Source organism: Physeter macrocephalus, chromosome 17 (assembly GCF_002837175.3).
Source record: "Physeter macrocephalus isolate SW-GA chromosome 17, ASM283717v5, whole genome shotgun sequence".
Classification (NCBI taxonomy): domain Eukaryota; kingdom Metazoa; phylum Chordata; class Mammalia; order Artiodactyla; family Physeteridae; genus Physeter; species Physeter macrocephalus.
In genome coordinates, this window is record NC_041230.1 from 14,051,589 (window position 1) to 14,123,043 (window position 71,455).

At 48.2% G+C, this 71,455-nt stretch overlaps 1 protein-coding gene across 1 annotated transcript; it reads right to left on the bottom strand.

The window, feature by feature from the left end:
• Window positions 1-40,653: 40,653 nt before the first annotated feature.
• Window positions 40,654-55,951, bottom strand: KCTD15 (potassium channel tetramerization domain containing 15). Its single transcript, XM_024132657.1, has 7 exons — window positions 55,808-55,951; window positions 54,088-54,183; window positions 52,402-52,494; window positions 51,577-51,752; window positions 46,438-46,582; window positions 43,350-43,655; window positions 40,654-42,204 (listed from the first exon to the last, which is right to left on the bottom strand). Exons 3-7 carry the CDS (start codon window positions 52,465-52,467, stop codon window positions 42,046-42,048), a joined length of 852 nt encoding a protein of 283 aa, XP_023988425.1. The 5' UTR covers window positions 52,468-52,494; window positions 54,088-54,183; window positions 55,808-55,951; the 3' UTR covers window positions 40,654-42,045.
• Between the last annotated feature and the right edge of the window lie 15,504 nt (window positions 55,952-71,455).

A 71,455-nucleotide genomic window follows, 5' to 3' on the forward strand; every position in this document is an offset into this window, starting at 1 on the left:
ACAAAATATCACCGCTTTACACCCTGGCCTCCAGCCTCATCTTACTGACCCCTTCAGCAGCTGTCAGGCTTCTAACATCCTTCTTGCTGGGTGTCTTGGGCATGGCTAGGTCTGCCCTGGTCTAGGGGAAGGGAACTAGGAAATGGGTTCTGTGACTTGCCTTTCATCAGCATGGGGAGGAGCTAGGAAACCTTTCTGGACAATTATCTTTGAGTGTGTGTGTATGATTTTTTTTTTTTTTTTTTTTTTTTTGGTGACCTTCACTGAGGAAATGAGAGACTTAAAACAAAACATAGAAACAAGTGATAGGAACATGAGAGTTTACAGTAGAAAAAGCAGATTTGAAAACTGTTTTCAGAAAGCCTTCTACTGTCTGTTGTCTATTTTTCAGAAAATAGTCAAGGGTTTGCAAAACCAAGAACAATTTTTCAGTTTTAAGTGCCTTCGCTTTCCCCCAACAATGCTGCTTCAGTAAATACAGGCTCAAGTGTACATCTTGTCTGCCCTTCTAGGATCTGAGCATTCTGTACACCTGGCTTGAAAGCTCAGCTGATTAGCTCTCAGACACCACCCATCTCAATCCTAGGCACATCCCCCCATCCCTGGCTGATGGGGCTGGATGCCCAGCGGGAGAGGATGTTTTCACCCAGGAAGAGACAGGAAACAGCTACAATGTAGAAGATGTTGGTTTGATAAGACAATCCATTAGTTGGTTGACCCCTTCCCAAGAGAAATGGGATAAAGGGGAAAAAAAACCAAAAAACCTTCTTCTGCAAGTTGGAAGTCATGTGACAAATGATTTTTATTGCAATACAATATTTAAATCAAACTACATGAATAATAATATAATCATATGCATTCTGCCATTCTACATATTTTTAAAAAAAACTAATTTGAGAATATTTAGAAGTAAGGTAAGCTGTTGGTGGCAATTATTTGTGGTGTGTATCTAAACTCGTTGCTGGGCTTCCCTGGTGGTGCAGTGGTAAGGAATCCGCCTGCCATTGCAGGGGACACGGGTTCGAGCCCAGATCCAGGAAGATCCCACATGCCGCGGAGCAACTAAAGCCCGTGCGCCGCCACAACTACTGAGCCTGCGCTCTAGAGCCCATGAGCCACAACTACTGAAGCCCGCCCTCCTAGATCCCGTGCTCTGCAACAAGAGAAGCCACTGTAATGAGAAGCCCGTGCACCGCAAAGAAGAGTAGCCCCTGCTCACTGCAACTAGAGAAAGCCCGCGCGCAGTAACGAAGACCCAACGCAGCCAAAAATGATAAATAAATTTATTTAAAAAACAGAAAATAAACTCGCTGCTGAGAGGGCTGCAATTCTATCAAGGTGGATGTCGGGAGACCAGGTCAGGGGAGCTAGAGGAAATCTAGGGGGAGAAGGACCACTCTTCCGAAAGAAATGGCAATGGAGGCAGGCAGGCAGATTTTAAGTTTTCAGGCAAACACTGCTTTTGAAAAAACTGGATTCTGTAATTTGTTATATTAATGATCTTCTTTAAATTATTACTAAAAATGCCATCCAAGGGAACAGGAAGGTAGACTCTGTTTTGTCCTTCCCTTTATCTGCGGACTTCATTTAAAAAATCACTTTATTTTCAGCACCTTGGTTTTGTTGTTTTTGCCAGAAAGTAACTTCTGTTCAACAGTATATTAATGCAGAATAGAAATAAAGATGCTTTTAAAAATTCTTTCAAGCACAAAAGGAGATGGTTTTCAACAGATAATTTTACATATTTACATATTTTACCTTAAGCATTTTGTAGTCTCTGGCTACTGGTGAATGGATCAGATTTTTACACTCTTTCAAAATGAACCAGTTTGGCTTCTAAACCACTGCAAAGGACGGAAATGAATTCTAACTTTTTTTTTTCCGCTTCATTTTCGCATCTTCGCATTTCCTTATTTCACATGGTTTAAAATAAAATGCCTCCAGCTTTATTTTTCCTTTCTCAAGAGCAAAGTGAATGTGACTTTTCGGAGGGGTCACAGGATGCCCTGGGGGCCCTTGGGTGTTGTTGGGCCGCTGCCTGCTTTCAGCTTGACTGAAGGGCTTGTCAGAGTTTTCATCTCCTAAGAAACGAGCCGCCGGCGCTGGCCAGAAGCAGGGGAAGGCAGCAGTCTGAGTCCCACGCTGGTTCTTTCCCACTGACATCAAATCCTGAGGTTTTGAAATTAATCCCACACAAAGACAGCCCTTCATTGTGGTGCCTGTTTGAAATTAGACTAGCAATAATGACCTTTCTAAGATGTCTCGTTGTTAAGATAGCCCCCTGTTGAGACTGAAAGGCTGCTGAGGGCCTCTCCCCCGCTCCCCCCGACCAGAGTGGGTGAGATGCCCCAGCAGTCAGGTCAAGGTGACCGCCTGGATTGGCCGGAGGTGCTGCCCGGTGGCAGGAAGTGGCCGCTAGCCCAGATGGCCGGGCTGCCTCGGGCCCCTACGACCTGGAGCCACCATTGCTTCCCAGGTCTGAGCCTCTGACTGTCCCCGGCTGAGAACTGCTCTCATCTCCAGGTCAAACAGATTCCTTGAGTTCTAACCGGTATTTTTTTAAAGGGAACTGGAGCCATAAAGGGACTCGACCTGAACATTAGCAAAGAAAGCAGTCATCCCTCCAAGGAGGAGAGGCCCCAAGGGGCACAGAATGGGGACCGGTGGTCTTCCGCAGAACCCCCGCTGAACCCCACTTATATTGCTTCTTTTACACAGTGAGTTTTCTTCCCCATAGCACATGGCTTCCACAGCAGACTGCCTTGCCGGGGACGTGGATGGAGTCGGGTGCAGCCAAGTGGGCCAACCCGGGTTCAGGCATCTGACTGTGCCCTCTGAATCCGGAGCAGCACAGCCGCCTCTCCGCTGGGCCCCGGGGACTCATCCACTGTCTCTGCGGTACCTACAGGCTCTTCACACGGAGGCGACTAAGAAAACATTTCTCAGGGAGAACAGACATGAATGGCAACGTCCCTGCATATTAACAGAAATGGAGGAGTATTTAGAGTTTATGTGGTTTGAATGTGACCTTCTTACCAGACTATCCCAGAATAACAATTTAGTTATTTTCAAAAACGGCTGTGCTTCTAAATAATTAGGTATCGTAATCATTTCCATCAGTGACTCCATTCGGAGCCCTGTTTCAGTTAACATGGTCATTGTGCTACCGTGGCCTGCATGTAGCGCTCGGTCTTTGGGAATAGGAAGTGTATGTTAAACGTTCTGTTATTTCTGCTGCCTACCACAAGCTCTGCTATATTTTTCCCAGTGTTCCTATTTGGAGAAGGATTCTGTGCTGTTGAATTTTGATATTCCTAGTGTCCTCTGCAAAGGTTGTCTCTCATTTGAGTTGCTTCTTTTAACCCTTGGCAGTGGGTTTGAAGAGAAGAGGCACATGAAGACAGTCTGAGTATTCTGTAAACAACCAAAGCTGATTTATCAAAAGAGCACTTTTTTCTAGTGTAACGGTCTCTGTCAAACTTCTTTCCCTATTCCGAGTGCTGGAGAATGTGCTGGGTCTGGCCTTTGCATTTGGAAAGTTAGAATGACGCCTCCCTCTCTGTTTTAATATATTTCACCTCTCTGAGGCAGACGGATCAGAAGCTCACAAGGAAAAACGATGCCCTTTCCTGCGGCGACATTAACCAGAATCACGTGGAAAACAATCCAAGCCTTGTAGGAAAAGGGAGCCATTAAAATGTGCCCTGAGCGATTGGCTGCACCCAATCTTGCAGCCTGGCTCACTCGCGGCAGCAGACAGGAGGCTGCTCCCCTGGATGGAGAGAGCCTTGTTGTAGTGCCACAATTAAAATCAGCTCCTCTGCCAAAAATAAAAGGGAGGAGGGAGGAAGGAGAACATCAAAGACAGACTGAAATGTGTAGTTAGTAGTAAGAGTGGTCTCCTCTTGAACCAAAGCCTGCAGCGATTCATGGCCCCCTTGTTAATGAGAAATTTTGACCTCTGGTTTGTAAGTTAAACTTGTAATCCCAGCTAATGAAGTAAATCACTTCCAACTTGAGTCTGTTGTTCCCCATCTGCTTTGTACACTGCGTCTGAGTGAGGATCCAGGTCCACACACACAGATTGAAGGGAAATATAATTATTCGGTGACCGCAGAGTTTCTTGCGTGCTGAGGTTGTGCTCTCAGTAACACTGCAGGCGTGGATTGTGGACCTATCCGTTATTTCATTGTAACCTGTGTGTTGATAAGAGAGAGAGCCTGTTCGACTCTGGGTTGAACAGCAGGATTGAATGACACTTCAGGGAGGTAAGTTGGGGACCCTACACACTGCATTTCTTCATTTCTTTAGCAAATGGAAATCTTACTCAGTTCCAGGCCAACGACCGAACAGACAGTCTAGTACTTTGCATAGGGTAGAAGTCGATGCACATTTACTGAAGAAATGCTGCTGAATGAAGGAAAGACTATTTGGGTGATGTGGAGCTCGGAGGGAAAGAAGAAAGCGCCGCTCAGGAATGTGAGTCCAAGAAAGGCAGGGCAGAGGAGTCTGCGAGCTGCCTGACTTCTGGCTGTGCTGAGCCTTGGTGGGGAGAAGAGCTGTTGTGTGAAACTGGGTACAGCTGGGATGCTAAGGGGCTTGCTTCTTCGAGTGACAGATTATAGCTGAGAGAAACGGGCTAAAAAATTACCCTATTTTAATTACGTGGGGGCAGAAGTAGGTATTAGACTGTTGTTTCATCTAAAAGGGATTTCATTCAGAGAGCTGTTGACATTCTGTTGGAGGGCCCTATTTTTATTCAGTTCCATGACACATCACGTTTTATTCCTCCCGGCTAGTCTAAATTCTCTAAAATTTTCCAGATTACTGTGTAAATTATCTTAGCTTCTGACCAGGAAACAATACTATTAATTTTTGGCCAGGAGGCAACTCAGCTACACAGTCTGGTGCCACGGCATAGTGACCTGTCAGAGGTGAGTCTTCTGGTCTTTGGGGAACGTTATCCCTCCCCGCAAGTAGAGGGTGCCTTTTCTGGAGTTCAGGCCACCACCCTCCAATCTAGGCCGACTTTCCCAGGGGTGGGGAGGTGGCAGCCCTCGAACCGGCTGGGACCACGAGGAATCAGTGGGAGCTCCCATGGGGCAGGGGTGGCACTGCCCACCCTCTCTGTAGGCGGGATCTCTGTGACAAAAATCTCACAACGGAAAATCGCTCCTGTTCAGAAAAATCGGGGAAGCCGGAATTTTCCTTCTCTCTCATATTGGACATCCTTGTCCCTCTCCAATCCCTTGGCAGGTATCAGCCTAAAACGTTTCTGAAAACTTCAAGCTCTCTAGGCCTAAGGAGGGAGTTTGGGAAGGAGGACGTTTTTAAACCACTGACTCCTGTTATTTCTGTTGAAGGGCACTTAGACCTAGTCTCCTTGTGTCTCTCTGGTTTTTCATTAGACAAAGCGAAGCATTGGGGCATTTGTCCTGTTTGTATGACCCTGGAGAGAGCTCTGGGGTGAGTCCCCAGGCAGGAAAAGTCACTGACCGGTGTCTGAAATCTGAGGACGTCTGGGGCCTGAGGCTGGGCATTTAGATCTACTACAAACAACAGCGTGTTATACGTCAAGTGATTTGAATAACCTCATTTTTCCTCTAAATTTGAGCATGTATAAAATATTGATCTCATCAACAAGTGGAGAAAATGCCACAGTGAATCTGTTCTCCGATGGTGTACCTGGTATGTGGAGAAGCCTGTCAAGAGGGGCCATGAACATAATCATGGTTTATTAGCTGCATGGGCTTTTTCCTTTGTTTCTTTTCATTTAATTCAAAGTGAAACAACTCAGCATGCAAAACTAAAATTAGCTGGGAAAAAAAAGGTGTAAGTGAATAAACAGGCAGATCCATTAGAGTCGATGGGTTATTGGATCCCTTGCTACTCCTCAGACAGCGGCCTATTAAAAGTGGTAATGTTCGCTGCCGGCGGTGCCCCTGGCAAAGAAAGAAGGCCAAGGCAGGCCTATTTCACATGCATCAGACACAAGAATTAAATAGACCAATGTTCCCTAAAAGACTGAAGTACATCTCTTTCTGACGTTCATCTCAGGCAAAAATTCATTGATCTCAGTATGTCCCTTGGCAATTATAAAATATTAAATCCAAGTCACACTTTTCTAGTTGGCTTAATTTTTTCTCTTTTCACAGCTTTCTATTTGATCAATTTTAACAAGTTAGGAATAGCATCTAATAATGAAAATTGCAGAGTTTAAAAGTTTGTTCTTTTGACATTCTTTTTTATTTTGTTTTGGGTTGGCATTAACTTTGTGTTATATAAAATGACTTGAATGCCATTTTAACAAACAGAAAGAACATGAGTGAACCAGAAGGTTCTTTACTGAGAATGATATTCATGAGTAGGCATCCAATGATAAGGACAGCCTGACTTAGATTTTTTTTTTTTTTTTTTTTTTTTTAGCACATGCCCAAATAGCCTTCTTATTGTTTTGTAGCCATTAATGCTCCTCTATTCCAAAATTACCATGTGGTTTCAGCTGGGAGTATCTGGTAGGGCTAGAGCTTTGACTACGTTCCACTGAGACTTACAAAAGATGCAAATTCCTTTCCCCATTTTTATGCATATGTAATGTTTTAGCGTTTGATGTTTGTTAATTCAGAATATACCATAAATGCTAACACAGACACACATGATAAAAATGCAGAATTTTGGCAGCCCATTTTCATTAGACCGTCAGTATGGGAATTACTGGGGGGGAAATGTTGCATAATAGTAACTTTACTCTCCAATTCTCCTTGCCATAAACTATGAGCACATTCCCCCCAAATTTATAATTTATAATATATAGAAGCATTTTATGTGAAATAGTAAATTCTTCTGAAATAAAATCTATTATGATCTCCCTACATTTAAGTTTTCATATGGGAAAGTTATTCACCTGTTGTCTACCAATTCCTTTATTAAAAGCTTTATTTATATTATGTCATTTAATTCTTACCACAAATCCATGACGTCATGGTATTGTCTCCACTTTTCAGATAAGAGGTGCAAGGGGCCCACGATCATCCAGCAACTTCCCTCTCTAGCCAGCCAGGCCAGTCCCTCTGGGGTTTTGACAGCAGGATCAGAAAGAAAGAGAGAAGGAGAGAAGGTCAGGGTGGAGAGGGAGAGGCCTGGGGGATAGTGTTGAGGAGTGTTGAAAAAGATGGGGCCACTGCAATACGTCAGGGAGAAAGCAGGAGAGAAGAGACAGGTTCAGAAGCAGTGCTGTGATCTGTGTATCTCCCTTAGACTGTTGGAGGAATGTCAGGATTGAACTTGGCTTATTTTGAAATTATGTTTACGTTGACAGATTGTGTTTCTTTGTCTGAGACACTGCCCTGAGACTGGACCACGTAGGTGATGGCTTTATACTTACTAAGGTTGTTTTGAATGGCCAATTACAAACAATGTCTCAAAGAGAATTCAAAATAGAGCTGGAGCATGGGGACGAGAAGGCTCTAAGCCTGGTGGCTTCTGGGCTCCTAATAGGCTTTGCTTGGGTCTCTAAAGGGGCATCAAGATGCAGAATTTTCTGCACAGTCTCTTTGTGGCTGCCATTGTCATTCTCCTCCTATGCCTGTTTTCCCTTGCTGCCCATGCGTCCTCCTCTCTCTCGCCATGCAATGATGATGCATTGCATTTTCCTCTCTGAGATGGCAAGAAGAGACCTCTCAAGGAGATGATTAGTGCCATAGGGGTCCAAACTGCCGTGAGCCATCTCTTATCGTGGTCCAAACAACGCAGGGCCTGCTGTGGGACCCTGAGCCCTGGGCCAGCAGTGTGTACAATCATGGTGGGTTCACCCACCTCTGCGTCTCCCACCGTGGTGTCCCCTGTCTGGGTCACTAGCCTCCATTAAGGTTTGCTCCCTCACCTGCATGCTGAGATCTCTTTTATCACTCCAGCACCTAGAACATGGCTTGACACAGAACAGGTGTCCAGGTAGGATCTGTCAAGCAGAAGCATGGATGGGTGGGTGGATGGATGGACGGACAGACTGGAGAATGGTTGAGAGTATCTCGTAAACTCATGTCAGGAACTGAAAGAGGCTGCTCCTCCAAGGAGCATCGGTGTTTTTTGAAAGACCTAATGTTGATGAAAATAATCAATAGACAATCTATGATAGGAATAGAAAAGAGTTTTATTTGAGCCAAACTGAGGACTATAGTCTAGAAGACAGCCTCTCAGATAACTCTGAGGAACTGCTCCGGAGAAGCATGGTTTCCAGCACAGTGTTATATCTTGGCAGAACAAGGAACATTAAACAAGTCTGGGATGCATTCCTTCAGGGTTTCCATAAAAAACAGATCCGCACGTACACAGCGAATCAGTATGGCCTGGCACCTGGGAAGGGAGTCTTATCAAAGGAGTATGCACTGGTGCCCCCAGTAAGGTAGGCATTTCATCTTTATTTTTAATATGGACATTCTTTACTTCTGATCACTGCACCCTTTTCTTAATAATTAAAGCAGACGTACAACGTATGTTTGATAGGCCACAAACAGTCTGCTTTAGTTAGCATACAGTTCAAGTTTATTCATGTATAAGCCAGAATGACCTTCCCTTATCTCAATATGTGAACATTTCTTTTATCACTAGGAAGGATGCTACACACACAAAGAAGTGTTACCCCAAAGTGGGGTTACCCAAAGTTTGCTCTTCTGACCACCTGTTATGCGACTTACCTGAGCAGACTTTTCATTGGGTCCTTGGGCCCCATTCAAGACCTACTTAATCAGAAATGTGTCTTTTCAATAGGTGCTCCAGAGGATTCTTTTGTACTCCAGTATTTGAGAAGTTCTGCTTTTCTAAAGCTAAGATTTTAGGAGTTCGTTAGTTGCTGCTGTCGTAAACAGAGAGTAGTAATAATTATATGCTGATTTAGGAGTTAGGATGCTGATGTGCTGGAGGTGGAGTGGAAACTCTTCCCTGGTATCAGCAGCTAAAACCTCCTTTATGCACCACCTACTGTTAGCTGATCCAAGGCAGCCCGAGGACCCAGCCCAGCCTCCTGGACACTAGGTGCCCTCCCTGCCACAAAGCCGAGGCTACATTCCCATAGTCCCCATCCCATCTCTCTCAGCAGCAGGCTTCTTCCTCACGCCCTGGGATCCGGGTGGACCTTTTGCAGCTTTGCCCTGCCCCCATGCTGCCCACATTAAGCTCCTTGAGTAGCAGGGACCTTGTGAGAGGCCCCAGGCCCTTTGGATCAGTGGTTCGCTACAAGCTTGTCCAATTCCCCCAAAGGAGGGAGCCTAGACATTTCCTTCTGGGATTCTGGGAGGAGTTCCTGGGATATAGCAGCTGTCAGTGTGGGCTAACAAAACTATTTCTTCTTAGGTGGAGCCTCAGTTATCTCATCTGTAAACTGGGAGTAAGAAGAACAACCTCCTTGGGTGCTTCGGACACCACGGGAATGTGAGAAACCCTTGCAAGTCTTAAAATGCACAAAGGCTCTGCGCATATGTGCCCATTTTAACCTTGAATCCTGAGATGTATCTGGGGTGATTTCCTTCCTCCATTGGTGGATCTGGGGGAAGGCTCTCCTCCCCTCCAGGTCTGAACCTCTTTGTGCCTTGCAAGAGAAAAGTGCCTCTTGAAGGTCTGTGTGCAGTGAAACTTTGTACAGGCTTTGAGGGTTGCAGCATGTCCCCACAATCCCCTTTTCCAGATTAAATGTTTGCATCTCTTGTTATATTAGGAATTTGATCTGCTTTGTGATCATTGCACCTGAGTACCTGTAAAATACAAAAATACAGCAGTGGCTGGTGTCTACGAATTGGCTGTTTTTGGTGTGCATGCGTGCCTCTGTGTGTGTGTGTGTGTGTATGTGTGTGTGTGTGTGTGTGTGTGTGTGTGTGTGTAATATATATTCAAGGCAGGCAAAACAGTTTACATATTCCCAACCCATGTTAACAAGATGTTCTTTCCTGAACATAACATGTTTCTGAAAATCTTTCACTCTGAAACTCAACAATATTGTTATTAAAATGGTTCTGTTTAAAGAACACCTTGGTGAACTTTGTTTCCTTTTAACAACATGCTCATTTTAAAGGTCAGGGTGTTGAGTTGCCAGAGCAGTGACCTAAGAATAACCTTTCCCTTCTACCTGAGTTTCTGATCCGTGATGTTAGCATTTGGAAACGCTCTTTCCCTTCTAGTTTCTGCAGCTAAATAAGTTGCAGCCCCTTCAGCTATACTCATAAAAATTTGCTTCCAGACAACATGGTCTGTTTATTGTGTAATAATAGAAATGGCACTAAATTGCAATGATTGCTGAACACTTAGGAATTGTATTAACCTCTTAAGTGCTAAGTGGTTTGCTGTCGTCTCCCCACTCAGATGTGCAGCCCCAATGTGTTTCTGTCCCTTTGCTTCCCTCAGTCAGTGTCATGGGGGAAGCAAGTGTCCTCAAGCCCAAGTCCTGCCTGGGAGCAGGCTGGACCTGCTGGCACCTCCCTAACCAGAAGAGAGTCCTGCCTGACCTGCGGCAGACAATAAACTGTCCCTGCCAGGGATCCGGAGAGGCTGGATTGGCCAGTCTTGGCCCACAGAGTCCCACTTCTGTCCCCTGGCTTCAGCTGTGTTGTGTGTTTTATGACAGTTGCTTTATAGCTCAGTTTGAGAATTGATTGTCCAAAGAGCAAAGAGCATAGCTGGTCTTTCTGCCAGAGCCGTCATCTTTGGGAAGCTGCTCCCAGTTGGGCGAGTCCCGGCTGCCCTACAGGAGGCCAGGTGGCCGTGGCCTTGGCGTCCCTGGGCCCTGCCCGCCGCCAGCCCTGTCCACACTGCTCTGGCGAGCGGCAGGCCCGGGAAGGAAGAGTTAACCAGAAATGGAGCGGCGCTGCTCCAGGGCAGGCAGCCTCGCTGCAGAACCGAGCAGCGTTCGTGCAAAGGCAAGTCATTTCCCGAAACACTGCAGACACACGGCCTCGGGCAGCCTAAAACCTTTGGAGACCAAAATGGCTCGCAGGGGTTGGAAGTAATAAGGTGTTTTTCCCTTCTTTCTCCTTCACTGAAATTCTGCGAGGTTGCTCTGCATTGCTGGGGAACAATGGCGCTCTTTTTGTGTTTTCTATGGGTATTAAGATCCATTACGCTGTGACATTTTTAAGATTGGTTATCCTGTAGTTTGGTGTTAAATTGAAGTTGTTTGTTTTGAATTTAATTCTTTCATTTTTCAAATGGAAAAAGGCAGCTCTGCGGTGCGGTGAGGCTGGCTCACTGAAGTGTGCCCGTACTCATTCGGGGGTGGGTATCTTTGCCATCCCCGGACCTCGGCAGAATTAGCCCTGAAAGAACATGACCTATTTCTCTATTGGAAAGTCTGTAAGAATCCTGGGAGACGACTTTAAAAACTAGGAACTAGGGGTCGTCTCCATTGTATGTCGAGAGAGAAACAGGATATGAGCTGGTTTTTAGCAGAATGTTATACATCCAATCTGTTATACCTAATGCAGCCTGCATAGAATTATTACTACTCTCTGTTTACGACAGCAGCAAAATCAGCTTCCATCCAACAAATGACCCAGCAGCAGTGGGCCAGCCGCCTCTGAAATGACATCTGTTAACTCTTTGTCAAATGCCCTCTCGTTTTCCCTTTCTCCCAAACAGCTCTGTGGTTAATTATGACCTGAACATATGACACAGTCTTTTCGAGTGGAGAGAACTGCTTAGGGGCAAGGAGAAATCTAGCTCCAAGAAATTGTCTTCTCTCTCCCTTCAAAAAAGAAAAAGCCATAGCAAATTGTTTTAAAATAAACATTCATTTATTGCATCAGAATAGGTTGTTGGACTATGTTTTGATTAAGCACCGAGATTACAGGGTTATTGTATAGCATTGTGTCGAGAGGCCCAGCCATTCATGGAAAAAAGAATCACATCAAATTCTTGTCAAACCATAAAAAAGTTTCCATCAGAGGAACTTGGGCGGCCTTGATGCCTGTGAGCGGGGAGCTGACATACATTTGTGCCACTGTTATCAACTTCGTTAATGGTGAAAGGCAGTTTCATCTTAATTGGTCACTGGAACTTGGAAAGACCAATCTGATAAATCAGACTTTAGGCCCAGCCCCAATGAAGGAAGTATAAAGTGCCTTCTATATCTGGCTGCCCGGGGTTCGTGTGGGCTGGGTTTTCTCCCTGGAGCCTGTGTGGAGTGGCTGGTTTCCGGTACTAGAACTGATGTTCCATCTGGGGGCCTCCTTGCCTTCACCTCCTATGAGATGAGCTCCAGGATGCGAGTCCTAGGCCTTCACTTTGGATCCATACATCAGCGCAGGGCTGAACATGTGCCGATCTGGGTCTCTACTCTCTGCCTGCTCACGACCCTGGGTTCTTGCAAGTGTCTCCCGCTTTGGTAGCCCCCTAGCTTCTTTGCGTGGAGATCACCAAAGGATTGCCAGGAACTGGGCTGAGCTGCCCCCGACAGGACCACAGGGCTCAAGCCTGCCCTGGACACCAGTCCTTGAGAAATCCAGAATGGCATCCCTAACCCTGCGGGGGAAGGGCACTCGGGGGTTGAGGGGGTCCCACGGTGACTCAGGAGGGTTTCCCAGGCCCTTCTAGCCCGAAGGAAGCTCCTGATAACTGCCTCCCAGCTGGACCCCTGCCTTGAGATTGAGAGGCGTAGTTGGTAGCCTGGAAGATTCCAAAGCTTTCAATCTGAGACCCCAGGGAGCCCTGCCCTGTGTTTGGCAGACCCTGACGAGATAACCTGGCCACAGACGTGACCAGGGACTGTTCTACAATCTGGAGACAGTAAATGGAAACCCATTCCAGACTGATGTTCTCAGATACTGTTTTCATTTCCTTTGTTGCTTCTGAAGGAAACGCATTTTAGTATAATTCAAAAACCACATTATCTGCCCAAATCCCATCTTTCCAGCAGCATCCTCTGAGTAGCCGCCCACATGGGTTCTGAGGTCTGCTCCTGTCCCTTGCCAGCTAAAGGGTCTGTGGTCTCACCTCTTGGAAACCACAAGGGTGAGAGGGGTCCCTGAGGGTCCCAGGTGTAAGCTTGTGTGAACACAGCAGTGCTGCCTCAGACATCAGTTTCTTTTTACGCAGGCATTTAAATGTGTCTTTGCTTGGAAGCCAAGGCCAGACCAAGTAGAGGAGCAACTCCAGAGGTGGCCAGCTTGGGGAAGGAGGGGCAGCATTTCTGCATGGATTTATTCATTCCCTAAGACCCTGACACGGAAGCCACCCAGAGGTCCTAGACCTTGAATCAAAGTCGGACATTTAGGCTCTGTCCTTCCGTGCTGTGTCTCCAGTCCCAATCGGGAATAAACATCTGTGTGAGAGAGGTCCTGTTTCCTAATTTGTGGCAACTGGTTCCTCCAAGTAATATAATTATATTCAAAATAAGTTATGTGATGGGAGCAGAATCTGAAGAGAGTATTGAAATGAGTGCTCTGGCTTTGTTCTGTGCTGGCTTTCTGCCAGTGAGGGGGGGCTGCAAAATGAATTTCCAAAACCACGCCCCACGATGCACAGCCAGATGCTGGGACAGATCTCATGTGGTCTTTTTTTTAAAAATTGAAATATAGTTGATTTACAATGTGTTAGTTTCAGGTGTACAGCAAAGTGATTCGGTTATACATATACCATATATATATATATATATATATATACACACACACACACACATATATATATTCTTTTTTAGATTCCTTTCCATTATAAGTTATTACAAGATATTGAGTGTAGTTCCCTGTGCTATACAGTAGGTCCTTGCTGGTTATCAATTTAATATATAGTATTGTGTATATGTTAATCCCAAGCTCCTAATTTATTCCTCCCCCCTCCCCAACTTTCCCCTTTGGTAACCGTAAGTCTGTTTTCCATGCCTGTGAGTCTGTTTTGTAAATACTGTCATTTGTATCATGTTTTGAGATTCCACATATATCTCACGTGGTCTTGTGCCACATCGCAGAACCTTGGCCCTGGCTTATCCCTGGTGCATCCTGCAGACAGCATCTCCCCTGCGTGATTGGATAAACTGCCTCGTGTCACCCCTGCTTGCTTCCGAGTTTTAAGAACTTGATCCTGGGAAAGGGAGGAGAAGGAGCTGATTGGGAGTCAAACCCCTCACGCCCGGACCCTGTGCCCATGCTGTGCTATAAGGTACAGGCCATAGAAGCTTCCTTGCAAGTCTCCTTTCCCAAGATGCTCCTCTCCTGCTCGCCCAGGACACAGGTGGGGTGCGGACTCGCTTCAGGAGGGGCCCTGAAAAGTGCATCCGGGTCAGTCCTGAGGCCAGGACCCTTCTCTGCCACATCCACAGGGCTGAGGCTTTGGGCCTGAGACTCAGGACCTGAAGTTTCCTGTTAGACTCTGTCCTGGGAATGCACATATGGATTAAATTAGAGCAATATGTTTTTCTAACAGCATCTTGGCTGAAAAGCCAAGCAGATAAATGGAGACAAACCCAGCTTTATGTGAATGAAAAGCGGCTGATGGGGGAGCCACTTCTGCCTGAAGCACCACAGCTGGCAGGGCTGCCCTCCTGGGCTTGCCCACCCTCCCACCTCCCGCTCCAGCCCTGACCCTGGAAGCACTCACCGTAGGGCTCCTTCTGCCTCTGAACACCCCTCACCGGGCCTCTGCTCTGGCCAAACCGGCTTCCTGCCCATCTCCAAACCTGCTGTGTGCTGCCCACCCCTTGGCCATGGCCGTCACCCATGCTGTGCTCCCTGTGCAACATTTTCCCTCAAGTTCGTCTGGCACCGTGGTGAAGAGTACGCAGTCCACCAGAGTCGCCGTGGGCAGGTTGCCTACCTGCTTCATCTTCAGTTTCCTCACCGGTCAGTGAGGATGATGATGTCCACCCCACAGAGCTCAGGGAGGACTGAGGGAATGATTCACATGAAGCCCTTAGCACAGCACCTGGGACACAGCTAACATTTGTTGATCATCATTATTGTTATTGTTACTACCACCTCTCCAAACACCACCTGGCCTCAGGGCATGGCTCTGTCTCTGCCCCACTGATCATCTTCCTTGGAGGGATCATTTCCTCCTTATGGAGTTCCTTCTGCACCTCTGATGGATGGTTTCATGCTGGCTGAAGGCAGGGAACCCTCAGCGCACGGGCCTTGTCAGGGTAGCAGCAGAGGTGGAGATGGCAGGTCTTTGGGTAACATTTGTTGGTAGATTGGTTTGTGATTATGGGTTTCGGTGTTGGTTTTAATGAGAAGGAAGAGTGGGCCAAGCTCTCCCACAAAGGCAGCCTGTATCCATCACTCCTGGGCCCGCTCACAGGTCTTTCTTATGGAGCTGGTCCCGAGGCGCCCTGGGGAAACAGGTGGTAACTTCCTAACAGTTGAACACTAGTCAGGAACTGATTAGTCCCTGGATGACTCAAGAGTTTAGGAGTAGTGTTTTGTATTATTTGAAGCCACTCTGTTTTGCAAACACTTTCATGGACTTTCACTAAAGGAGCCCCTTCCTAGTATGACAAAAGCATAAGTGGAATCCCTCCTTCTCCCCCCAGTGCCCACTGGCTGCTTCCCCACCATAAATCTTTCCTCATCAGACAGCCCCACTCAGCTGACATCCCCTAGTAGACCGTAATCTTCAAGAGGGAAGGGAAGGGGTTGTTCTCCGATTCGTACACCTGCCCCCAATGCCGAGGCACTTATACAAGTTACGGGCGAGGCAAGTGCTCCGTAAATCTCAAGTGCCTGATATTACTGCTTAGGAACGCCAAACCCTCCTCTCCTCTTGGCCCTCGCGGCTCTGTATCTGCGCTTCTCTCCCGGACGCACAACAGTCTCCTGGAAGGCAGGGACTGCATCCAACTCCTCACTGTCATCCTCCCAATGCTGAGAACATGGTAGGTGTTGCATAAATAGATGCTGTGAATGAATGAGTAGAAGGAGACAGAGAGAGAGTGTGAGATAATAGAAAATACATACTGGTCTCTGCCTTCGGTTCCTGGCACGGGGCTCCTGAAACCCTGGTAATTTCCTGGATGTTGAGAGTGTCTTTTGTTCTAATGAGGTGACTCTGTGGGGCTCCTGGATGACGGCTGGTCCCCAGAAACACCAAGCCATGATTAGAAGCTTGGAGTTTTCAGCCCCACCTCTGATTCTCTTGGAAAGGAAGAAGGGCTGAAAATGGAGTTAATGATAGATCATGCCTACGTGGTGAGGCCTCCACAAAAATCCCAAAAGTACAGGGTTCAGAAATCTTCAGGTTGGTGAACACATTCACGTACCGGCAGGGTGAACCACCCTAACTCCAAGGGCACAGAAGCTCCTGTGCTTGGGACCCTCCCAGACCTCGCCCTAGGTATCGCTACATCTGGCTGCTCATCTGTATTCTTTATCATATCCTTTTATAACCTGGTAAATGTAAGTAACTGTTTTCCTGACTTCTGTGAGCTGCTCTAGCAAATTAATCAAACCCAAGGAGAGGGTCGTGGGAGCTTCTGATTTATAGCTGATCCGTCAGAAGCACAGGTGACAACCTGGACTTGTAACTGGCATCTGAAGGTGGGGGGCAGCCTTGTGAGACTGAGCCCTTAACCTATGTGATCTGACGATATCTTCAGGGAGATAGTGGCAGAATTGAGTTAAATTGTAGGACATCCAGCTGGTGTTGCAGAATTGCTTGCTGTGGGAACCCTCCCACACACATATGGTGACCAGAAGCCTTAGAAGTGAAGTGTTCCATGTGAAAAGTAAAGGAGAGGAAGGAGGAGGAAGGACTGAGTTTTCTTCCTAATACATAGAGAGGAATTGCTAAGAAAATGGCAATGCAGTTTATTTTACTTTTAGGATACTGTCACAAGAAGATGGCTGTGAGTGTGAAAGAAAACAAGGGCCGTGTGATACCCCTCTGGACAGTGACCTTCACCAAAGGTGGCCCTGTAGGGAATAAATGCCCTCTCTCACTCTCCTCTCTCATTCCAATCTTGAGCTGGAGAAGACTGGGGGCTTGACCCCCACTAGAAGCCAGAGGCAAAGAACCCATTAATGTGGACCCTCTGGGCCAGCCCTGAGGGCAGAGAGGGGCATCTGGAAGTGTAAAAGGAGCATGCTTGGCTCTCCTGGGAAGCAGGGAAGTGGTTCCCATTTCTCAGCAGTGTTCTCTGATAGGTACAAAAAGGGCCTTCCTCAGCTTTGCCGGTTCCATCCAGCTCAGCTTCTGATGCTTTTTAAATTCCCCACAGAAGACAGACAAAGATGGACTCAGGTAGGGTCCTGCTCAGAGACAAACCTCCGACATCCCCACCTCCAACCTACTACACCCTAGCCTCAAACGGGATCAGAAGTCGGGAGTTTAAAATCACAGCCAGGCTCCATCCCCAAGCTGGTTTGGGGTTATCCAGGTCAGAGAGCATGGGAAGGAAAAAAGCAGATTTCTTTTTTCTCTTTGAGTTAAAAGTCTACAGCATACAAGCTACTCTTATATGCATGTCTTTTTGGAGACAAAGGGCAGCTGGAAAATTAGGAAGAAGTTTTTTTTCTTTTCTTTTTCTGATTTGATGCTGGTGCCTTAAGAATCTGAGTTTATATGAAAAATGTGAAAGTGCCAAACCTCAAAGCAAGTCCGTGGAGCCAAAGTAAGTGGAGTGCTAGCGGAGAAGAAAAACGAAGGCGAGGTCGTGATGTGGTGTGGCGCAGGAGGCCCCGTGGGCCCACTCGTCTGGAATTCTGCCGCGCTCGGGTTGTGTGGGATCACAGCGCTTCCCAGCGCTTGTTCGTATCTTATTGCCTCGGGTGAGATGGGTGGGCAGCAGCAACCCACACGTTCAAAAGACCTGTGTTACTGGTGGAGGGCTTGGATTGGGTCTCTGTTGGGAAGTCCGAATCTGGGAGATGCCTTATCACCCCGCAGGTGCCCCTTCTTTCTCCATAAAGTGGGGACCCCCTCTCAGGGTCCCGCTAAGCACCTCCCCTTCTGGGTGGTATATATCTTTCTGTAGCTTGCTTTTACACTCTCTCTCTCCCTCTCTCTATGTAAACATAAGTCATGATGATGTGTATAGATCTAGGTTATTCATTTTAATTACTGAATATATTTCATTATATGACTTACTACATTTTATTTATCCACTGCTCAATTAACGGAAATTTAGGATAGTCCCACTTTGGGGCTAATTAGCAATGCTGCACCTAACACATTTTAATATCTCCGTGTGCACCTGGCCTTGAGGACTCTGGGGTATGTAGTTAAATGCGGAACTCTCAGGTGATGGGGTAAGTGCATCTTCAGCTTTTCTAGCTCTTGCCATATTCATCTCCAAATTGGACCATAAAATACACTCCCACTGGGAACACATAACTGGTCCCATTTCCCGCATCCTTGCCCACAGTTGATGTTATCAGATGATTCCATTTTGCCATTCTTATTCCTATTTCCCTGTTTAATAGTGAGCTTGAATATCTTTTCACCTGTTTATGGACTATCTCATTTTTCTCACCTATGATTGCCTGATGATATCTTGACATTTTTCTACTAGATTATTCGAATTTTTCTTATTTATTTATAACAGTTTGTGAAACACTCTGGATATGATTTTTTTTTTTTTTTTTTCGGTTATATGGGCTGTAAATATCTCCTGCCAGTCTGTGGACTGTTTTTTTTGTTTTGTTTTGTTTTAACATTGCTGATGGTGTCTTCTGGTGTGCAGAATTTTTGAATTTTAATGTAGTAGAAGTCTCCTTTTGTGGTTTATAAGTTTTCTATCTTATTCAAAAAATTCTTCTCTAACCTCAATGACATAAAAATATTTTCCTATATTTTTTCTTAATTCAAATTGATTGAAGTATAATTTACACACAGTAAAATGCATCCATTTTAAGTGTAGAGCCTGACACATTTTGACAAATGTGTACAACTGAGTAACCCCGCCTCCCAAAGAAAATATAGAATGTTCCCTCACACCTGCCCGGACAAGCTGCCTTCCTACCCTCAGGACCCAGGCAATGACTAATCTGCTTTTTGTCACTATAAATGAGCTTTAACTTTTCTAAATTTCATTTAAATAAAATATATGGCCCATAGATAGACTTCTGGCTTCTTTTGCCCAGCATAATGGTTTTGAGTTTCATCCATGTTGTCACATACCATTCATTTTTTTAATTGCTGAATAGTATTCCATTGTATGGATAGAACACAATTTGTTTTTCCAGTTAATCTGTTACACATTTGAGTTATTTCCAGTGGGGCTATTATGAATAAAGCTGCTATGAACATTTGTGTACAGGTCTTGATTATGTATATATATTTTGCTGCTTCTTGGGTAAATATCTAGGTATGGAATCTCTGGTTCTCACAGTCAGTATATGTTTAACATTATGAAAACTGCTAAGCTGTTTGCAAAGAAATTGAACTATTTTACACTTCTGAAATGTAAGAGAGTTCTAGTTGCTCCACCAAAACTTGGTATTGGCAGTCTTTTAAATTTTAGCCCATTTTAGTGGGTGTTTAGTGGTATCTTATTGTGGTTTTAATTTATATTTCCCTAATGACTAATAATGTTGAGCATCTGTTTATGTGCTTCTTAGCTTGTGAAATGTCTATGTTCAAATCTCTTTCCGATTTTAAAATTGGGCTGTTGGGACTCCCCTGGCAGTCCAGGGTCTAAGACTCCGCCCTTCCACTGCAAGGGGCGTGGGTTTGATCCCTGGTCCGGGAAATAAGATCCCTCATGCTGTGCAGGGCGGCAAAAATAAATAAATAAATAAAATAAAATTGGGTTGTTTGTTTTAGTGAGCCCTTTGCAGACACTATGCAAGTCCTTCGTAAGATATGTGTTAAGAATATTTTCTCTCCGTTTATGTCTTGAACTTTTATTTTCTTGACAGTGTCTTTCAGAAAGCAGTTTTTCTTTTCATTTTGATAAAGTCCAGTTTATCAAAACTTTCCTTTATGAAAAGAAAATAAGTGTCTTGTCCAACGCATCTTTGCCTACCCCAAGTTCACAAAGATTTTCTCCTATATTTAATACTAGAAATTTTATAATTTTATATTTTACATTTATGTCTATTAATCTATTTCAAGTTAATTTTTGTGTAAGTTGTGAGATAAAAGTTGAGCTCATTTTTTCCATGCAGATGTCCAGTTGTTCTGGCACCATTTGCTCTAAGGACTATCATTTTCCCAATCAAATAACCTTAGCACCTGTGTCAAAAATCAAGTAACGCTTTAAGTGTGGGTCTATTTCTGGATCTCTATTCTGATCTATATTTCAGAATCTATATCCTCTGACCTATATATGTATCCTGACACCAGTACCACATTGTCTTGATTACTATAGTCTTACCAAAAGTCTTGATATCAGTTAGTTATACATCCTCCAACTTTTCTCTTCTTTTTTTCAAAATTGTTTTGGATGTTCTAGGCCTTTACATTTCCATATAAATTTTAGAGTAAGCTTGTCAGTTTCAACCCACACATAAAAGCCCACTGACATTTTTGATTGGGATCACTTTGAAGCTGTGGATCCACTTGGAAAGAATTGATATTTTAGCAATACTGAGTCTTCAATCAATTAACATGGACTATTTCTCCACTTATTTAGGTCTTCTTTAATTTGTATCAACAGTGTTTTGTAGTTTTAAGTATAAATGTCTTGAAAATCTATTGTTAAATTTAGTCCTATATAATTTCATGGTTTTAGATGCCATTGTAAATTTTTTCAAATTTCACTTTTCAATTGTTTGCTGTTATTATGCAGAGAAAAAGCTGGGTTTTTTATATTGAGCTTGAACTCTGAGGCTTTACTAAATTCACTTATAATTTCTAGTAGGCTTTTGGACATTCCTTAAGATTTTTATGTATGATATCATGTCATCTTTGAAGAAAAACAAAATTCTTCTTCCTATACAAGCTGTATATTTTTAAAATTTCATTTACTTGCCTTATTGCATTGTCTAGGATATTCAGTACAATGTTGAATAGAAATGGTGAGAGTAGAAATTTGTTATTCCTGATCTCAAGATGAAAACATTCAATCTTTCATGATTAAGTATGATGTTAGGTGTAGCCTCTTCAGAGATGCCCTTTATTGGGTTGAAGAAGTTCCTTTCAGTCCTTGTTTGCTGAGCTTTTTCTTTTTCATGAATGAATGATGAATTTTGTCAAAAGCTTCTTTTTGCATCTATTCAGATGATCATATGGATTTTTTTCCTTTATTCTGTTAATATAGTGAATTACATTGATTGACTTTGAAATGTTAAACCAACCTTACCTTCTTCAGTTAAACCTCATTTGGTCATCTATTGTTGGAATTAATTTGCACATATTTTGTTGAAAACTTACACACTGATGTTAATGAGGTATATCAGCCTGGAGTATTCTTTTCTTGTAATGTCTTTGTTTGGTTTCATTATCAGGTTAATATTGGCTTCACAAAATGAGTTGGGAAGTGGTTCCTTCCTTCTGTATTTTCTGAAAGAATTTATGTATGCTTCTGAATAATTTCTTCTTTAAGTGTTTCGCAGAAATCCTCAGTCAAGCCACCTGGGCCCCATAATTTTCTTTGTCAGAGGTTTTCAAAGTTATTAATTAACCAAAATTTAAAAACAGATGGAAGACTATTTAGACTTTCCATTTCTTACTGAGTCAGTTTTGATACTTTGTATCTTTCCAGGAGCTTTTCCAGTTCATCTGGATTGTCAAATTTATTGACGTAAAGATTTTTATAATATTTCCTCATTATTCTTTCAATGTTTGTAGGATCTTTAGTGATGACTCCTCTTTCATACCTGATGTTGGTAATTGTCTTCACTTTTTTTTGTGAGATCAGTTTAACTAGAAGTTTTAAACTTTTTTGATGTTTTCAAGGTTTTGATTTCATTGATTTTTCTCTGTTATTTGTCCATTTTCAATTTTATTGATTTCCACTCTTATTTATATTATTTCCTTCACTCTACTTTCTTTTTTTTTAAAAAATTATTTATTTATTTATTATTTTTGGCGGTGTTGGGTCTTCATTTCTGTGAGAGGGCTTTCTCTAGTTGCGGCAAGGGGGGGCCACTCTTCATCGCGGTGCGCGGGCCTCTCACTATCGTGGCCTCTCTTGTTGCGGAGCACAGGCTCTAGACACGCAGGCTCAGTAGTTGTGGCTCACAGGCCTAGCTGCTCCGCGGCATGTGGGATCTTCCCAGACCAGGGCTCGAACCCGTGTCCCCTGCATTGGCAGGCAGATTCTCAACCACTGTGCCACCAGGGAAGCCCCACTATACTTTCTTTTGGTTTGATTTGCTCTTCTTTTTCTAGTTTCTTAATATGGTATCATAGATCATTGACTTTAGACTTTTCTTCTTTTCTAAATATATGTGTTGAAAGATCTTAGTTTTCCTCTAAGCACTATTCAGCTGCACTCAACTCCACATTAGCTGTGTACCAATAATTTAGTGTGTTGCATTATTATTATTCAATCAAGATATTTTCTAATTATCTGTGATTTCTTCTTTACTCATTGATTATTTAAAACTGTATTGCTTAATTTCCAAATATTTGGGTATTTAATAGATATCTTATTGATTTTTAATTTAACATTGTGTGGTCAGAAAACATCTATGATTTCAATCCTTTTAAATTTATTGAGGCTTGTGTTATATAACAGCAAATAGTCTATTTTGGTGACTGATTCATGTGCACTTGAAAGGAATGTGTATTCTTCCATTATTAAGTATAGTGTTCTATAAATGTCAGTTATGGCAAGATGGTTCATAATGTTCAAGTTTTCTATATCCTTACTGATATTCAATTTATCAATTATTAAGGGAGGAATGTAGAAATCTCCAACTATGATTGTAATTTTATCAATTTCTCCTTTTAGGTATGTTAGTTTTTGCTTTATGTATTTTGAAACTTTGTTACTTAGTGCAAAAAATTTTAGATTTTTTTATGTCTTCTTGATGAATTGATCTTTTCATCATGTAATGTTCTTGTTTATCTCTAATAATACTCTGTCCTGAAGTCCACATTGTATGATATTAATATAGCTACTTCAGGTTTCTTATGAGTATTTAAATGGTGTATCTTTTTCTTTCTCTTTAAAAAAATTTTTAACCTATCTGTGTTTTTATAATTAAAGTGTTTCTTAAACAGCATATAATTTCATCTGCTTTTTTATCCAGTCTGACAATCTCTGCCTTATAGTGTTTAGACCATTAATAGTTAAAGTAATTATTGATATGATTAGGTTTAAGTCTACCATCTTGCTGTTTTTCTTATTGTACCATCTTTATTGTTCTTTTGTTCCTCATTCCTGCCTTCTTTTGGATTAAATTTTTTTATTATTCCACTCCTATGTTGGCTCATTAGCTATACGTCTTTATTTTCAGTCATGCTCTAGGGTTTATTTTGTGCATCACTTATTACAGTCTCCCTCCAATTAATGTTATACTACTTCATATATAATGTGAGAACTATACAGTTTTACATTTTACTGCCTCATGTGCTTTGTACAATTGTTATTATATGGTTTACTTCTATATATGTTATAAACCTCAAATGCATCTTTAGTTTTGCTTTAAAAAATCAAGTATCTTTAAAGAATTTTTTTTTAAAAAGCAAGAAAAGAGAGGGCTTATATTTATCAACCTATTTACTATTTCCACTTCTCTTCCCTCCTTTGTGTTGATTCACATTTCCATTTTATATTTTATTCCTTCAGCCTGAAGAACGTCCTTTACCATTTCTTGAGGTGAGGGTCTGCTAGTGACATATTCTCTGAAATGCTGAAAAAAAGGTCAACCTGTAATTCTATATCCTGCAAAGGTAACCTTCAAATTTAAAGCAAAATAAAGACATTTTTCAGACAAATATTTTTGAAGATTACCTTTGCTGAATGTAGAATTACAAATTGACATTTTTTTCTTTCAGCACTTTAAGCTGTTATTCCATTTTCTTCTTGATTGCAGTGTTTCTGACAAGAAGTCAGCATTAATTATCTTTGTAATTCCTGTATGTAATGTTGTAATCTGCCTTTAAAAAATATGTATAGTTGCTTCATCACCTGTTTTCAACCATTTAAGTATGATTTCTTTGTGCTTATCCTATGTGGGGTTTTTGAGATTTTTCTATCTATGGGTGGACATTTTTCACCAAAATTGGGAGTTTGGGATCATTATTTCTTGAAAAAAAATCCCACCCCCACTTCCTTCTTTGTTTACTTTTATAGTTGTGTTATACTGCTTGATATTTTTCCAGAGACCACTGAGACTGTTCATTTTGTAAAGTCTTTTTTTCTTTCTGCTTCAATTTATTTCTATTCTGTCTTCAAATCCAATGACTTCATGTTTGCTGATTTTTATCTTCTTCAGTGTCTACTCTGATATTAATCCCATCCAGTGAAATTTTCATTTCAAATGTGAATTCTTCATCTCTAGAAGTTCAATCTGGCTCTTCTCTTTATGCATACCATTAGTCTCATTATGTTCCCTTTAAATCTTTGAATTAAAAAAATTGCTGATTAAATTTTTGTTTTTGATGTTTTTCTGTAAATTCCTTGGGATTTTACTCATCAACAACATGTCATTTGCAAATAGAGAATGTTTTATTTCTTCCATCCCGATTTGTATGCTTTTAATTTTTTTTTCTAGGTTCTTGAGATGGGAGCATAGTTGATTCATCTGAGACATTTCCTTTTTCTAATGTTAAGCATTTAGTGCTATACATTTTCCTCTCTTCACTTCTTTAGCTGCATCTCGCAAATTTTGACATGCTGTGATTTCATTTTCACTCAGTGATATATTTTTTAAATTTCTTTCTTTTTTTTTTTTTTTCCTGCGGTACACGGGCCTCTCACTGTTGTGGCCTCTCCCGTTGTGGAGCACAGGCTCCAGACGTGCAGGCTCAGCGGCCATGGCTCACGGGCCCAGCTGCTCCACGGCATGTGGGATCTTCCCAGACCGGGGCACGAACCCGTGTCCCCTGAATCAGCAGGCGGATTCTCAACCACTGTGCCACCAGGGAAGCCCTAAAATTTCTTATGAGGCTTCTTCTTTGATCCATGGACTATTTAGAAGTAGGCTGTTTAATTTCAAAGTGTTCAGAGATTTTCTTGTTGTCTTTCTGTTATTGATTTCTAGTTTGATTCCCTTATGGTCAGAGAACACACTCTATATGATTTTAATTCTTTTAAATTTGTTAAGATTTGTTTTATAACCCAGGATATGGTCTGTCTTGGTTAATGTTTCATGGGTACTTGAAAGAAATGTGTTCTGCTGTTATTGGGTGAAATACTCTATAAATGTCAATTCAATCCTGCTGGTTCATAGTGTTGTTCAGTTCTATGTCTTCCCTAATTTTCTATTTAGTATGTCAATCAGTTGCTGAGAGTGGGCTGTTAAAGTCCCCAATTAGAATTGTGAATTTGCCTATCTCCTTTCAGCTCTATCAGTTTTTGCTTCATATATTTTGAAGCTCTGTTTTTTGGTGCACACACATTAAGGATAACTGGATTTTTTGGTGGATCAATCCTATTATCATTAAGTAACGTCCCTCTTTGTGCCTAGTCATTTTCTGTGTTTTGAAGTCTACTTTATATGATATTAATATAGTCACTCCTGTTTTTTAAAATTAATTTTTGCATGATATATTTCTTCCATCCTTTTATTTCTATTGAGATATAATTGACATTTAACATTATATTAGTTTCAGGTGTACAACATAATGATTCAATATTTATATATATTACAAAATGATCACCACAGTAAGTCTAGTTAACATTTATCACCACACATATTTACAATTTTTTTCCTGTGATGAGAACTTTCAAGATCTACTCTATTAGCAATTTTCAAATATATAATACAGTATTATTAATTATAGTCACCATACTGTACATTACATCTCCCAAGACTTATTTATTTTATAACTAGAAGGTTGTACCTTTTGACTACCTTCACCCATTTCCTCCACCCCCCACTTCCTGCCTCTGACAACCACCAATCTATTCTCTGTATCTATGAATTTGGTGTGCTTTTGTTTGTTTATTTCAGTTTTGTTTTGTTTTTTAGATTCCACATATAAGTGAGATGGTATTTGTCTTTCTCTGTCTGTCTTATTTCACTTAGCATAGTGCCCTCAAGTTTCATCCATATTGTTGCCAATGGCAAGATTTCATTCTTTTTATGGCTGAATAGTATTCCATTGTGTAAATATACCACATATTCTGTATCCATTCATCCCTCAATGAACACTTAGGTTGTTTCCATGTCTTGGCTACTATATGAACATGGCTGCAATGAACATTGGGGCATATTTGAGTTAGTGTTTTCATTTTATGCAGATAAATAACCAGAGGTAGAATTGTTGGATCATATGGTAGTTCTATTTTTCATTTTTTGAGGCGCCTCCGTACTGTTTTCCATAGTGGCTATACCACTTTACATTCTACCAACCGTGCACAATGGTTCCCTTTCCCCATGTCCTCATCAACATTTATTATCTCTTGTCTTTTTGATGATACTCATTCTAACAGGTATGAGGTGATATCTCATTGTGGTTTTGATCTGCATTTCCCTGATGATTAGTGATATTGACTACCTTTTCATGTACCTGTTGGCCATCTGTATGTCTTCTTTGGAAAAATGTCTATTTAGATCCTCTGCCCATTTTTAACTTAGACTGTTTGGTTTTTTGCTATTGAGTTGTATGAGTTCTTTATATATTTTGAATATTAACCCTTTATCAAATATATGATTTGCAAGTATTTTGTCCCATTCTGTAGGTTGACTTTTCATTTTGTTGATATTTTCTTTTGCTGTGCAGAAGCTTTTTAGTTTGATGTGGTCCCACTTGTTTATTTTTGCTTTTGTTGCCTTTGTTCATGGTGTCAAACCTAAGAAATCATTGCCAATTAAAAAAAAATAATGTTTGCATGATATATCTTTTCCACCCTTTTATTTTTAACCTCCTTATGTTGTTATGTTTGAAGTGAGTTTCTTGTAGGCAGCATATCCTTGGGTTGTGCTTTTTTCACACTCTGTCAATCTCTGTCTTTTAATTTGTGAATTTAGAACATTCATTTTTAAAGTACTTATTGATATGTTAGAATTTAAGTCTGCCATTTTATTATTTGTTTTCTGTTTGTTGCCTCTGATTCTCATTGTTCTGTTTCTCTTTTTCTTGCCTTCCCATGGGCTATTTGAGCATTTTTAGAGTTTCATTTTGAACTCTTTATGATGTTTGTGAGTATATTGCTTTGTATAGCTTTCTTAGTGATGCTCTAGGTATTACCATATACATACATAACATCACAGTCTATTGGTGTCAGCATTTGACCACTTCAAGTGAAGGATAGAAATGATACTTCCATTTAGATCCTTTTACCATCCCCACACTTTAAACATAATGGACTTCAGGGTTTCCTCTATATACATCAGGTGGTATTATAACTTTTGCTTCAACCACAAAATATGATTAAAGAAATTCATGAGGTGAAGGATAGTCTATTGAATTTGCTTCTATTTTTAACCCATTCCATCATTTTTCTTTCTTTCCTGAATGACTCAGTCTTCTACTTTTATCATTTTCTTTCTGTTTGAAGAGCTTCCTCTAAGGATAGATCTGCAAGCAACAAATGCTCTTAGTTTTCCTTTATTTGAGAATGGCTTTATTTTCTTTTTATTCCTGAAAAAATAGTTTCACTGGATAGAGGATTTGTAGTTAACGGTTCTTTTCTTCAGCACTTGAAAAATGTTGTGCCACTTCCTTCTGACCTCCATGGTTTCAGATGAGAAATTCATTGTAATTTAAATTTATCTTCCTTTACAGGTAATGTATTGATTCTCTCGACTGTTTTTAAGATTTTTTTTCATTGTTCTTAGTTTTCAGAGGTTTGATTACGATAATATCTTGGTGTAGATTTCTTTTAGTATTTCTTCTCATACTTTTCGGTCCCACACTCTTTTCTCCTCTCCTTCTGGGACTCTGATTATATGAATGTTACATCTTTTGTTATTGTCTCACAGAATTCTGAAGCTCTGTAATTTTTTTAGTCTGTTTTCTGTCTGTCTGTTGTTTAGATTGAGTAAATTCTATTGATCTGTCTTCAAGTTCATCACTTCTATCCTCTGTCATCTCCATTCTACTACTGAGTCCATCTAGCAAGTTTTTTTTCTTCCAGCTGTTGTATTTTTTAGTTTTGTAATTTCCATTTGGTTGTCTTTTATTACTGCTATTTTTTGCTAAGATTTTTAATTTTTAAATTTGTTTCTAGAGAGTTTGTGTCTGTTGAAGCATTTTTATGGCACTGCTTTAAAATTGTTGTCAGGTGGTTCTGACATCTGATTCATCCAGTTATGGGAGTCAATTTTCTTTTCTCATTCAAATTGTGGTTCTTTGGAATGATGAGTGATTTTCAGTTGTATCCTAGATACTTTTGTTTTTATGTTATGATACTCTTGACCTATTTAAATCTATTTTAGCATGTAGGTTCTGGTATATAGTCATCATATGTAGATATATATGTATACCAGAATGTATATGTATTAGTTCCAGTGATGGTTTGCCTATCAGAATCCTTTCAGTGTGATTCTAGTCTTCTAGCTTCATTCTTCTAGCACTGCTGGGGCTACTGCTCAGTCTCTGTTGATGTCATTCCTGAGGCCACCTGGTATTGCTGGGACAACTTCTTCAGCTGGAGGGTTGGGGATGGGGGACAGAAGCTGCTGGGCCTGGATCTTTTTATGCCACTAGCCGATGCTGCCCCTGCAGGTGGACCGGCTCACCAACCTCACCGGCTCAGACTGCCTGCCAGTGCCTCTGTCATGGAGCAGGCATTGGGGGTCCCCACTAGGTCTAGTCTCTTTGGGGCTTTTCTTTACTTGTCCTTTGTCCAGAAAGAGTGGACTTTCCTTGTCTTTTTGGTTGTTGTTTTTTTTTTATGCCCGTTGGTGGTTCTGAGTTGTAGGAATCTTTGGTACCTAGTCCTCGGTATACGAGAGATAAAAAAGAAAACTGGGGAAATTCAGTATGTTATAGTTCCTCAAGTCCTGAATCCCCTAGCTAGTCCACCTTCAGCTTTCTGGCTTTAAGAGTCTTTTAATCATTGTCTATTAAATAATTTCCAAGATATTTAGTTAGAATTAGAGGGCAGTGTTTTAACACCTCTTCTTTACTCCATTGGTGGAGGAGGTCTTCCTGCCCTAGGTTTGTGGGGATGGTTGAATACACAACTGCTGAGACTGGGAAAATGAGATCAACAGCATTTTAATAGTCACATATAGTCATAGCCTAAGGGAGGACACCACATGCCATGCAGGGTCACATGGGGGTTTCACTTGGGAACAGAGTGAACAAAGAGGGGCTGTAGGAGGCAGGCTACATAGTATCAAGAGGGTGGGGTGCCCTTTGGTTCCCACAGGAGAATGTGATTAGCTTATTTGAATAATTCCATGGGCTGGTATGGCACTGAAACCCGATACTCAGGAATAAACTGGAGCTGTGCCTGGTCCCTTTGATAAGGAGGTTGTTTGGCTAGGGGACCTCATCTGTGGGAGCAGAGTGAAGAGGGAACTTACAGTTATGCTATTTGAGGGCCTCCTGATTTTACCAGATGTCAAGGCAGCACACAATAGTGAGTCTTACAGCACGGGGAGAAGCAGGGAAAAGGATCATCTTTCTCCAGAACTGGAACTCAAGTTTTATTTTAAAATTTATGAGAACTTTGTATTCTGATCCAGGTTGGTTTCGATATAAAACTGCTTTTCTCCAGATCTTCTATTAAAATTGTGGGTATATTCTTGGACCATCAGCATGAATCCTGAGCACACAGTATGTAGCTTGGGGTGATTTAGAAAGTGCTATTTAAGTTATGTTTTCCTTGAAGTTTTTTGTGTGTGTGTGTGGTACACAGGCCTCTCACTGTTGTGGCCTCTCCCATTTTGGAGCACAGGCTCCGGACGCGCAGGCTCAGGGGCCATGGCTCACGGGCCCAGCCGCTCCGCGGCATGTGGTATCCTCCCGGATTGGGGCACGAACCCGTGTCCCCTGCATCGGCAGGCGGACTCTCAACCACTGTGCCACCAGGGAAGCCCTCTTGAAGTATTTTAATTGAAAAGTAATACAACCATATTACAGATAATTTGGGAAATATGGAAAAGGAAAAAAACCTTCATAATTTTAACCTACAATCATGTCAATTATAATTTTAGTATAATTTCTACAGTCTTTTTTCCACCCAAAATTTAAAACTGTAAGTATAGAATGTATATAGTTTGTTCATCTGCTTTTTATGCTTGATGGTTTATCAGAGTTCTTCTATCCCTCTTTCTTCCCTTAATAATTCAGGCCAACATTTATTAGGTGGGGGCTGAGCAAGGGAGGAAGCTGTGGAGGTCCAAAGTACAGCTTGTACCCTGAAGGGTGAGCAGGACATCTGCAGAGGAGAGTAGCTCAGTGCAAGGTTGGGGGGTGTCTGAACCCACGCTGGCTGAGGAGAACATCTGTGCAGTGGTGTGGCCTAGCACATGTGTTAGAGCCCACGGAGGATGAAGAAGACATCTGAGGATTTGGGGGGAAGGCAGTGACTGGACACTTTAAGCCTAGGGGAGCCGTGTTTCTCACTGTTGGAAAAGGGAGAATACTAGACTGGAATGTGGGGTGTTTGTTAGACTGGAATTAGAATTATTGGTAAGAACTCATGATTTTCTATATATATAGAAATGTATACATAATATGCATAAAAGCATGAGTATGTATGTGTACACACACACTTACATTCCCTGGCATTGTCCACTAAGAAGGTTTGGGAGAAGTGATACCCCAATAGCAATGAGTACACATAGCCCTATATCTTGGTTTCTAAATGGTATTCTCCATTAAAAGGAACCAGTGTTCCTTGCAGGAAGGGCTGACTCCAGGACTGGAGCAGGAAAAATACAAGATGACCTTGTTATGCCAGGAAGCAAGGAGGTACTAAAAATGATGAGGATATGTCAAAGGAATATGAAAGCCAGCATAGAGAAGCTCCCACTGGCCAAATCTGGGGTAACTGGAGCACCAAAATAAATAAGGTAACAGATTATGACCCAATGAATAGAATAGAAATGGATGAATAAACTGATAAACAAATAGATAGAAAATTCCATGAGGAACAGGGTATTACATAGTTTCAAAGTACTATTAATTACAAAGAGGAAAGGAGCAACTCTAAGGAGGAGAAACCTGGTAGATACCACCTTAATCTAATGATCAAAGTGAACATCATCAGTGATGGGACAAATAGAAATCATGTGCCACCTGATAGGATGCAATGAGAAAAACAGGAATACCCTTCTGGGATATTCTGGCCAAAGATGCATAACCTGAATCTTTCTTTTTTAATTAAGGTGAAATTCACATAACATAAACATCATCTTTTTAAAGTGAACAATTCAGTGCCATTCAGTACACTCACAATGTTGTAGAACTACCACCTCGATCTAGTTCCAAAATATTTTCATTACTCCAGAAAAAGCCCCTACTCGTTAAGCAGTTACTCCCTGTTACCCCCTCCCCCCAGCCCCTGGAAACCACTTATCTGCTTTCTGTCTCTATGGATTTACCTGTTCTGGATATTTCATATAAATGGAATCATACAATATGTGATCTTTTGTGTCTGCCTTCTTTCATCTTACGTAATGCTTTTGAAGTTCATCCATGTTGCAGCATATATCAGTATCTCATTCCTTTTCATGGCTGAATAATATTCCACTGTATGGATATACCACCTTTTGTTTATCTGTTCATCCACTGGTGGACATTTGGGTTGTTTCCACCTATCGGCTATTGTGAATAGTGCTATACAAGTAGTTGTTTGCAATCTGTTTGCAATTCTTTTGAATATATAAGTGGAATTGCTGAATCACATATCCTGCTCTTATCATGAGACAATATTGGCAAGCCAAAACTGAGGGACATTCTATAAAATAACTGGCTTGTAATCATCAAAAACGTTAAGGATATGAAAGTTAGGGAAAGATGGGGGAAATTTCCCAGATGCAGGAACTAAAGAGACATGACTGCTAAACGCAACACATGATCCTGGACTGGTTGCCTTACTATTAAGGAAGCTACCAGAACAGTTGGTGAAACCGAATGGGTCAGAGGAGTAGATGTTGGTAACGTATCGGTGTACTTTCCTGATGTTGGAGACTGTTTGGTGGTTATACAGGAAAATGTCCCTGTTTGTGAAAAACACACACCAGTATTTGGGGGTGATGGAGCATCATGCCAACAAGTTACTGTAAAATGGTTCATAAAAAAATAGTTTTGCCTGGTGCTTGCAAATTTTCTGTGGGTTTGGGATTGTTTCAAAATGAAACAAAATTAATTGAAAATATTTGATATATTTTCCCTCAAGGGCTCTCCGTATTTGTTTCCAATTTCTTCCTCTTCTCTCTTGAATATTCTCCATTTAGAGTCTTGACTCCTCATTCCCACTTGATAGGGCAAGTGTTAAAGTCACCGATGAGCTCTATGCTCCTGAATCCAGCAGTTAAGCCCCAGGCTGCACCTTACTCTTGCCTCATCAGTGGCATCTGGCAGGTTGATATCTTCTTCCTCACTCAGCCTCCTGACCTTCCTCCCACCTTGTTGGCTGCTCCTTCTCAGACATCTCTCTGCTAATCCCTTCTTATCTCTCCTAAATTCTAGATGTTGTGTGCCCAAAGCTCAGTTCCGGGGCCTCTTCCCTATGCTTTCTACCCTCACTCCCTTGGAGACCTCATCCAGTCTTTACCTACTACCTATCTACAGATGACCCTCCAACTTCTACCTGCAGCCTGGACTCCTCCTGAGTTCCCCACTTGTGTACCTGACCATCTGCCTGCTCACCATCTCCACTCATGTGCCTAACAGACATCTCAACTCAACGTGTCCAAACCTGAGCTCCCAGCCTTCTGTCTTTTGCTCTCCCCCAAGTAGTCTTCCTCATTCCAGTAAAAGGCAACTCCATCCTTCCTTTGCTCAAGGGAGAAACCTTGAAATCACCCTAGACACCTTACTGTCTCTCATATCCCATATCTGAACAGACAGCTAATCACAAGGATTCTTCCTTCAAAGCGTATCTAGAATCTAACCATCTCTGACCACCTCCACTCCTTCACCACTCCTCGGAACTATTACAGTAGCGTCTAACTGGTCTCCCTGCCTCTCCCTTTGCCCCCTCAGTCCATGTCACTCCTCTAATGACCACTCTTCAGTGGCTGCTCATCTCACTCTCTTAAAAGCCTGAGTCCTGATAATGGCCCACAGGCTGTCTTAGATTGGGATGCTCCAGAGGCTGATGCTGAGACAAGAGCTTGAGTACAAGTGGTTCATTTGGGAGGTGATTCCCAGGAGCAGGGGGAGATAAACAGGGAAGTGAGACAGGAAAGGAAGGAAGCCAATACAAGGTGTGTTAATAAGTGGGTTACCGCTGTAAGCACCAGAGCTCCATGCTTCTGGGGACCTCTGGGAGGCTGCCTAGGGCATGCCTCATAATTGTCAAATGCAAGCAGCAAGGTACCTGGGTATTTATTCACCAGCTCCACATTGGTTGAGGGCTGCTCCCAGGAAACTAACTCCCTGGCCTGCCCTGCTGCACTCCTGTGGCCAGAAGAGGCCCTCAGGCAGAGAGCTGCAGGGGCAGTAGGAAGCCAGAGGGTTTGCGTGCATCCAATGGACAGTGCTGAAGGGATGTAGGTGGGGCACTGGCAGCACTTTCTTCAAAGGCCCTACATGCTCCGACTTCTGTCCTATACCAGGTACCCCTGTGACCTCACCTCCTCTCACTTCTCACTCCTTTACTTACTGCAGCCACACAAGCTTCCTTCCTGCTGTTTCCCAAACACGTCATGCATGGTTCTACCACAGGACCTTTACACTTGCAGCCACCTTGCCCAAAGTGCTCTTCTACCAGGTATCTGCCTGTCTCTCACCTTACCTTCTTTAGGGGCTTTATCTAAATGTTATCAGCTCAGCAAGGCCTTCCTGGGAAAACAGGTGGCACCCTCCAGTTAGGACAATCTGAAGAGAGTTTAATAAAGTACTCTTTACAAAGGGTGGACAGGGTATAGGGAAACTGGAAGGGGTGGTAATTTGCCCTGGGGCTAATAAAGGCAGCCATAGTTACCATACCTAGGCCTGAAACGGCAAGGAAAGGACGTGTTCTTGGAGCTGGGTGGGCTGTATGAGAAGACTCCTAATAGGGGGTGAGGCCTTTGGAGGAGGGATGAGGGAGGCTGACGTCAGTTGCCTTCTGCCCTCCAGTCTCCTGAAGGTGTTTCCCATCAGCCATGACCAAAAGGAAGCCAGAGGGTAAGGGAACCCCTTCATGGTGTTCACAGATGTCAGCCCACAAGGAGCAAGGCAGAAAAAGAGGGACAAATGGTAGATGTCCAGCACACCAGCCAAAATAGCAGTACACACATACTGCCTATCCCCTTCTCTGCTTAATTTTTCCCCTTAACTTAGTACCATCTCACCTATTATATATTTTGCTTATTTATTTTGTTTGTTGTCCATCTCCCTCTACAGGAGCATAAACTCCACAAGGTTAGGGATTTTTGTCTTCTTCATTCACTGCTGTATGCCAGCAGCACCTAAACTAATGCTAGGCCTATAGTTGGTGTTCAATGAATAGTTTTTGATTGGATAAGGTGGCTGCCTAGCTGTGGCAGACAGAATAATGCCCCCAAATATGTCCACATCCTAAACCTAGGAATCTGTAGATATGTTAGGTTATGTGGCAAAGGGGAAGTAAGGTTGCAAATGGAATTAAGATTAATCAGTTGACCTTGAAATAGTCAGATCATCCTGGATAATCTGGGTGGGCCCAATGTAATCGTGAGTCCAGAAGAGTCAGAGTCAGAGATATTTAAAGATGCTACACTGCTGGCTTTGAAGATGGAGGAAGAGGCCACAAGCCAAAGAATGTGGGCAGCCTCTAGAAGCTGGAAAAGTCAAGGAAACAGTCAAGGAAGGATAAATACATTTCATCAAATGATGTTCCATAATAGACTTCATCTTTCCTCTGTTTTTAGAACACTGGGCTTTCCTCCCTATTTTCATTTTTACTCTTGTTGATAAAACTGAGACTCTTGGGACTTCCCTGGTGGTCCAGTGGGTAAGACTCTGCTCCCAATGCAGGGGCCCCAGGTTCAATCCCTGGTTGGGGAGCTAGATCCTGCATTCCACAACTAAGGAGACTGCATGCTGCAACTAGAAGATCCCATGTGCTGCAACTAAGACCCGGTGCAGCCAAAATAAATAAATAAATTAATTAATTAATTTTAGATATTTTTAAAAATTGAGAATCTTTGTGCACAGTTTTCCTGTTTTTGTTTTTTTGGAATTAGTCTCTTCTACTTCTTCAAAACAAGGGTCCCTGTTGGCTGCAAGGCTGGTGCTCACCACACACTAGCAGATGGCTGCCTTCAGCGCAGGGTGGCTCAGCTCACCCGGCAGCTAAGCACCTCCCAGGACAGTGAGGCCCCACGTGGTCAGCCCAGCTGGAGATGGAAGGTGGGAGGGAGAGAAGGCAGACTAGAGGCTGTGTCTGAGGTCACTTTGATGAATTCCATTCCTGGGCTGGGCTTCCACTGGGCTCCTCCACCAGGGCATGGGAAAGTAGGGGAGGCAAGGGGATGGAGAACCAAGAGAGTGAGTGATGGTGCTGCAGGCATCTGAGCCAAGGAAGCCTCTCTGTGATGCAAGAGAAGTGTCAGGGGCCAGTTCAGCGGCTCTGGGTGGTGCCGGCCAGGGTGAGCGCATCCAAACTGCCCTCCCTCCTGGTACCCTTCCAGGATCGGCGCTCCTGAGGCTGCACACCCGCTACCTGAGCAGGGAGGTGGGGGCTTCCCCAGACGTCTGGGACAGTGAGAGAGGCTGAGCTCTGAGAGAGCAGGGGACAGAGGAAGCAAGGAAGCAAGCTCCAGCCTTCCGCAGTGCCAGACCACTTTCCATTTGTCCATCTCTGTGCTGTTCACAGCTGGTGCCCCCATAACCCACAGAACCTGAGTTTGTAACTCAGAGAGGAGGAAAGGGTTGTGAAGTGCAGCCAGCAGGAGAACAAAGGAGGCTTTGCTTGAGAGGGAGGCACCTTCAAGTGAGGCCTCCAGGGCCTGGGGAAGTGACTCACAGGGCCCCGGGGATGGACCCACCCATGAGGGCTCTGTGGGGCTGAGAATGCAGCCCAGCTGCCCACGGGGTGGGGATAGGGTTGTCAGTCTCCTGCTTTAGTTGGGTAGACCTCACCCAGTGCTCCCCCTACTGCCCTCCCTCAGGATCTGGTGTGCATCCAGACTGGGGGTTTGGGGGTGGCCCTGTGCTCATTGGGCACTGCCAGGCCGGGCTGTTGCCACTGCTTCGGCTTCTGCCGCCTTGGCTGCGGGCACGGTCCCCTCTGCCTAAGCTTCGCTCCCGTTGGCCCAGCAGGGACCTGGGATCCCCAGCTCTCAGCAGAGCCATACTGCTGCCCTGCCGGAGCGAGGCCATCAGTGCCACCAAAGGTGGCACTGTTAGCGTTTGGCTCTGTCCCAGGCTCCCTGTATGCCTGTGATGAGAACTTGGAGAGCCCTGGCAGCGCACCCCGGCTCCTCGGGCAGTTGCATAACCTCCCCCAGTTATGCTCCTTATACCGTGTGGCAACCGGGCGAGAATTCCAGGACCTTGTACATACTCGTACAAATCTGCCTTCACGCTGTTTGGCTGCAGGGAGAGGCGTGTCTCTGTGGGCCCAGGGAAATGGGGGTGTGTTCGAGTCCAAGAGGGCGTGGCCCGCGTCCGGAGTGGGAGCAGTTGGTGCAGGCTGTTTGCCCCAAACCGCAGCTTCCGCGGGAGCCCTGGACCGGATCCAGGACGCAGAGGAGGAAGCTCTGGTGACAGTTTAGACATGGGCTTTGAACAGCAGCCTTGGCCCACCGCCCACCCCCACCCCCACCCCCCAACCCCGAGCAGCTCAAGCCCGTGGCAGGTGGCGCACCTCCCGCCCCGTCCAGCCAGGGATGTGGGGACCCCTGTTCTCCTAGGGGCAGGGCAGGCATCCTCCCAGGGGCTTGGCTTGGGCGTCCCAGCGCTTCCCTGGCTCCGGCCCTGCTCTTTTAAGGCTTTGTCGCAGTTTGTGATGTCTGTGTGAGGAGGTCCTGGGAGTCGAGGCCTGGATGACCCAGCTGTTGTCATATCCTAGAGCCACGACTCAGTCAAGTAAGCGTGCTGTCCAGCTCGGCAGCGAGGCCCAGAGATGGCTGTCAGATTGGCTGTTCTGTGTAATGGAAACAAAGAGGAGAATCCAAATGCAACTGACCTCCAGCCGTCTCCTTTGTATTCCCCCTTGGGAGTGTGCCTGCCTCTGTCCCTGGATCTCTCATTAGAATCTCGGAGAAGCCTTGTTCAGTATGGAGGTGCCAGTCATTGGGGCCGGAGAGGTTGCTGGCTCTACTTGCAAGTCAAGGAATTTGCGGGTAATCTATATTCGATGTTATGACAAACTTGAAAACTGTAATATGGAAAGTTCTTTTCCAGATAACTTTACAGGATCTCAAGTAAACAATTCTTGTGGATAAACAGACGTCTTCTCTTAGCCCTGTGGGCTGTCTTGTCCTCCAAGTACCTGCAGTGGCTGGCACATGCTGGCTGTCACTCAATCAATGGCACAGGTGGCCAGGAAGATAAAGATCTTTGCAGTAAGCAGGACCCTTTTGCTGACCGGGGTTCAAAGCCTCTGCAGCCACTTTAGCCCACTGTTCAAGTCAAAGTTACATGACCCCAAAATAGCACAAATACTGTCCAGACATCCTTCCACTGGGGGTAAGAAGGTGAGATTGGGAACACAGGGGTCCTCTTCCCTGTGAATAAACAACTACCTACAGGCAGCAACGCCTGGATACATACCCCAGGATTGGCCTCCACTCTGCCTGAGGCTCTGAGGTTTGAAGAGCTCCCCATGGGTCAAGCAGGTGTCTTGTTTTTCCAGCTCCGGGGCTTGGGAGAAGAGAGCTGCCATCTGGTGTTCCCAAACAAGATCAGCCAGGGGCAGGGGGGTGAGGTTGGGGGGCTTCCCAGGGGCTGGGCTCTCCTTCCACTAACAGCTCTCAGAGCCATGCCCCTGGACTTACCGAGGACTGGAGGGCAGGGACTGAGGCAGGGGCTGTGAGATCCTTTTCTGACCCTCATCCCTCCCTGGGGTTGGGTTCCATCTGGATCACGCTGATTCTTCTGAGAGAATGTCACTGCTAGTCTGGCTCCTGGCAGGAAGCGGCCCTTAGCTGCCACCCATACTCTTTTCTTTCTCTTGGTCCACAAAGGGCAACCTCGTGAGCCTCAATCTCCAGGTGGGGCAAGGCTTCTCTCTACATGGAGCTGCCTCCTTTGGGTGGCATGGGGGTGAGCAGAAAGAGGGTCAGCCACGTCCTCATCACATCTGAGCCAAGGCCGGCGTTATGTGGCTGTCTTTGCGCTAAACACATTTGCCCACCCACCTTAACGTCAACAGAAGTCGAGACCATCAAACCGTGACATCACAGTTCTTACAACCACCCTCATCAGCGCAGATATCAGGCTCAAGGGCAGCAGCTGTGCTCTGTAGCCAAGAGCTGGCCCTCCAGCTCTGTCTAGAACTCCCCATTGGCTTGAACCAAGTGCCCTGCCTAGAACTGAAAATCCTCTGGCAGCTCCTGCATTTGTATGTTCCATCTTGTCATCCACTTAGGAGAAACTCCAATCTTGTGGGTCCTCCAGGGCCACTGCAGCTGTTGTCCTGTCTCTGGGGAGTCAGGAGGGTGGACAGGGCCTGATGGGATGGGGCCATCTTGGCAGGTAGCAGTCTCCAGAGAACACAGGTCTGCCTCCTGGATGGGAGAAACGGTAATCTCCAACCCCGTGCTCTAATTAGGCTCTGCTGGACTCAACCAAATTGGTCTTCCCTTGGTCAGGGGTTCAATGGAGCCATTTCTCACATCCATGCTTCTCTGCCCCTTTGTCAAATGTATTAGTGGTTTGGTTTACATATACACGTGCACAAAATTAATATAGTGCAAAAGGGCCCGACCCTCCACGGCAACTCCTCACCTAGATCAGGAAGGTTCAGTACTGGGGACTAGGGCTACTCAAGGTGCTTATTCAGTGATCAAGCCAAGTCCCAAGTGTAAGGACCAGTGGCTCAAGAGTCACTCAAGCCAGAGCACCTTCTTGTGGCTGCCTCAGTAGATTAGAAACGAAGGGCTAGAGCTGGGTGTATAATTTATAAAATATCCTTTATTTATTCTATGGAACACAGTCAAGTGGTAGCTTAAAAAAAAAAAAAAAAAAAAAGCTTTTTAAAAGATATGAGTGTCGTGACCCGACTTTGAGCTCTGTGTCAGCAGGACAGTGGCCAAAGCCACCTGCTGTAGCTTTGCAGAGTTCTCTTCTGCACGGGCAGAGGTCTGGTGGGGAACAGGGAAGTGCTGGCACAGCTATCTGTCCAGTTGCTTATAATCAAGAATAATTTATGATGAGCAGAAGTGACATTTATATCGCTGGCAACTGATCAAGAGATTTCTTACAATATATTCTTCCAGGAAGCATAAAAATGTTTGTACTTATTGTTTATGGGTACTATCATCTTAGAATTTTAGCATCACTTTGGGAACATGGGAACATTCTCTACAAATTTAGAAATTCCCTAAATCATACTTCCTGGTTTGTCTTAATTAGTAAGGAGATAAGAGTAACATTCAGTAAGGTAGTTACTCTTTTTTTTTTTTTTAGCACGATGTTTTAATCAAAATGATAGTTTGCTTGAAAATGTTAGGGAGTCTCCACCGACCGGCAACCACGCTGGCTATCATACTATAAAAATCCATAAACACACGCGGCACTGAGCTGTTTCCACAAGACTTCCTTTCTAATAAACACAACACTTTCTCCTCCTCTCAGATGTGAACCTCAGATGCCAAAATGCCCATGTGCCAACTGTAGGCATGTTGCTGGGTAAAGGAGAAGGCTGGCAAGCCTGTGCAGCGAATTCGATTGTACATGGGATGGCGACCACTTTGCGGCCTCAGGCAGTACATGGCTGTGGCCCATCCCCCAGGCAGGGAGAGGCTGGTGGCCCTTACTGGCATGGGAAAGGGTCCTGGTCACTTAGAACATAAGGACTTGGAGGAAAAATACAAAAAGGCTCATTAAAATTGGAGGCCTGCGTAAGTACATTCAAACTCCTCGGAAAGAGACGCATTGAGGTCTTGTGCTGAGCTAGGGTGACCTGTCCTCATGCGAAGGGCTGCGTGTCCCCTGGCTGGCTGGCCTGAGCCATGCATGGACCGCCTGCCACCTTCTCCTACTACTCTGCGGGGCTCTAGAGAGGACGTCACCCTCAACCAAAAACCAGAGGGAGGGAAAAATCACAAACATTGAAGACTGGGTTCAAAAGCCCCCGGACACTTTGGGTCTGCCTTTCCCCAGCTTGCATCTGGTTAGGGGCTGTGAATCAGAATTCCGAATCTGTGCTGCCCAGCGGGGACAGGCTCAGCAGTGAGGAAGCACCCTAATGCAATAAACAACAGCAAGCTCAGGACCCTTGTCCCTGCCCCTCCCCCAGTTATCGCTGCTGGTTCTTCGTCATCTGAACTGAAGGAACCGAGGGAGGAACCCCATCCCCAAACCTCCCTGCACAGCACGGAATGCTGGAACCTGGCTGCCGCTTCTGCGCAGGATGGAGCCTCAGTCTTTCGCTTTGTAGCATCATTTATGGCATGAACTAGGGACATAATGTGTTTACACAAACACGCGACAATTGTACATCAGCATCTTTACAATATTAAAGGAGTCATATACAAGTCTACAGGCATCGTACAAGGGGCAGTGCTGGCCAGGACGCCCCGCCCACCCAGCAGTTCTCTGCGGTTTCTCCAACCCGGGAAAGAGCCATCTCGGGAGGGGAGGGGAACTGTGACAAGGCAGGCGGTATCCATCTTTGGGCCTGTCATCTGAGAGGCAGCAGGTCTGTGAGGACCCCTCAGAGGCAGCCCTCGTTGGAATCCGGGGCCAAGAACCCAAGGTATCACTCTGTCCGGGTCTTACTTGGCAAGCTAGTGTAACAACAGTCTAATTAAAATTCAGTGTGCATATGAGTGTGGGAAAATCAGAGTGGGGGACGGCTTCCTGAGCTGGGGACCCAGAGGATGCTGCTGACAGATGGGGCCCTTCACCGTGGGGCCCATTCCTGAGGTAAGGATGTGGTGTGGCCCCGTGGCTGGTCCTGATGGGGAGATGACTTCTCTGGGAGCCCAGGTGTGCGCACGCACGGATAGGAATCGAAGGCCCTGGGCATTAGTTGGTCAGGTGGCTCTTAAGTGTGGCCTGTGCCCCAGGCGGCAGCGAAGGTAGGGTCTCAAGTGGTTCCACAGCTATCCATCCCCCACGCCTGTACCACCCTCCTCCCAGCAGCCCCACCCCGTGGGAGCCCAGTGTCAGCCCCTGTGGCACTGCCATCCCTGCATCTGCCCCTAGAGCAGGGACCAGAAGTCTCCAAGCCCTGCTCTGCGGGCACCTGGGCCCGAGTGTCCGGCAGCTCTTCCACCCCCCATGCAGACATGCTGCGTGTCCGACTGAGCTGAGCACCAGATAAAGAAGCATTCATTGGTCCTTGTCGGCCTCTCTGACTTGTGCACTTACAGTTACTTCCGTCTTAAATACTGTAGAAAAATAAGCCATCTCTGACGCAAGGAGACCCACTGGAGTCTGCCGTGTGGTGAAGGATGGACAGCTCCTCGGCGTGCACTGGGGAGGCCTCTGCTGACCCTGCCTTGGCACATGTGGAGCCTCGAGGACCGGACTGGGAGCCGAGGGGCCCAGACAACTGGTGGCCGAGTTCTCCCACCTCGGCATCTTTGGGTCACATCAACAGTCCTTCAGTGGACATGCCTCCAGCATCCCACATTCTGTTGCCATGACACATGGGGGCCTTGGGGCTCTCTGGGCAGGCTTTGGACCCTCCAGCCCCACCCTCAGTCTCATGGCCACCGCTAAGCAGGCATAGGCAGAACTCCCCAGCACTGTTTCCTGGTCCCTGGGGTGTCCCCAGGGCCCAGAGGCCTCAGGTGGGCACTGAGGCAGGGCCTAGTCCAGGGGCTCCTGCTTTATTCGGACAGCAGTGGGTGTGGGCTGCGGTCGCCGCTCCTCCCGGCAAAGCACATATTCGCTGAACTGGGAGGAGTCCACACCACCCCCGCAGGACGCAGCCATGCTGAAACCCCTCTGGAACAGCCTCTCCAGGACCTGCCGGGGAACAAACAGGGGTCAGTCATGCCCAGCTGCAAGAGTCTGCCTGCCCTGCCTGGTGGGCAGGTGGGCACTAGCCAGGGCAAGCTACCTTCTCCTGTTAAGACATGTCTTGCTTGCTGACAGAGGTCCCTGCAGAACATCCAGCGGGGCAGCCACAGAAGGGACAGGGGCAGCCAGGCCCCAGGGCCCCTCAAACAGCCAAACCTGGATGGGCGACCACCCTGCTGCCCTCAGGGGTCCACAACCTTGATTGGGCCCCTCTCTCTCCAGACACATGGTCCCAGGTCCCCCTCCCTCACTGAGGCCCCAGTAATAGAGACCCTGCCCCCAGCCTCTGGGCAGCCACCTGCTTCCCTGAGCTGCGAGTCCCAGATGGTTTGATGCCTGGGGGCCCATCAGCTCAAGGGAGCCTGGGGTGGAGAGGAGGCGTCCTCCTGATGTTTGAGTCTCTGCAGGTCTCCGTGTCCACGTGGGCGGGCTTGTGCCTCTGTGAGGGCAGGGCCTGGTCACTGTGTCTGACACCTGGGTCCTGCAACTAGCAAGTTCTGACGGACAGCTTGCGGAATTTTCCCCACAAAGTCCACTCTGCCCCCAAGCCTGAAATAGGAATCTGCTCTTGGGTCTGGAAGAGCCGATGGAAAATAGGCCTCCACTCCATGTGGGGCTTCCCAGCTCTTAGACCCATCTGGGGAAAGCCAGTCCAAACACGCACTGGGCGGCTGTTTGGGTGCTGGTGGCCCCGAACAGCATGATGAGGAGGGGGGCTCCAGGCCGCCGCCACTCTCGGCCTCTGACCTGCTGCTCCTACTGCCTGGGTTTAATTTGAATCCAAAGTCAGACTCTGGGTGTCAAATGAAGCACACTTGGTTGAAAATACTCTAGGCCATTTTTATAGAACATCCTTTCGGAAAAAAAAAAAAAAAAAAAAAAAGCATAGATCAATTTTTTTAAGTCCATCCCCCAGGCGCCATCATTTAATTATGAGCGGGACATAAATTATGCATCGACACATTGTTGCCTTTCCTGTAAGATGGCACGGAGGGCCGCGCCACTGCAGGGACCGAGCCTCCCTCCATCTCCCTCTGCCGCCGGAGGGCGTCGGGGAGGCACGGGGGAGGCAGCGTCCGGCCAGCCCTCACCTGCACCGAGTTGAGCCGGCAGTAGCCGTTGAGCGGGAAGCGGATGACGTGCGTGGGGTCCTGGTTCCAGCCGGCGTTGACCGAGTTGCACATGACGTCCCCGGTCTCGGGGAAGACCTCCTCGATGAGAGCCTTCTCGCCGCTGAGCGCGATGCGCTCACCCAGGTCCGGCGTGACCCGCACCACCAGGCAGTCGCAGGCCCGGCTGCGGCGCCGCTGCTCCTGTTCCTGCTGCCAGCGGTCCAGCTCGCGCACCATGGGCTGCAGCTGGTAGTAGCGCGCCTCCTCGTACAGCAGGCTGAAGTCCTGCGGGCACGCGCACACGGGTGGGGGAGGTGGGGACCTGCCCTGCCGGCTCCAGGGGGCCCCTTCTCAGACCCCGCACCCCCAGGGCACAGTGTGGGCTGGGATGGTTTGTCCCCATGGTAGGGATGGGGACAACAAGGCTCAGGTGGACGTGTGCCCCCAAAAAGGGTCTTGCCTCCGTCCAGGCAGCGGCTGGTGCGCACCTGTCCCAAGACCCCCTGAGCTCTTCCATCCGGCCCCAAGCACTGGGGGTGGCTTCATCCCCCTGAAGCAGAGAGAAGCCTCTGGATAGACCTGGAGGCTAGGTTAGAGGAGCCAGAGGCTGTGCGGATGCCTGGAAACCTGCTGATTTCTCAGCAAGGCACAGGGCAGCCCCGTCCTCACCTGCCCTGGAGGAGCTCACCGCGGGGCAGGGAGGCGAAACAGACCTGTCTGGGTTGGATTTTCGGCATCATTATCTACCAGACCTTCTCTGAGCCTGTTTCCTCATCTATAAAATGGATGTAGGGCTTCCCTGGTGGCGCAGTGGTTGAGAGTCCGCCTGCCGATGCAGGGGACACGGGTTCCGGGAGAGGCCACAACAGTGAGAGGCCCGCGAACCGCAAAAAAAAAAAAAAAAAAAAAAAAAAAAAAAAAAGGATGTAAACACCCAGCTCAAAGAGGGGGTGAAGCTTAAAGGACAACAAGATCGGCCCCTGCCCTCGCAGGCAGTGTGAGGAGGTGCCTGGGGGGACACCCACCTCTCACCAGCAGCCCACTCCCGGGCTGGCGGGCTTGCACCAACCACCCCTCAGGCCCTGATGATCAGACCACTGCCCCGGTCAAATACACGTCCACCCACACCCACCCCAGCCCTGAGTAGCTGAGGACCCATGACCACACCACTCAGCTCAAGTCCGGCTGGTGAGCCTGAGGACGCCTGGGGGGAGGCAAGGAAGCCCAACCCCCAAAGCCGGGCCCACCCCACTGTCCCTAAGTCCATTCCTCCTGCTGACTGACCCCAGCTTTCGCAGTCACCCCAAGGGAAGCCTCCCCAGGCCTGTCATCAGTCAAGAACCCATCCTGTGGAGCTAGAGACTGTCATACGGAGTGAAGTAAGTCAGAGAGAGAAAAACAAATATCGTATATTAACGCATATATGTGGAACCTAGAAAAATGGTACAGATGAACCGGTTTGCACGGCAGAAATAGAGACACAGATGTAGAGAACAAACGTATGGACACTGAGGGGGGAAAGTGGCGGGGGGGTGGTGGTGGTGGTGGTATGAATTGGGAGATTGGGACTGACATGTATACACTAATATATATAAAATAGGTAACTAATAAGAACTGCTGTATAAAAAATAAATAAAATAAAATTCAAAAATTAAAAAGAACCCATCCTGTCCCTCCACAGGGGTTCCTCAGGGCACCATGCCGGGCCTCTGCTCTCATCCACGCAAGGTTTGAAATGATGTCTGCAAACAACCCCACTTGCTTCCTCATAGCCCAAAACATCTTCCCCGGATGCCCCACCAGCTCTTCCACACAGGAGTGCGGTGCCACTCTCCCCCAGCCTGTTCTACCCTGGGCCTCCACACATCCACTCAGGACTCAAGCTGCAGGCCAGAGGCACCCTCGAGAGCCCCCGACCCTCACCATCCACACCCGTGGCTTCTGCATCTTTTTCCTAAGCGTGAATCTAATCTACCACTCTGTTCCACCTTCAACCCTCCTGCTCCCCTCCTCATCCTCTTCCACACAGCAGATCTGATGGTCATGCCCCTAATCACAACCCTTCCACTGCATTCAGGGTAAAAAGCCAAATGCTGAGCCGGCCACCAAGGTCCTGACACCAAGCAGCAGCCTTCCTTCCTGCTCTTCCCTTCCCAGTTCATATGGCCCCAGGCTGCCACCTCTCCAGCTCCTTGCCCTCCCCTCTCCCCTCCCCACCAAGGCCCTCACACCTGTCTGCCCCCGTTCCTCCACCATCACCCAGAGAAACAGCCTTGTCTCCAAACCCACCCAGGCCCGCTTTCCACGTGGTTCACTCTCACAATGCTCTCTGCTTCTCTGAAGTGTTCGCCCCTGTGGAATTCAAGTGTTTTTTTGTTCATCATCTGTCTTCCCACTAGACCGTAACCACTCTACGGGGGACAGGACCCACGTCTGCCTTGTCTTTCACTGCATTTTCAGCCCGAGTTCGGCTGTTGGCACCCAGGAACTGAATTGAATGAAGGATAAAACAGCCCCAGGGCCACTGGGTCCTCTGGGTGCCGGCAGGAAGAAAGAAAAGAAGGACATTTGCTGGTTGGAGCTGGGGTAGCCCAGGTATGGGCTTCCTGCCTCCGGGATCCCCGTGCCGTGAGGGGCCCAGCACCAAAGGCAGGACTCTCAGAACCAGGTCGGCTGCCGCAACAGGCTCGCCCGGAGACCTGGCGGCAACCTTTTGTTTAAGGGTGTTTGGTTTGGATCGGTTTTCCCCCTGCCAAGTGCCTACAAGGAACAGATCTGGGAACCTCTAACTCCTGTAACTCTGGCACACGACAGTCGTTCAACACGACAAACATGAAACCGGGGTAAGCGCCACTGCCGCTGCTTAATTGTCGTTACACCCTGATAAATAAGCTAAAAATGTGAGAAAACAAAATTAGTTTAGAAAAGCGGATTCAGCCCTCGGCTTCATCGTTTAAGTTTTTATGGTTGCCATGACAACTGTGGGTCCATTTATTAAGTCACAGCCTACCCTGGGTAATGCCACCGCGCAGGCAGTGTGCCATGCAGCTGCTGGCTGCGGACTTACCTTGAAGTCATCTGGGAGCAGCAGTTTCGACGTCCGCAGGAAGCTCAGGACGTAGCGGAAAATCTCCCCATCCCGGTCGATGAAATAATGTTGCTTCAAACTGTCCAGGACGATGGGCTCCGTGCCATTGAAGAGGCGGCTTATTCTGGGAGAGACGGGGGCGGAGATGTGGGATGGAAGGGCAGGTCCACCCGCCCCACCCCGACTCCTTAGAGCTCGCCCTGCTGGAGGGGCGAGGGGCCTTACACGGGTGACTCTGGGGCTGCGCCAGGACTGAAAAGGATGTCTGCACACGCCAGCAGCAGCCAGGCCACAGTCAGCCGGGACACCAGCGCGGCAACCAGCACATACACACGCCCTGCCTACACTCACAAGCCACAGCCAGAGAGAGGCACACCCAGCTCTGTACACCCGCCTGCCCGCTGACACAGGTTGCAGGCCTGGAAAACTACAGTGAGACACAGACACAGACACCTCGTCCCACGCACACAAACCCTTGCCGTACAGAACTGCCCAGAAAACCCCCACTGACCACCAGACACGCCAGCTCACAGCCGCCCGCCCAGTGAACACATGTAAACCAGCTGCCACGCTCCCGGGTCACACACATCCACCTCGCCCAACCTGCGCGAACGAGCAGCGGACAGGACACACCCGGGCAGCAGGCACGGCGTCACATGATCCCCTCCCTCACAACACACAAATCACAGGCAGACCCAGACACACCCCGGTTAGGGACACACCAGGCAGCACGGGTCCACCAGAGACACAGCTATGTACACTCAACAAACTCACAGACGAACCACCCACAGCCCTGCGCTCAGGGAACCCTAGGGGAGAACAGAGGCAGGCACCGGGGACAGCATGTGTGTGCGGCTACAGTGCACGCACGTACACACACACACGCACACACACGCACGCATACCCCAGTGCGTACACACACACCAGTGTGGATGCACACAGAACAGTGCACACACGTGCTCCAATGCGTGCACACGTGCTACAGCGTGTGCGCACCGGGGAGGGGACCGCGAGGGGAGGCCAGGTCCCGGCACCCCACCTTCTGAAGGGCAGTGGCTCTGACAGAAGCATAGGACCTGCAGGAGGCTCTCGGGGCGCCCTGCTGCCTGGCCCTCTCCACTCCAGGGAGGGGGAACCAGGCCTCCCCACTTCCCAGGGCGGCAGGCTCTGGTTTGGCTAACTTCCCCTGCAGACCCCAGGCCCCGGTGGGGAGAGTTAGGATACCCCGAAGAGGGGTGGGGAAAGCCAAGAGCTTGACTCGGGAACCGCAGGGAGGTCGGCAGGGTCTCCCCAGGGGCAGCACCTCCAGACATCCTTCGGCAGACAGGCAGGGCCACACACACGTCCCCAGCTGGACCCTGCACAGCCTGGGAGAAGGGTGGCCCCAACCTGGGCCCCAGGCCTTCCAGCCCAACCTGTACGAGCCGAGGCTTAGCTCCCTCACTCTCTACCTGCACCGCAAGACCTCCCGGGAAGGCTGCCCTCTCCCTCAGCAGCCCACTCCTCCATCTCCTCCAGGTCACTGCTCCTTAGGCCCCGCCCCACTCCTGCCACTGTGTGCCAGGGCAAAGAGCTGGCGGGGCATGGCACCCAAAGCCTCTGTCGGGGCCTCCCATTGACACCATCCACTCTGGTGGCCTGGTACACCTCAGGCACTGGCCAGGAGGGTCTGCCCAGGGGGAGAGTGACTAACCTGTTCTCACTCTGGGGACATGGCCCAGCGGGGCCGTATGAAGGGCAAGGCTGCCTCGTAGCTGTGCATGAGCGGGCCAGAGCCCACGGGGGGCGGGTGTGGAGAGGCCCGAGCCTGTGGAACCAGTGCTGCGGTCACCCAGATACAACTCATCGCGGAGCTCCAAAGGCCATGGAGCCCTATCTACCCCCAGGCCTGATGACAATGATACCGGGGAACACAGCCCCGCTGGAAAGCTCTGTGGGCTCCATGGCCTATTCCAGGCCTCAAACTCCTCCAGACCGAAACTCAGCAGAGCTTGGCCATCCAGATGTCAGAATGAGGGCCACCCAGCAGCCCTGGGGACAGACAGGGCTGAGCGAGGGTGCCAGGTGCCACGGACAGTCATCAGCAGACGCCTGAGGGACCCCCCATGGCACCAGCAGGAAGAAGTAAGAGCCATTTCCATAGGTTAGCCAGCAAGTGTGAAGCCTCAGCCGCCCTGCAGAACTTTCTCCACCCTTCCTGGCTGAGCTCAATCTCTTGTGTGCAGCAAGCAACGTTCCACGGCTGTTTGTGCCGCAAATCCCTCCTGGCACCAGGCTGTGAAGCTCCAGACCTGTTGGTCTAGGGGACTCCCAATCCACCACATTCCAGGGCTTCCTGGGTTCTAGGTTGTCCTATTGGTCCAAGGCTAGAAGGCTCTCAATCTGCCTCATTTCAGGACTGGCTAGTTCTAGGTCTTTCCATGGTTCCGTGTCTCTTCACAGACTAAGGCCTTTCGTGCCCTCAGGGTCTGAAGCTATCAAGGACGTGAGCAGCTTGAGGGAAGGTCAGGACAGTCACTTCAAAGGGAGCTGCCGACACGTGTGCGGTCTTAAGAGTCCGTTCCCACCCCAGGCCACTCTCTGAAGGAGGCTGCAGGTTCGGGGTACCAACTTCAGAAGTCTTCCACAGAACAAGCTGGCCAGTTCTGACCCCAGCTGATAGGGGTTGTCTTCTTTTTCTTCTTTCTTTCTTTTTTTTTTTAAGCTTTGACTCCAATTTCCTGCATGTTTCAGTGGCAGGTTTTATTAGTTCTAAAGTTCCTGGACATCTTAATTTGCTGCTTCCCACAGCGAGGATGAACGCAAGCGTGGGGCTGCCACGGCAGGAGCTAAACGATGTCCAGCAAGTGTGGTGGCAGACACAGGAGTCCACTCCCAGCCCCGGGCAGCTGGGCGGGGCCGGCTCTGGGCGAGGACCCTTTGGCGCTCCCTGCCTTTGCCAAGAACCAGAAGCCCAGGCATAGCTCTGTGGGCACCAGGACCTGAGGGGCTGGGGGCGCGCCCGGCATTGCCCAGGGTGGGACTTTGCTGACATCCAGAACCCCCTCCACCCCGGGTAACCTTAACACAATTCTCCATCTCCAGGTGACTTATACATCGGAGACCCTGGGCGAGGGACTGAGCTTTGTTTCCAGAATTAGTGAAAAACAGTTTTTTAATTTTAATAATTTACTCAAAGAAGGACGAGAGAGATCTGAGGGGCTCTGGCCAGCAGAGCTGCCCAACCCACTTCTCAGGCCTGGCCTGACCCACTGTCCTGACTGTCCTACGGGTCACACCAGCCCCCTGGCCTCTAGGCCAAAGCTTCAGGCCTGAGGAGCTGCTCTCCAGTGAGCCGGAAGCCATCCAGGCAGAACAACAGATTCAGCCTGAGGCCCAGCCCCAGGAAAGAATGCAGACCGCCACCCCCTCTGGGCACATCCTGCTGGCCCGAGGGTCCCACAGGTCACAGGCCGGCAAGATGGCCCGCCCCCCGTCAGAGCAGGACAATGGGAGAGGATGGGCTGTGGGTCTGGGAGGGGAGGACCACCCCCTGCCCGCCCCGCTCCAGGCAGCAGCCTGGAGACAGAATGAGGAGGCTGTTCCCCGCAGGCCTGGGCCATGATTACTCCAGAAAGGCAAGTGTCTGATTTCAGGAAACACTCTTCAGAGAGGTTGAGGGCAAGGGTTTTATGAATTTCACTCGCAAACACCGTCAACCGATTAAGGGATGATCTATCTCAAACAACGCGCGAATGCCGCAGAAGGCAAAATTGAAATTAAATAAGCAGAATCCATCTCCCATCCTAGACAGGGCTCTGCCAGAGTGCCGGGCCGACACAGCTGACGTGGCCTCGTGGATGCTGCCCCCTCCGAGGCCCCCAGGTCACAAGTGCCCCAGGCCTAGCCTCTGTCTGCTGAGGCAGTGAAGCTCCAACCGCCACCTGCACCCGATTCCCCAAATTCTGAACGACACACTGCATCCTCCTCCAGCACTCCCCCCTGGAGGGCGCCACCCTGGCCTCCAACGAGCTCCCAACGCCGCTACTTCCACGCACTATGAATCCTCCGTGCTCTGAACGGCCACAGCAGCGACGAGGCAGCCTGATCAGAAAGCTTCCCAGAGCCGATCCCCCTCGGTGTCTGGGGGATTAATTAACTCCTCTTTTTATTTTAAATGTCTAAAGCAGAGGTGACGCCCTGCAGCCGTGGCCCTCCTGCTGCCAGGCCTCAGTGGTGGCCGCCTCACTGTACCAGGAGCAAGCAGTCCCAGGCTCAGCAAGCAGCATGCGGCATCATCTCCAGGAGATGCTCAGAGACCCACCCCACCTCTGGTCAGTCCTGCTGTTATAGGGGGAAACCAGGCCTGCCCCTAGGAGAGAAATGCCTGAGAGGCAAAAGCAGGAGAGTCCGCAGTGCCCGGCGCCTCCCACAAATGAGTCCAGGAGTCAGGAGCACCGGGGAGCCGGGCAGAGTGTAAAGCTCCCTGTAGGGAGGGTCCTGGTCAGAGACGCTTTGCCCGCTGATGGCGGTGTGTGGCTCACGCTTATCCATAGCTGTGGATATTCCCGAACATCATGGAATTCCTAGCCAGTCACTGCAACCCCCCCAAATCCAAGGGAGCCTGCTGCTAGCCCTTAGGGTCCAGCAGTGGCCACCCAAACAGGCAAAGATGACAAGTTGCAGCTCCCCCTCATCCTTCCCCTTATGCTCTATCCCAAGGGTTAGACTCGGAAATAGGATGGACTATTTCTCCCCAGCATGACCCCAAGAAGTACGCAGCATTGCTCACGAATGGTCCCCTGCAAAGGCCAGGCTTGGGTCTCACTCAAGAGTAACCTGAAGGAGCATGAGATTCCCTAGCCAGCTGCTGGCCAGCTGCAGGTGGGGCTGGCTCTGAAAAGTGGCCTCTGCCAGTGAGTCAGGAGCTCCCCCTCACACTACCAATGCCACCAGCTCAGGGTCACAAGTCCCTGTGCAAAGCAGCCATTGACAGGGACACTCAGCTTCCTAAACCCTAGTTCCCCAGGTCTAGGAGCAGGGGGGCCTTGGAGAGCCCTGCGTGCTGGCTGGTAGCAGGCTACAGACGCTGCCTGTCACCACTGCCCGCCCCGGTGCCATGAGGGGCTTGGCTCTTACCTGGAGTCAGGGTACTTGGTGAGCGTGGCCAGGCTGCTGGTGTACATGTGGCCGCCCACGTCGATGTGCACAGGCGCGTTGGACTTAGTGAGCTGGGCTGGTAGTGGGATCCCCTGGGCGGCCAGGGGAGACACAGGCGACCGGGTGAGAGACAACCGAGACATGCTTCCTCCCTCCTGGAGAAGGAAACAAGGCACAAAACAAGGGTTTTCTCCACGATGGAGCTATGCACTCCTTTTATTGCCAATGTGATCACAGATCTAATCAGATCACTTCTGCCTGTGCCTGATCACATATTCAGCTGACAAATTATGGCCACCACTGTAATTAAGTGTATTTGCATCATTTTCTTCAAAGTACCAGAGGGAAAAAAGAAAGATGCTTATTAGCAATAAGAAATCAAGAAAAAAAAATTTTTTCAAGGTGTCAGCCTCCAGGGGCATAAAACAAACTGCAAAATTCTAATTAAAGGTCGTGGGCTTATGTGTTAGATGTGAAATATCCCCTGACAAACGAATCACCAATTTGTGAATTGGGATTCAGGGGTTTTTGCAAGTTTGTCTCAGTAACGAGACACCTCTAAATTAGTGACTTCCTCAGCACCTAAGGCGTTGAGTTTTATACATGTAGTAAATTTCACATCAAATTAAAAGCATTTTTGTTTCAAAAAAAGATACATAATCGTACGGCCAGTCAACAGCCATCTCTTGAATGCCACAGCCATGGCTGCGGCTGCGAGGAAGGGCAGCCAGTGAGCTGGTGCTTCGGAAGAGGGCAAAGAGGGGGACACCAGCCCTTGACCCAGCCCACCCTGCTGGCTCTCACCGCGGTGCCAGTGCTGCCGTGGGCGTGAAGCGAGGACCCGCTCGGCCGCTCCTTGCGGTGAGGCATCTAGGCTTCCATCGCTGCCCAGAGTATCTGTGGGAAGCACCAACACAACCAGACAGGACTTACTCCTCAGTGGTCCTGGGCGCCGTGTCTCCCAGTCAAAGATGCTTACAATCCTCCTTTATGAACATGCGTCCCAGGACCCCATGCCCTACCACACTGCCCGGTACTATCCTGTCCCCACACCCCAAAGCAAGCCTCCGGGCCATAGGAGATTACTTACACACACACACACACACACACACACACACACACACACACACACACTCACACACACACTCTCTCACTCCCACATGTGTTTTCAGGGCAGCTCCATGTCTGCTAATTCAGCTAATGACAGTACTGAAACATATGCTCACCATTATTGCCCCCAAAATGTTTCAGAACAAATCCGATTTTCTTGGTATTTTGGTTTTGAGACACGTTACCAAGCATGTCTCCTCTTGCTTCAGAGAGGACCCTGGGAACCACAGCTCAGAGAGGATCCCCCCACCCTCCATGGGCTGGGGAGCCCCAGGACCTCTTTGAACACCGTCTCTGCGGTGTTAAGATGCAGTTTGCAACTGGCTGGACCCAGAGAAGCCAGGGAAGAGTGAAAGTCACTTAGGAAGCCACCGCTCCCCCTGTGGCTCCTTAGAGAAGAAAACTTGTCTTTGTTTGCCCAGCCTGCACCTCTGCAGTTTCTCCTCAGACCCCGGGAATCGTCTTGTCTGTGCCTAATATATTCCAGATTCCTTTGGGATCACAGCCCCAAGGCATTAGAAAGCTGGCCAGAAGGAGACAGCAGCTCAGCTAATGAACACTCTCTCCTGCCCTTCCCCACCCACAGTCACTCTCCTCTGAGCCCCAACCACCTGAAATAAGATTGTCCCACAGTCTCTAGAAGCTGTCTAAGAACACTTTGCAGGTCCTATGCAGGAGGGCTGGAGAAGAGCAGGTTTAAGCAGACCCTTCCACTGACCTGGGGCTGGGGGAGATGTGACTATCATCCCCCCCCCGCCCCCACTGGCTTCCACATACCTAAACCTGGACTTATCCGTTGCAGGTTTAACCGAACCTCTCTCAGGGATTGACTTTGTGCCTTGAAATTCAACATCCAGTTTTAATACATGAACCAAGGTCCAATGAGAATCAAATCCTGCAAATTTAAGCCAGGTCACTCTCCGAGAATTTGTCCTGCCCTCGGTGTCCTGGCAAGTCCTCTGACAGGAAACGGGTGGGGGTGGCTATTAGCAGACAGTGATGTTTAACTTCTAGCTGTCCAGGGTCTGCTGCTTTGGGCATTCCTGAGTTCCCGCAAGCTTCAAAAAGAAAACCAGGTCACTTATCTCAAGGAAGTTCTGAGAAACCAGAATCTATCTCAGGAATGGGCTATCCTGCCCTGGGAGGCTCTGCTAGGGAGGAGTCAGAAGGAAAGCCACACTGAGGATAAACTGTGCTGGAAGGAATTCCGATGGAACGTCTATCAAAGCGGACTGCACAATGCCGGCCTTACTGCCAGGACACTACTCAGAAGTGACATTTAACACCAAGTACCCATCACAAAAGCTGCTCCATCCTGTTCTCACCCAGACTTTTCCATCGCAAGCACCACCTGATGTTCATGGCACACCAGAAACTCACCATTGGAAGCCCCAGGCTGTACGCCTTGCCGCGAACCTCCACTGCTCCCTCCGACAAACGCATCTGTGCTGGACAACGACCCTTTCCCCGAGACCACTGCCAAGGTCAGAAGCATAAAGTGGGTGCAGGAAGAGACACAAGTTCATTCCGCCAGCACTAGCATCAAACCCACGACCAGCCCCAGGCTCAGCCAAACAGCCTGTTGCAGGGGCCTCGGCGGTAGTGTGCTGCACGGCCCGCGGGTTTCCAAACTGGCTGGGTATTGACCCGCTTCTCCAAGCTGCGGCGGGAGCCCGGGGTCCCGCGCCCGCCCACCACCGAGCCCCGCCCGCCCGAGTAGAGGGAAGCGACCAGAATGCCACGCTCATTTACACACAAAATGATTTTGTGTCCCATTGTGCTCGCAGTTGTTCAGCTCTCTGGGGGTGATTAAACTGGCTGAGCTGCGGCAGCTTGAGACGATTTCACTAAATCGCTTCTTCGTGAAGTCGCTTCTTTGCTAAGCTGTTATTTTAACCATAAAAGGTAAACAGAAGGCGGCTCGAGAACTCCCTTCAGGTCTGCGCCCAGGGCGCCAGCCCCGGGCAAGAGGGCCAGGGGCCTGCAGAATTGTCCAGGGGGCGGGCCGGAAGGGAGGCAGGCGGGCCACCTGGCGCGCGCCAGCCCGGCCGCGGAGCCCGCCGGCCGGTGTGAACTTCTTTCGGGGCGGCCGGAGCCGGCTGGGTGCAGGCCGGCGGCGCCGCGGGCGGCCGTGGCCGCGGCCGCGGCACCCAAATCGCCTGGCAGGACCGCGAGGGTGTGCGGCACCGGCGGGGCGGAAGACAAAGTTAAATCAAGAGGCAGACACTTAGAGACCACAGATGGGAAGCTCGCCTAATTAAGGACGTAAAAGCGCTTTTGTTCTCAAAGTTTATTGTTGCCGGGATTTAAAAAAAATTAATGGAAACTAATGCTGTTATTCACTCGTGCAGTTAAATTCCTTCATGCACATTTGAGACGCAGAGTGAAAACTTGAAGCTGATCTTTCTGCAGTCGGAGGTGGGGGGCGCGGGAGGACCGAAACGCGCTCCAGCTACGGGGGAGGGGGGCTGTTTGCGAGTGTGCCGGTGCGCGCGTCCAGGTCAGGGGGTACCGGCGGGAATCGGGGATCCGGAGGCGGCGATCGCGTCTCCGCGCGGCCCGCCTGGGGCTCCAGACCCCGCGCGCTTGGGACGACCACCAGACCGCCAGCCCCTCCCGCTCCGTTTCGGACTCGCGGGTGGGCGTCAGAGGATGCACATCTGTCCCGTTGGAGACTTTTTCTCTCTCTGATTTGGACACCAAGCCGGGCCCAGTCAGCCGAAGCCCCGGCTGCGTGAGCCGGGTTCTGACCCCGGAAACACGCCGGCCCTGCAGGGCGCTCGGCCCGGCACTGAGGCCCGAGTGCCGGGACCTGAACACCCCCTCACCCCCACCCCCCCGTGCGGCAGGAAGCTCGGTGCCCGCCCGCGTGGGGAGGGTCCACCCGGGGCCAGGGCCGGCCCACGTGGGCAGTCCCCCCTCCCGCACCAGGCCTTTGTGCTGGGTGCCCCCGTGCCGCCAGCCCCCGCCGCCCTGCACCGGGACAAAGCAGCCGCCCCTCCCACGTCCGAATCACGGCCGGGCGACTTTCTGGGTATCGCAGCCACTTTAGGGACAGGGGTGCGCGTCGCTGAGCGGTGGCCGCCCGCGCGGGGCTTACCTCGGAGCCGGAGCGGCGGATCGGACTCGGGCGCAGCCCCCGCCCCGCGCAGCCGCTGGTCTCCGGCGCCGGGCGCAGCCCCGCCGCCTCTGCTCGCTGCGCGGGTCGCTCCGGTCTCGTCCTGGAGTTACTTTCTCTCTCGCCCCCAACCCTCCCCCCACCCACCCCTCCCGCCCCGGCCCCCGCTTCGCGCGGCCCCTCGCGGCGCGGCGCGCCGGGGCCTCCCCTCCCCGCCCTCCCCTCGCCTCCTCCCCTCCTCGCGGCCGCCGCCGCCGCCTCCTCTTCGCGCCGCTCTCCGGCTGCCCTCCCGCCGCTCCCACCTCCTCTCCTCCCTCCTCTCTCTCCAGCGGCCTTCCCCGATTGCTGGCGAGAAAGCCAGCCCCCCACCTTAGCCCGTAGCCCGCGCCCCGTCGCGGCCGAGCCCGGACGCAAAGGGCAGCGATCCGGCTCCAAATTACCCAGCGCTGCGAGCGCGAGCGGGAGCGCGCGGCGACTCCTGGCTCGGGGCTCGGCTGCGCCGCGGGGCAGAGGATTAGAGTCGCAATTAGCTCCGCGCGCCCGCGCCTGCCGCGCTCGGCGACAAAAATGCGCCGTTTCCCTTCTTTTAGCCGGGCGATCACCACCCGCCTCCCCCGGAGTCCGCGCCTTCCCGCCGGGGCCTCCGCCAGGACTCTCCCGGGAGCGGTGCGCCCAGGCCCCCGCGCCCTCCGCCGCCCAGCCCCCCGCCCCCCGCCGGCCAGCCACGCGGCGCCCGGGCCTCCTCCGGGCTCGGGAGGGGGCGGGGGAGAAGCTGATTTTAATCATTGTCATTTCATCTGATGTAATATTTCCCCGGGCGCTTTCAGCTGGGCATAAATTTTCGGCTCCCAAATAAGTAACACAGGGCACGTTTCTCACATTTCTTGACTCCTCGGTTACAAAGAGGAGAGCAGCCGCCGCCGCGGCGCCCGGGGGTAGGGGCGGGACTTGGGAAGAAACTGGGCTGCGAGTCGGCCGGGGCTGCAGAGGAGCCGGGGGCCGGTGCCGCCCCTCCCCCTCCCTGGACTTCCTCCCCGGGTCTCTGCCCCGGCTGCCCCTCTACCGGGGAGCAGCGCCGCCCGTGACGTCTGCGGACACGCGGTCGGCCACCGCGGGGGAGGGGCGCCCGGGGGGCGCCCGGCCGGCCCCCCGCGGCCAGACGCGCCATTTCCTTTACGCGCGCGGCGCGATGGAGACGTCTACCGCCGAGACTCCCCGCGGCGCCGAGGCCTGCGCCCGGGGCGTCCCTCCTGGTCCCCGAGTCGGCTGCCCCTTCCTCCTCCTCTTCTACCTCCTGCTCCCCTTCCTCTTTCTCCTGTTTCCCTGGCGCCCCGCCCGTCCCCCCTCCTCCTCCTGGACCATTTCCCGGCTCCTAGGAAACGGAGCGCGGAGCCTCCGGTGCAGTGCGCCCGGCCTGCACTGCGCCCCCGTCCGGCTCCGGGGACGCCCGGGCCAGAGCCAGGCTCGAGCTGGAGGACCGGTGAGCTCCGGCCGGGAACGGCGCCGGGGCCCCCACCCCGAGCTCCAGCCGGACCTGGACGCCCTCTAGCGGCTTCACTCACTGGAGGGGCGCTGGTGGAAAGAGGACAAGGTGGGGGGCCTGCCTCCCTTGACCAGGAGACCTCGCGCGTGGAAAGAGGGCCCGCACCGCCGTACTGTAACTTCTCCACGCGGGAATAAGGAGAAACTTTCCTCCTAAGGGAAGGTTTTATTTATTTATTTACTTTAGAGCTCGAACTACAGGAGAAGGGGGAAATTTTCTCATTAAAGTTACATCCCTGCAGTTAGTTCAATTACTTGATATATGCAGAAGATGTTGTTAATTTATAGATTTAAATAGCTTACAAAGATGCCGCAGGCCCCATCAGTTAATTTCCTTAATTTATGGATTCTTAGCTGCTCCTTGAAGAGAAAGGGGCCCTGGAAGTAGGTCAGGGACCTGTGCGGCGGCTCCCGCACGGCCCATGGGCTGCCCACTCTGCTTCCCACGCCCTGGCGCCCCCAGGCTTCTGGCTCCCAGCTCGGGCCTGACAGCACCACTGTCTGCTCTCTACATCTCGGCCAGGCCCAGCAGGTCTGCTTTGCTCCTTGGTGACTGCCCCAGTGTCTCCAGGGCTACGCAAGGCCAAGGAGCAGCAAAGCCCCCATCTACACCCACCCCACCCGGCACTGAAGGCATGGGCCCAAATAAGAAGTGAAACAAGCATCCAGATACTTTGATCTCCTGTGTCCTCCCTTAAAGACTGGCTGGGATCACACATGGAGAAAGGCGTGTGTGGATACCCCAAACTTCTTCAGGGAAAGAAACTTCCCCCTTCTCAAGCCTTGGAGTGCTTGTGGGGGAAGGAGGGAGGCATGAGGAAGAATGCTCCAGGCTCCCGTTTGAGGAACAGAGACCCACTGAAAACTTGCTTGTCATGGGGCCACCCCTGTGACCCCATCGCCCCTCACCCCTCTCCCCTCACCCGCTAGGTGCCTGCTAGAGCTTCTTTGTTTTGTGTTCAATATGGATGAATATATACATATAAATTAATACTTAGAAGATGGGTATAGACTAAACTGTTTTAGGAAGCCACATGGCGATGTGATTAGTATTGGTATTCATGATTTAACATTTCTTTTCCCACTAGATGAAGTTTCTAAGATTTGCAAGGTACATGTCAAGGACGGGTGTATAAATGGATTTTTATTTATTCACAACTCCAAGACTAATTGCTTCTCTTTGCCTCAAGGCCATGAGATTGGTTTTAATATGACACTTCAAAAGTATTCATGGAACTACAGAGATACTAAGTGTCATTGTTTAAGAGACAAATCTCACTGTGGTACTGGTGACCCTGCAAAGAGGATGTTCCATTTCATTTTAAATTCCTCGATGTTTTTTTAAGAGTTTCACTTTATACCAACTATATTAAAAATGCACAATTTAATTGAAACAAGAACTGACCATTTTGAAAGACCTTTATTTCCTTAATATTGCTGGGAACTTTGTTTTCATATTCCTGAATCCTTTTATTAAAGAGCTGAACTTTAGACGTGTCATTAAGAAGAGTAAGTTTGGGCCATAATTTATTCTCAAGTGTTTTAAAAGTTCCCGGCTAAATGTCAACCATCTTTTACATTGAGAGACTTGGACGTGGGCTGTGATAGGCATTTAATGATCTGTGGTATATAATGCAGTGGTGAGGTTTTGTTTTTTTTAATTGAAGATGTATAATTAGGACTGAAAACATACTGAAACATCTTGTGAAATACATCTTGTTTCATTACTATAGTCCAAGAGATGAAATTGGATGTGAGTGTAATCAGAAGGGAACTTGCTTTATCAGGAGATTTGACTAGCACTTAAGCCATTATGGTTCACATATTTTAAAAAGTGGGTTCAAACCTGAGCTTGCTTTGAGGCTGCTCTGCATGAGCTCACACGAAGCTGATGCGGGTCAGGCCCTGCATCAGGGTGTTGTGGACAAGACCTCAGTCTCCGGATGTTTCAAAGTGGCTTCCAGGGTGACTTTGTATTTTGTTGTTGCTGTGTGCAGACTATATTTTAAGATCAAGACCTTAATAAGAAGATGAGGTCCCAAAGTCTGCTGAACTCAACCTTCTCAGGAAGTCTGTGACCAGATAGCAGATGAACAGGCTGAGACACAGCTGCTGCCCTCCAAGAGGGGAGAGTGTGAGGGTAGGGGAATGGGGAGAGGCTGAGGTGTTAGGGCTGTCTGCTCCGCCACCCCCAGGCTTGCTGGGGTGGAAGCCAGGCCCTCCCAGGTCTGCGCCCACCTCCAGACTCAGAGATGGCCCCTGACCAGGCTAGGACAGAGCCAGCCTGGCCCAGAGATCACAGTCTGACATCCACTTGGCCTCTGCCTCCATTCCAGGAATCCCCCAGTCTTCCCTCTAGGACCCCAGTGAATCTGGAAACTAAAGGGAGTGATAAAATGTGGGACTGTTAGTGCTGTGCCCTGCAAACAGGGCCTCCTGACTGTCAGCCAGGTGACAGGCTCCCTGGAGAGCAGCGGTCCAAACCTGACTGAGGGATGGCAGGTGAGGGCCAACTGCCTGTCCTTGAAGTTAATAAAACAAGACCAGCCGGCTCTCACGGAGCTCTGCTCGGGCCCCAGCACTGTGCTCAGTGGGATTTCTGGTTTCTGTCTCCAGGGGCTACAGACGACCCCCTCCTTCTTGCCTTCTGCCTGCAGCCCAGGTATGCTGCTCAGAACCAAACCAACCTGCCCTCCCCGGGAGCCAGCATCAGGGTGACAGCGATGAGACAAGACTGAGATCTCTTGACCAGGAATCCTAACATGGTGGTGGCCTGTGGATGACCTCTGGGGGACCAGGACCCCCTCCCCCAACTTGATCAATATTCTGCATCTGAGCCTTTTTCCCAAGAGAACTTTCAGCATGTTTACCAGATTCTCAGAGTCTGTGTGAGTTTGGGTGCAAGTAACAAAACCTACCTCACAATGGGCTTCATGATAAGGAAAGTGGATTCTTTTGCATAATGGCAAGTGGGAGGCAGAGTGGCCCTGGAGTCCATTCAGAGACTCAGCGGAGGATTCAAGGACCCAGGCTCTCTCCACTTTCCCCTGCCATCCTCTGTATGTTCTCCTGTCCTTACACCAGGTCCTCTCTGGTCTCAAGATATTGTAGCTCAAACCTTGCTATCTCTCTGGACGTGCGTGGAGAACAGGGAGGTGATCCAGTGGCCCTCACAGCCCTCTTTGGCACACCATTGGCCAACTTACAAGCCAGTCCCGGGGAAAGCGTGGACCAATCAGGTCTAGCCCTGGCCTGCGAGGGGCTGGGGTTGCTGCCCTGGACCGTGGGGAGGAAGGTAGACCCTGGGCTTTGTGCTGGGGGCCCCAAAGGTGAAGAGCTGTTGACCAGAACCCTGAGCTGGAAGGAAGGTAGAAGCTAAACAGGAAAGAGAGTCCCCAAACCCCAAAGGGCACCTCCAGAGAGGCTGCAACAGAGGTGATGCTCCAGATCCTTCTAGGGTCCCAGGAGACACCTGACCTGGCAGAGTATGGCTGCCCCCAGGCAACCAAGCCAGGCCACTGACCCCAGGCCCTCTGACCTCCTCACCTCTGGCTTCTTCTCAGGGCTCCTTCTCTCGAGCTGCATCAGTGAAGTCCCAAGGTCCTCCCAGCAGCCCTTCAAGGAATGGAGACGAGGCTGTTCCTTGCAAAAGCACCTGGCGTTCATCAGGGCAATCAACACGTGTTGCTCTCCCCATGCAACACGCAGAAAAGAATTCCAGAAAGATGAGGCTATTGCAGTTGCTGGGGACCGGTGAGGCCCTCTCTAGGGTCCTCCAGGTCTCTCAATCAATGTCAAGCTGGCTCGTATCCCTGGGAGAACAGCCTTCAATACCAAGTCCTGTCCCTAAATGACTTTGTGTGGCTGCCACTCTGGCTCCAGGTGACCACCAAAGTGGCCCTGGGGTCACAGGACTAGGGGCCCTGCAGATGCATTTACATGGGCCTGAGGGAAAGCAAGAGTTGAGACAGTGAGGCAGCCTTTGATCAGTCATCAACTCTGCCCAGGGCTCCTTCCTCTGGCCAAAGCTCTGTACACTGACCCATGTCACAGGCAATTCATTCTCCTTGGGCCTAGGCTTTAGGGAGACAGTCTGTGCATGGCATGAACTTGGAAGTCTGAGTACAACTGGGTGATCTTGGGTTTCATCTCGCAGAGTCCCAGTATCCTCCCAGGTAACGTGAGATTAGTAATGATGAGGAGCTGATGCCCTTGCTGGGAGAATTCACGGTGAGAGCAGATGCAGAGAACTAGGCTCAGGCCAGTGTAAGAGCTCTTGGAAGGGTGATGGTTGCTTCCTCTTCCAACTGACCTTCCTAGAATTTCTGGTAGGGCTGTAGTTACACCCCCGGATCCTACTCCAGGTGCTGTTGGCCCAACACCCACCTACAGGAGACACACAGAAGCTGGGGAAGATGAGAGAGACGGAGGCCCCTTGACTCCAAGATTTGGGGGTTGAAACCTTGTGATTGTATAATTGTATACGTTAAAGGGGAGAATGTAAAAGTTGCCTAACATTTAAAGATAAAACACAAAACTTCAGAGAAATCTCATGCTTGCTTTGGGCCATGCCTCTGGGGTGGGGCTAGGAAGTGTCCTCAGGCTCCTCTGAGCTCAGGGCGCTTGGGGGTGGATGGAATCACAGGTTGGGACCCAGGGGGCAAAGAGGAGCCCCAGAGGCCAACAAGGGTCTGCTGATAAATTCTTCTCATTTTTCAAACTGTGAAACTCTTTACTGTCTTTTTAAAAGTAATTTTAAGTTTCAGTAAACACTGCATGATCATTGTAAAACACACACACACACACACACACACACACACACACACACACACACACACACACACACTGAAATGTACAAAGGAGAAACAAAAATTGGTTTCTCCTTCCCGGAGAGCAATGAGTCAGTAATTTGGTGTTTGTCCAGCCATTCGTCTTCCTGTTCATGTATACACACAGACACACAATTACACAGACTAGCACAGATATGCACACACGTACACACACTCAAGGACACACAAACACAATCACAGACACATACAGCCACAGATACACATAACACACATAATGTTGCACAGGCGCAGATACACATGGAGTCTCATAGAACCAAAGACACGTCGTGTGCACACCGTCTAAGCAGGTATGCAAACATGCACATGTGCACATGGTTTTTAAACTATGGCATCAAACTACTCATACTGATCCGCAGTCTGTCTTTCCCCTTCTGTGTATTTCAAAATATAGAAAATAATCTAACAAATATCTATACACCCACCACCCAGGCATGGCAAATATTAACAGCTCAAATATTTGCTTCAGATCCCTATTCAAAAATCAGATGAAACGACACAGACCAGTTAAAACCCCTCCCTTCTTCCCCCACCCTGTAATTGCTACCCAGAAGTTGCCACATTCCTGAGCACCTTTTTATACTTTTTGAGACACATGAATGTCTTCATAAACAATGATGACATTTGTGTCTGCTTTAAACTTTCACATAACTGGTATCCAACAGGTGCCTCCTCTTGCATTGTGTTTTGGCCACTTGCTCTTCTCACATCCCTGGGCCTGGTAGGTGCCCCTCCCTTGTCGCTCCTTTGATCCATGCAGTGACCTCTGCCTCCTGCCCTGGCCCCCATCCCTCAGCCAGCTCTTCTGTGTATATAGGCCAAGGGCCCCCAAAGGCCTTTCCCGTTGGAATTGGGTCTTTGATGCGTTTGCTGAAAACAGTGGTTTCTGGCCACTGTAGTGTCAGAGGGAAGGAACAGCCTCACCTCCCACCTCCCAGCAGGCTGCTTTTGGAAGAGGTGTTTGGATGGGTGTGGTCCACTCCTCCCCTGCTCCCTTCCTCCTCTCCTCCCTCTCTCCTCTCCCCCTCCTCCCTTTCCCCATCCTCCTCCTCCCTCTCTCCTCTTCCACCACCTCTCTCTCTCCCTCTCTCCCTCCATCTCCTTCCACCTCTAGGCGATGCAAGCCTCTGGCTGAAAAGCTGGAAGTTCACCCAAGGAAGTGCAAAAAGAAAAGCCATCTTGATATATCTCAAAATATTATCTCCAGACTAATTTTGACAGTTCTGTTTCTGCATTTAGGTCTCTTACCCTTTTAGAATTAACTTTTGTTTGTGGTTTGAGGTCAGGATCTAAAAAAGAATTTGTTTTTCAAAATGTCTAGCCAGTCTTTAAGGTGAATCAACTAGTAAAAATTTTATATTAGGCTTTTGACTGGGCCTGGGGAGAATCGAGGTCTTATTTTTGCTTTCTAATAGAGGAATGTGGGATTACAGGTAAATTGTAAAAAATTAAAACGTGTTATTTTAGTAATTAGCATTAGTTACAAATTAGCCCCCCTCCCCTCCACACACACCCTGGCAATCTCATATTCCTCTTCTTAGGGAACCTCAGTTTGGTATGTGATAGATTAAATTATTGATACCAATTTTTCCCTGCCCTGTAGTGGCTTTAGACATCTATACCCTTGCCATGGCACCATGCTCGGCAGAATGTACTCCTCCACTCCCCAATACTGGACTTCACCAAAGGGAAGTTATCAGATGCAGCAAAGAAGCAGAGGCTTGAAGTGTACTCCTGCAGCTGAGCTTGCCTCTCTAGCTTCTGCCATTGCAGTAGGAAGAAAATGCCCCAGGCAACTGCTGACCCTCCAGGTTGAGCCCTAGAATGAGACACGTGGGGTGGGGCTGCACCAGCAGCCATGACACATGAGAAATAAATGCTTATTGTTGTATGCCACTGATACTGTGTTTCTTTGTCACACAGCAAAAGCTGACTGATACAAACTGTATCCTTTTGTGTGTGTGTGTGTGTGTGTGTGTGTGTGTGTGTGTGTGTGTGTACAATTCCAATCCAATTTGACTGGGAATGTATATACTATACATATATATGATACATTTTATTCTATGATTTATAATTATATGATATATATTTATTATAGATTATATATAACATAGATAGTATATAAAATTATATATGTGTGTATATTATATATGTTTGTTTATTTATTATACACCTTGGCCCACCCCTAACATTTGCAGGGACCAGAACAAGAGCATAAATGGAGATCCACCTTTTTTATTAATTTTATTAATTTTATTAATTTTTTATTAGAGAATAGTTGATTAAAAATGTGTTAGTTTCTGCTGTACAGCAAAGTGAATCAGTTATACATATACACATATCCATTCTTTCTTAGATTTTTTTCCCATATAGGTCATTACAGAGTTCTGAGTAGAGTTCCCTGTGCTATACAGTAGGTTCTTATTAGTTATCTATTTTATATATAGTAGTGTGTATATGTCAATCCCAATCTCTCAGTTTATCACCCTCCTCTTACCCCCTGGTAATCATAAGTTTGTTTTCTACATCTGTGACTCTATTTCTGTTTTGTAAATACGTTCATTTGTACCATTTTTTTAGACTACACATACAAGCGATATCATATGATATTTGCCTTTCTCTGTCTGACTTACTTCAGTTAGTATGATAATCTCTACGTCCATCCATGTTGCTGCAAATGGCATTATTTCATTTTTTTATGGCTGAGTAATATTCCATTGTATATATGTACCACATCTTCTTTACCCATTCATCCATCTATGGACATTTAGGTTGCTTCCATGTTTTGGCTGTTGTAAACAGCACTGCAATGAACATTGGGGTGCATGTATCTTTTCGTATTATGGTTTTCTCCAGATATATGCCCAGGAGTGGGATGCTTCTGGCCTTTAATCCCTTAAAGCCACCACAGAGCTCTTTCTCAGGTCACCAAGGACCTACATCACCTCCATTTCTCAGCCCTCACGTTACTCCACCTCTCAGCAGCCTTTGGCTCAGCCAGCCACTCCTCCCCTTCCTCAGCTTGATGGTGATCTGTGCCGCCCAAGGGCTCCCAGCTCTCTTCCTCTGTAAACTCCCTCCCTGCCTCCTCTGAGGTTAGGGGAGGCCCCCAAAATGTGAGACAAGCCTGAGGAGCTGTGTGCCACACCACATGCCTTCCCTGCCTGGGCAGTTGTGGAAGCTGATTTTGAGATGGAGCCTCTATCAACCCAGTTCCCAAGTGACCATGATGAGCAGAGACCCTGCTAACCCATGTTGGCCCCATAAAGTGAGGGAGAAATAAACTTTAGTCTTTTTCAGCCTTTGAGATTTTAGGGATATTCGTTTATGCAGCATAACTGCCCCTGGACTGGCTGCTGCACTTGACATCTGCAGAGCAAACCTCGCAGGTGTTTCTTTCCCCTCTTACTCAGCCCACTGCTTTTCAGTTTTGTTTGCTGGCCATTCCCAGGCCTCCTTCTCCTCTCCTCTCACATGTTATCCCTCCATAATCTCACTCACAGCAGTTCTGCATGACAATGACTCACAGATTTACACCTCCTCCCACCTGCAGGTCCTGCTGCCTGCCCACTTGATGCCTCCCGGGGGATGTCTCAGAGGTTCCTCAGACTCAACATACCCTGAGTCAGACTCATGATCTTGCCCCCGCTTCAAACCTGGCCTCCCCCTGGTGTCCCCATCTTCCCCTGCCACTCGTGCATGCCAGAACCTGGAAGTCATCCTGGAACCTCCTTCTCCTTGACCCGCTTCTCCATTTCCCATCTCCTTCCATCACCAGGGTCTATCAAATTACCCATCCATGTTTCTCTATCACCACCTGTACCACCCTGGTCCAGCCGCCTTCTCATCTCATCTGGATGCTTGAAGGACTATCCTTCTTTCCTCATTGCTGTCAATCTTGCCCTCACAATTTATTTTCCTCATGCCAGCCAGAAGGACCTTTTCAAAAGATCGTGTAACTGCTTGCTTAAACCTTGCCAAGGCTTCCCTTGCTCTAAGAGAAGATAACTCCGCCCTCAGTGGTGCATGCGGACTGGCCTACCTCTTCTCTAGCCCCACTTCCCTGCTCCTCCTCAGGAAGGGCTCCTCCCTGGAAGCGGGCTTGGAGGTGGAGATTATCAAAGGACGTTTCTTACAGAGTGCTTTTGCATCAACATTTGTGAAAGGGAGGGCAAGGAAGGAGTGGGCAGAGGTAGAAGCTGAGCTCTTATCAATCTCTACAGAGGTCTCAGCTGACCCCACAAGGAGCGCAGAGTTGTCCCCCACATGGGGCAAGTGTGCTGTGCTTCTGTGCCGCCATATTGGTGGCTGGATGTGTCTTTGGATGTGGGGTGTAACCTTGGGCAAGGCGTCTCTCTTCACCCGAGGCATTCTCTGAAGGGAGCTGATGGCTAAAGGCTTTCTGCAGGCAACACTCCCCGAAGTTGGGGGAATAAGTTCTTTCGTACTGAAGGGGGATTTGGTGGTGCACGAAATGTCCGACACAGTCCATCCCTTGCATGACCAGGCTCCACTTTTTCATAAACATGCAGGGAGCAGCTCCTCCAGGATTCTGGTGTGCCTCTGCCTGGGGGAATTTAGAAGAGAGGGTTAGTGAGATTAACTACAGCCTCCACTGCTGCAGTTGGTCTTGAGGCTACAATCGATACTCATCTTGCCTTGCCTTCCTTATCAGTTCTGGATTCCCCCCACTACTGTTTTGGTCTCAGTGGCTTACCTGGTGGGGTAACCAGACCCTCATCCCTGAGGGGTCTGAGACCCTGGCAAACATGACCTTCTCAGGCCAGAGTTGCTGCCCTTGCCCATTTACTGTCAAAATTGGGCTGGGAAATACCAACAAGCAAGTGCATTAGCCAGGCACCAAATCTATCTCTCCCTGCTCCCTCCTGTATAACAAAAATGCTACCTCTTTCTGATGATCAGGGTCCATTACCCCTGCCAAGATGGTGAATCTTCTTTCTTGCTGGTCCCTTGGCACAAGGAGCCTCAAGTGTCCTCAAGTGCCCAGGCAGCATCTATAGCCATAATTCACAGAACTCTTACTGTGGTCCTTGACAGAAGCATTCTTTATTAGAACCAGGCTCTCTAAACCCTTAGAGCCCAAGATTGTGGGAAGCACGAATTTCCCAAGCGGGTGGCTGGGAGTGATGGCAAGCAGGACACTCTTACTTCCACTCCTTGGTTCCCAGACCCATCTTACCTGCAACATAGTGTCTTCATTTCCAATCGCTGTTGTAATAAATTACCCCAAACTTGGTGAGTTAGAACAAAATAAATTTATTATCTTATAGTTCAGGATGTCAGAGTCTGAAACGTATCTCACTGGGCTAAAAATCAAGCTTCATTCTTTCTGGAGGTTCTAGGGGAAAAGCCATCTCTTTACCTTTTCCAGCCCCTAGAGCCTGGCTCATTCCTAGCCTCATGGTTCTTTCCATTATCAAAGCCAGCTGTGGCTGGTTGAATCTTCCTGACACTGCATTGCCCTGAATGATGCTCTCTTGCTTCCCTCTTTCACTTAGAAGGACATTGTCCCCACCCAGATAATTCAGGATAATCTCCCTCTCAAGATCCTTAATTTAATCACACCTGCAAAGTCCCTTTTGCCAAGTAAAGGGAACATCTTCACAGGTTCGGGGAATTAGGACATGGACGTCTCTGGGGGAACGGGTTGTTATTCTGCAGACCACACACAAGTAGACCCATGTCGACCTATTGTTGATTTAAAGTGTACGCTTTGCTCTGGAAAATGGCACCCCATCTTTGCAAAATATTAACTCCAAGCTGGCGCTTCAGCTGTGCTTGTAAGAGGCCCTTCCTTTGCTTTATCAGATTGGCAGATTCAGGGTGATATAGGAAGTGTTATGACCAGTGCAACTTACCGTCGTTTGCCTCCCCTCATACCTCCATTGCTGACATCATGTTTTGTGGGACGCTGTGTGGGTGCATCAGGTACTCTGTAAGCCCTTGTATAGTTGTCTGGCTTAGGTCCTGTGGGCAGGAAAAGCAAATCTGTACCCAGAATATATGTTTAGTCCTAAGAAAATGAATCACTGCTCCTTTCAGGATGAAAGGGATGCAGTGTGGTCAACTTGGATCTGTAGGTTGGTGTCCTCAAGGAATGGCACTGTGTGTAGGACTTAGCTTTGGCCTCTGTTGCTGGAAGATTGAACATTCAGCAGCAGCAGTAACTGGATCAGCCTTGCTGGGTGAGATCCCATGCTGTTAGACTTCTTCATAGCCTCCACCCTGCCACTGGTGCCAGCCGTGAAGAGGTCAATGACGGGAGCTGGTTGATGTCACTTGGCCAAGTCATTCTGTTGTCTTGGTTGTTTAGTGCCTCTTCCACGATGGATGCTCTCCAGTGAGAAAGAAAGCTTCACACTTTGTGCCATGTCCCATCCACATGATTGCCCCAGAGAGCCTAGCTTCTAATCAATCTCCTTCTAGTCTCCCAACTAGAAACCCTATTAGGTTTCTATTGGGCTTCTATTTCCATCAAAGAGGATCACAGGTGCTCTGCCCAAAGGTCTACAGCTCTACCCATTGGGAAGATTTCAGTCTACCGTGCTCTCTCAAGGTCAATCCTGAGTGGGGCTGCAGTGCAGGCACCGCCTATTTTTTTTTTTACTTGTTTCCACATACCAAGCCAACACCTCTGTGAACAAAGCTGGTCTTTCATCAGCTGGTCATACCCCTCACCATGTGGCCATAGGTGTGAATCAATGGAGAGGCCTCAGTGCAACAGTGGTGGATAACAAGGTAGTCTAGGCTACCTGCTCGCACACCTTGCTTATGGCTTCTCATCCTGCTCATACTTGGTCTTAGATGTTCCACTTCTGTCTTATGATGGATGCCGCTGGGTCCACTTGACCTTCTGACTTGGTGGGTCTGACAGAGCTCAGCTCATGATGGGCAGCGCTACAGTCTGAATGTTTATGTCCCCCCAAATTCATATGTTGAAACCTTGACCCCCAAATATGATGTCATTAGGAGGTGGGACCTCTGGGAGATTCTTAAGTCATAAGGGTGGGGCCCTCATGAATGAGATTAGTGCCTTATAAAAGAGGCTCCAGAAAGATCCCTGGCCCCTTCCACCACATAAGGACATGGTGAGAAAATGCTGGTTATGAACTAGAAAGAGTGTCTTCACCCAGGCATGCTGGTGCCATGGTCTTGGACTTCCCAGCCTCTAGAACTGTGAGAAATAAATACTTGCTGTTTATAAACTATCCAGTTTATGGTATATTATTATAGCAACCTGGACAGACTAAGACAGGCAGTTATGGCTGTATTTTCACTTGGTGTCCCATGGTCGGTCTATACCAGGGCCCATAGCATGCTAGGAACTGCTTTTCAAAGGATTTATAATTTTCCATATAGCATGGCCTTGTGACAGAAACTTAAGAGTCTGCATTGTAATCCTCCCCTTGGGGCTTGCCAAAAACTCTACATGGTATCTTTTCCCAGTGCTGATATCTCCAATACCATAGGATCCTCTGGGTCGTACAGCCTGAGTTGGCACCTCTTGCATCATAGCCTGGACCTGCTGCAAAGTCCTTTCCATCTCTGAACTGAATCAAAGCCAGCAGCTTTTCATGTCTCCTGGTATGTGGTCTGGAGTAGTCCAGACCACATGTATGAGGACGGTGCCTTCAGAACCCAAGGAGGCCTACCAAGCATTATACTTCCTTCTTTGAGGTAGAAGGTGCAAGATGCCATTATTTGTCCTCTGCTTTGGTTGCCTTGGCATGCTCCAGACCATTGCAGCTCCTAAAAGTTTTATTGTTATGACAGGTCCCTCAAACCTCACTGGGTTCACCCTCCTAATCTTTGGAGTGCATGGGTCTTACTCAGGCCCATGATGTACTAGCCACTTCTTGTTCATTCATTCTGATGAGCACGAGGTTCTTGATATGGCAGACCAATATGATATTTTGCAGGATGTGGGGCCAATCCAGATTTTTGGGGCCTATAATTGGACAGAGGCCTGGAGAGTTAATGTATTTCTGGGGCAAGACTGTGAATGTACACTCATCCATTCCACCTGTCTCGTTTTTGCAGGGGCAAACTGGTCAGTTCAACGGAGCTATAATGAGGACCACTATCCTTAGATCCTTTAGCTTTTAAAAGGTAGCACCATGGGAATTCCCTGGTGGTCCAGTGGTTAGGACTCTGCGCTTTCACTGCCGAGGGCCTGAGTTCAATCCTTAGTCGGGGAACTCTTGCAAGCCCCACAGCGCAGCCAAAAATAAGGTAGCTCCAATATCTGCCACCACCCTCCCCCTCCCCCAATTGGGACGCGATATTGTTTTTGTTTGTTTTTTTTAACATCATCATTGGCGTATAGTTGCTTTACAATGGTGTGTTAGTTTCTGCTGTATAAAAAAGTGAATCAGGGCTTCCCTGGTGGCGCAGTGGTTGAGAATCCGTCTGCTGATGCAGGGGACATGGGTTTGTGCCCCGGTCCAAGAAGATCCCACATGCCGCAGAGTGGCTGGGCCCGTGAGCCATGGCCGCTGAGCCTGCGGGTCCGGAGCCTGTGCTCTGCAACGGGAGAGACCACAACAGTGAGAGGCCCGCGTACCACAAAAAAAAAAAAAAAAAAGTGAATCAGCTATACATAAACATATATCCCCATATCTCCTCCCTCTTGCATGCGATATTGTTTTTTATACACTGTCTTGGAAGCAGACAGAGGGCAGTTTCAGAAGCTTCCTCTTTGCCTGCCCCACTACAAAAGCTCTCACCCCAAGGCCAAGGAGTCAAAGTGGGGCTTGTGACAATTACTAAGTCTCTAATTACACTTTGGGGAGTGGAGAAATGACCACTGGGTGAATCTGTGGATCCAGTGGATCCACTGTAAGCCAGGCTTGGGCCAGCATTCCATCTGTTACCTGGCCTGTATGTCCCCACTCTAATGGAGGGCCGCCATAACACATCAGAGCTCAGCATATCTATATCAAGTTGGACCCTGTCCAATGTCCTAGACTTATTTGGGTAGCCTCTTTCCCCAGGATATCTTTGGAGAAGGACTGGGGGTATGATTACTAGATATTCTTGCTTTATGTTACAGGCTCATCCTGGAGGCTTGATTTCTCCTTCAGTCATTGGGTTCCTGGTCTGAAAACTGACTTACCTCCAGAAACTGGGCAAGGAATCATGACTTTTTTTTGGTTGGGAGGATTGCCCTTAGGCTCCTGATTATCCATTCTTGATTTCTTTGATTGTACAGATTGAGTGT

Excerpts from the sequence above, each read along its gene's own strand:
- KCTD15 (XM_024132657.1), bottom strand. The coding sequence starts at position 52,467 with ATGCCTCACCGCAAGGAGCGGCCGAGCGGGTCCTCGCTTCACGCCCAC. Across the intron at positions 51,753-52,401 it reads ACGGCAGCACTGGCACCGCG|GAGGGAGGAAGCATGTCTCG; the intron begins GTGAGAGCCAGC and ends TTCCTTCTCCAG. Across the intron at positions 46,583-51,576 it reads ACCAAGTACCCTGACTCCAG|AATAAGCCGCCTCTTCAATG; the intron begins GTAAGAGCCAAG and ends CGTCTCTCCCAG.